Source organism: Capra hircus, chromosome 14 (genome assembly GCF_001704415.2).
Source record: "Capra hircus breed San Clemente chromosome 14, ASM170441v1, whole genome shotgun sequence".
NCBI classification, from domain to species: domain Eukaryota; kingdom Metazoa; phylum Chordata; class Mammalia; order Artiodactyla; family Bovidae; genus Capra; species Capra hircus.
In genome coordinates this window covers 26,848,472-26,920,560 of record NC_030821.1, presented here as the reverse complement: position 1 = coordinate 26,920,560, position 72,089 = coordinate 26,848,472, and the positions used below count along the sequence as shown (strand labels likewise).

At 40.6% G+C, this 72,089-nt stretch overlaps 1 protein-coding gene across 1 annotated transcript; it reads right to left on the bottom strand.

Moving 5' to 3' along the window:
• On the bottom strand, positions 20,924-67,041 carry TRHR (thyrotropin releasing hormone receptor). The gene is made up of 2 exons (XM_005689155.2): positions 66,167-67,041; positions 20,924-21,461 (listed from the first exon to the last, which is right to left on the bottom strand). Exons 1-2 carry the CDS (start codon positions 66,953-66,955, stop codon positions 21,054-21,056), a joined length of 1,197 nt encoding a protein of 398 aa, XP_005689212.2. The 5' UTR covers positions 66,956-67,041; the 3' UTR covers positions 20,924-21,053.

The following is a 72,089-nucleotide window of genomic DNA, read 5'->3' as shown; positions in this document are numbered from 1 at the left end:
GGCTCTAGGTGAGTGATCACACCATCGTGATTTTCTGGGTCATGAAGATCTTTTTTTTAATAGTTCTTCTGTGTATTCTTGCCACCTCTTCTTAATATCTTGTGCTTCTGTTAGGTCCATACCATTTCTTCCTTTATTGTGCCCATCTTTGCATGAAATCTTCCCTTGGTATCTCTGATTTTCTTGAAGAGATCTCTAGTCTTTCCCATTCTATTGTTTCCTCTATTTCTTTGCAGTGATCACTGAGGATGGCTTTCTTATCTCTCCTTGCTATTCTTTGGAACTATGCATTCAAGTTGGTATATCTTTCCTTTTCCCCTCTGCCTTTCACTTCTCTTCTTTTCACAGCTATTTGTAAGGCCTCCTCAGACAACCATTTGGCCTTTTTGCATTTCTTTTCCACGGGGATGGTCTTGATCCCTGCCTCCTGTGCAATGTCACGAAACTGTCCATAGTTCTTCAGGCACTCTGTCTATCAGATCTAATCCTTTGAATCTATTTGTCACTTCCACTGTATAATCATAAGGAATTTGATTTAGGTCATACCTGAATGGTCTAGTGGTTTTCCCTACTTTCTTCAATTTAACACACAATATATATATAAATTCCTAACTTGGAGGGCAGGAATTAATATCTCCATTTTATGGCTGAAACTGAAATTTAGAGGACTTTAGTGCATTAATGAACTGAGTTGCTTATCCCACCAAGGAACATATTAGTTCATGCTTTCTTATTGGTGCCAAAAAGCAGGAATCAAGGGAAGGAGTGCAATGTATCGAAAAAGAGTGCTTTTGCTGGTCTGAAAAACATTCAGTTCAAATTAATGGAATAGCAATTCACATAGTAAGAATCAGTTTGTATCAAGAAGTCAGTCAATTTTTCATGGAAGGCATGGTTAACTTTGGTAGTGCTGGGGTGGGCAGCTATCAACATGCTATGATGGGTGGGAAACCAAAGCTCTTCCTGCCCAAAGAGGCTTCTTCTCCCATCCTTTCTGAAAAATTCTCCTGGAGTCATTTGTATTGTCATTGTCTCCAAGTGGATCTGGCAAATGAAATAATGGTTCATTGGATTGTGTGATACCTTAACCTCCTTTGCAAAGTAACAGTTTATTTTGATTTGAGGTCTGTCTGGTGGATCTACAGTAAGGGTTTCCCTGCTACAGCATGATCAGGGATCATCTGGTGAAACAGTTAAGGTAGATTAATAATCTTAATCTACAGATGATTAAAGGTTAAGTGGCAAAATAAGGGTTCAAACCTGTGTCTTACAATCTCAGTCCTGTCCTTTATGGACTACTACATTACTTATCTGTTCTCAGCTGAAATCATCTTGGTAATTTTTTGGTCCATTAATATTCTTTGACATTTTCATGTTTGTTTATATTTTTTGCTTTGCTCATAAAATTCCCTTTTACTAAAAAAAATAAAAATAAAAATGAATTTTTCCAGTTTATTCTCTATCTCAAGATTTTACCTATTTTAAGGACTTTTCTTAAATGCTTCCTCCTTGGTAATAGCCGTCCTGATATCTTTAGAAAGAATTTCCTATTCACTAACAATGAGAAAACAGAAAGAGAAATTAAGGAAACAATTCCATTCGCCATTGCAATGAAAATAATAAAATACTGAGGAATGTATCTACCTAAAAACACAAAAGACCTATATATAGAAAACTATAAGATGCTGGTGAAAGAAATTAAAGAGGACACAAATAGATGGAGAAATATACCATGGTCATGGATCAGAAGAATCAATATAGTGAAAATGAGTATACTACCCAAAGCAATTTATAGATTCAAGCTACCAACAGTAATTTTCAGAGAACTAGAACAAATAATTTCACAATTTGTATGGAAATGCAAAAAAACCTCGAATAGCCAAAGCAATCTTGAGAAAGAAGAATGGACCTGGAGGAATAAACCTGCCTGACTTCAGGCTCTACTACAAAGCCACAGTCATCAAGACAGTAAGGTACTCACACAAAGACAGAAATATGGATCAATGGAACAACATAGAAAGCCCAGAGATAAATCCACACACCTATCGACACCCTATCTTCGACAAAGGAGGCAAGAATATACAATGGAGAAAAGACAATCTTAACAAATGGTGCTGGGAAAACTGGTCAACCACTTGTAAAAGAATGAAACTAGAACACTTTCTAACACCATAAAAAAAAAAGAAACCTCAAAGTGGATTAAACATCTAAACATAAGACTAGAAACTATACAACTCCTAGAGGAGAACATAGGCAAAACACTCTCTGACATAAATCACAGCAGGATCCTCTATGACCCACCTCCCAGAATATTGGAAATAAAAGCAAAAATAAACAAATGGGACCTAATAGAACTTAAAAGCTTTTGCCCAACAAAGGAAACTATAAGCAAGGTGAAAAGACAGCCTTCAGAATGGGAGAAAATAATAGCAAACAAAGCAACTGACAAAGAATTAATCTCAAAAATATATACAAGCAACTCCTACAGCTCAATTCCAGAAAAATAAATGACCTAATCAAAACATGGGCCAAAAAACTAAACAGACAATTCTCCAAAGAAGACATACAGATGGCTAACAAACACATGAAAAGATGCTCAACATCACTCATTATCAGTTCAGTTCAGTTGCTCAGTTGTGTCTGACTCTTTGCAACCCCATGAACTGCAGCATGCCAGGCCTCCCTGTCCATCACCAACTCCCGGAGTTCACTCAGACTCACGTCCATCGAGTCACTCATGATCAGAGATATGCAAATAAAACCACAATGAGGTACCATTTCATGCTAGTCAGAATGGCTGCGATCCAAAAGTCTATAAGCAATAAATGCTGGAGAAGGTGTGGAGAAAAGGGAACCCTCTTACACTGTTGGTGGGAATGCAAACTAGTACAGCCACTATGGAGAACAGTGTGGAGAGTCCTTTAAAAACTGCAAATAGAACTGCCATATGACCCAGCAATCCCACTGCTGGGCATACACACAGAGGAAACCAGAACTGAAAGAGACACATGTACCCCAATGTTCATCACAGCACTGTTCATAATAGCCAGGACATGGAAGCAACCTAGATGTCCATCAGCAGATGAATGGATAAGAAAGCTGTGGTATATATACACAATGGAATATTACTCACCCATTAAAAAGAATATATTTGAATCAGTTCTAATGAGGTGGATGAAACTGGAGCCTATTAAACAGAGTGCAGTAAGCCAGAAAGAAAAACACCAATACAGTATACTAATGCAGATATATGGAATTTAGAAAGATGGCAATGATGACCCTGTATGCAAGACAGTAAAAGAGACACAGATTTATAGAACGGTCTTTTGGACTCTGTGGGAGAGGGTGAGGGTGTGATGATTTGGGAGTATGGCATTGAAACATGTATATTATCATATGTGAAATGGATTGCCAGTCCAGGTTCGATACAGGATGCTGGGGGCTGGTACACTGGGATGACCCAGAGGGATGGTACGGGGAGGGAGGTGGGAGGAGGGGTTCAGGATGGGGAACACATGTACACCCATGGTGGATTCATGTCAATGTATGGCAAAACCAATACAACATTGTAAAGTAATTCACCACCAATTAAAATACATAAATTCATATTTTAAAAAAGGGAAAGAATTTACCACTTATTTCGCGTGATTCTAGAATAGTTTTCAGATCTCTAGGTTAAAAAGTTTCCCACTGTAGCTGTACATACGTCAAATCACAGTTGGGAATGGGGGTTGCCTTGACCTTTCACAGGGTACACTGTCAGGGCTCAGTAGCAAATTATTACTTAATAAATGAGCTTTCATTATGTATATAATTCACCGACTGCAATTGGCATGGGTCGAAAACTTGGAGAATGTGCCATCTCTCAGGAGATAATGTTTGCACACAGACAGATGACACCTGAAGGATTTATAAACACCAATCGTTGCCTTAGATCACAAAGTTTGATTTTAAAAAACTGGCGTTTGGAGTTCAACAGGCTCTGCTTTAATGAGATCACATTCATTCTCTCATTTGGTGAAATGGATTTTAGCCTCAACAATCATTTATTCAATCATCCACAGAGGACAGCTTAGACTTAGATGCAAGCAGGCTATTTGGTCATTCAGCTTTCAAACTGTTTTTGAAGCTGGAGGCTGCTCACACAGTGAAGTCCCAGCTGGAAAGCTACACAGTGCACCTGCAAGGTTTTGGGACCAGGTAAGTCCAGCTGCATCTGACTAGCTGACAGGGAAGAGTCACTGGCAATTGATCTTTCTGGAGGTGATCTAGAAGAGCCTCACTGTGAGGAGCTCACCCACAAAGAAGGAAAGATTAAGGAATGAAATCTGGATGTGAGAACAATGGGCATTTTGAATTGGGGAGGAGTGTGACTTCTGGCCCAACCCTCCTGATATCCATTAAGTTATCTGTGAACTCAGACCACAGCCATTTTCCTTTTTGGGCTACTTGCATCTGATGACAGAAATTACCATATACTTTTAGAGAGATGCTTTTCCAAGTTGCTCAAAATATAGACATTTCCCTATAATTTCCTACGTGTGTAAGCTACTCCCGAGCAGTTCTTGCTCCCTAGCTCCTCTCTTTCTTACAACCACTTCCTCAGAAAAACAATCTCCCCACATGCCTCCTAAGCCCAGGGCTGCTGTCTTGCCTGCCATTCATCGCCTTTACCTCCTTCCAGCTAAAATTCTGATCTTGCTCGGGTATATATCCCCTGGACCACACAGTGTACACAATTAACAGGAGACTGACACAATCCCTGGTACCAAGGGTGGGTAATAGTTAGTCTCAAAGAACCATCGCATGGAACTCTCCTGGCAACAGTTACTAATGCAGGAGGGGACTTCTGACTTCAGTTGGCTCCACCAGCCTAAAGTGAAAGACTTAGATTCCTTCCTTGGGCAATGATTTCTCTCTCTCCCTCCTTCTAGAAGCGAACAAGAGACTACATGGCTACAGTTGCTGCTGCCAGTCATCTTAGGACCAAAACAGGAAGAACCCTTAGGGTAAAGCAAACACTCTAGAGAGGAGCAGAAAGATAGAACAATCTGGTCTCTGGCATTGTAGCTTGAGCCCATGAATCAAATCACCCCGCAGTCAACTGCTGTACTCTGTGCTGTGTGAAATAATACAGTTCCTTATTATTTAAGTCCAGATGAGTCATGGCTTCTCTCACAGTAGTTGAATCCGTCCCAACAGATATATTACACAAACAGCTAACTACGAAATTGTGAGTTCAGAATTTCGTGGTGTACTCAAACCAAACAAAGTTAACCTGACTCATTTAGTGATTTATATAATTGCCACACTACATAAATGTAAATTATAAACACTGTGCACAAATGGCTACTTTTCCAGGGAGATGGCCGGAGAATGGGACATGGAGCAATAGAAAACTTACCTTGTTCAGAACTGTGGGTGGAAATCTTCTATCCCGCTCACTTCTAAGATAAGGAGCTGCATATACCTTTGAGATCAATAATCAGCTCCCATTTGGAAAGGGGCTGTTGCTTATTGAGTACTTACTGGAGGCCAAGCAGTGTCTCAGGTGCTTTGTATACAGTTGGAGTCCTGCAGTTATTGAGCTCAGTAGACGTGGAGTCACTAACTGGTCCCCTCAGTGCTCTTGCTGAATGCAGCCTATAATGAAATGAAAGAGCAGATTGAGTACACGTCTTCCCTACTCTGCTGCTGCTAAGTCGCTTCAGTCATGTCCAACTCTATGCGACCCCAGGGACGGCAGCCACCAGGCTCCCCCGTCCCTGAGATTCTCCAGCCAAGAACACTGGAGTGGGTTGCCATTTCCTTCTCCAATGCATGAAAGTGAAAAGTGAAAATGAAGTCGCTCAGTCGTGTCCGACTCTTCGTGACCCCATGGACTAGCCTACAGGGCTTCTCCATCCATGGAATTTTCCAGGCAAGAGTACTGGACTGGGGTGCCATAGCCTTCTCTGCTTCCCTACTCTGCTTCACCCAGATTCCACACTTGGATTCCCCAAGATTACTGTCCTCTTAGTGAAATCAGTTTTTCCCAATGCACAGCCACTATACCCAAAGGAGCCCCTTCCAGAGGAACTTCTGAACTATGGTATCAACATCAGCCCCTCCACAGAAGCTCTTAGGTTCTGGTGTTAAGTCTTGGTCAAAAGGTGAAATAGCTACCCTTTTTGGCAGGGCAATTTTATTTCAAGTGTTCCTTTTTCAGGGCAAACACTACCCGTGGAATGGACCCTAGTCCCTCTTCCTTGACTGTTTCTTTGGCTCCTGATGTTGAGCCTCATTTGCCTCCCACATTGACTTCTTCAGTTTTAATGTCTCCTCTTTGCTTTCCCCCAGGAGGCCCTTAACCAAGACCTCCTGTTTCTGCCAGCTAGGCACTGGGTGCTCCAGGGAGCCCAGTTGCATGCCTCTCTGCTTTATTCCTCACCTTTTTAGAACTGACTTCTTGTACCAGCTCTGCTCTCTGTGAGGCACAAGGAGGTGACCATGGGAGGGTTTTAAATTGTTACAAGTAGGGCAGGAGCTAGGGGAAGGATGAAGAGCAGTGCCGAGGCCACGGAGTGGAAAACCCAGGGGAAACCCACCACTGGGCTGTGCCCTGCAGGCCTGCAAGGCCTGTGCTTGCCCCACTTTAAACAAGAGCCCAGAGTCAGTTAGAGACATCAGGGGCTTAATGGAGTGGGGTGGGAGGCACTTACTTGTCTGAAGCAAGGTCCTGGAGCAACACCCCAGTGTGTGCGGCAGAAGTTGAGCAGGACATGGCAGCCTTCTTCTCTCTCCTTCAATCTCTATGGAGATTGCAGGTTGTGAGAGAAATTGACAACATGTGGGCTCATTAGCTACCAGGGAAATCAGCAGAGGGGCTCACCCATTCCCGCCCCTTTGATGAGAATGATCGCCAGCTGGGGCCTGGGGCAAGTACTTGGAAGGTCAGTTGGGGAGAGGGGGTAGGGTATAGGTGAGGCAGGCACTGGTCAGTCAGGGGCTGGACAGAGAGCAAGAGAGCAGCCATTTTGAGTGGCCTGACTACAAGCCTGCTTTCAGAACACAGTGTCCCCCTTTCCCTAGGGGCATTTTAGTAACCCTGATACTGGATTTTCTACTTTATGTCCTTTCTGAGCCAGGCTAATGTTTCAGCGACTGCACCTGAACTGCAAGTTGCTTGTATTTTTATCTTCTGTTTGCAAGCATCTGGGCTCCTCTATTTTGAGACGCGTTGACTTCTGATTCTTGTAGTCCTTCAAGCCCCCTTGGAGCTCCTGGAGACACAGGTGCTTCCCCTGCCTTTTGCTCTTGCAGTTATTAAGAGGCCCATGCTGCTCAGTTATTTAGTCATTCATTCATATTCATAGAAAAACATAAAGGCAATTTGCTTAATTACAGTGCTTGATGCTGCGATGTGTCTCCCAATTTTCTGTGTGTGGTTTCATCTGTGTAACAGGCACTCTGCATGAATTCAAGACCTTTAATCACTGGGGAACTTTCTCCTGGAGAAATAATATGCAAAGAGGGAAATTGACTTCCAGGATTCCATCTAAAGAGTGCTTTTTTGACTCTGGTCTTACTGGGTTCAGGGGGCCTGGATGAGCTGTTGCTGTGTGATTTGAATGTGCAAAACAAAATTAAGCTCCTGGTTTGCGTTCTTCATCTGCTAATGAAAGTTCTATTTTGTATTTAACCTGCAGGTGAAGATTTAGACTTCGCCCTCTCTGGAGATCACTGCAAAAGAAGGGGATGAATAATTGGATGGTCTCGAAAACATGGGAAGAGAAAGGCTACAGGCTTTCACCATAAAACTGAATTTTGTGAATCTATCAGTCAATGTTTACAGATTGTGGGGAAATAGAGTGTATCCTGTGGCCTCCCTCCGAACACACTGAACAAATCCAGTTCTGGTCTAGATTTGTTGAGTAGAATGCTTTTTGATCTCCGTGCAAAGTCTATAGGTTTTCAAAACAACAGCTGGGTAGTAGAATAAACATCATCTAATACACTTGCTTTTAGCATCTTAAGAACTAGATCCTCCTGTTTGACTTCAAAAAATTCCACTTGTATTGGATGTTAGTCAAATTAAGCAGATTTTTTTCTTTCCACTCATGTACGGTCTAATGACAGACAAACACATTTCATTCCGGCTCTGCCTGCCCCGCCCCCCCAACTCATGACCCCTGAATGCTTGAGGCTACTGTTGAGATATGATCATGAAGCCAAGACTGATCATGTCTGAAGCTGCTGTTAGTGTTCCTTGTTTGGGTAGGATTGAACTAAGATCTGAAGTAAGCTAAGGATCCCTTGAGTTTTTCTTCTTCAGCATTTGTTAGTAGAAATTCCAGAAAGAAGAAATAAAGTAGCATATCTACTTTGTTCCTCAAATCCGGTCAGTTTTCAATATGGCTGTAATTATTATGGACCCACCCAGCAGGGCTTTGGCTTCCCTGGGGACTCAGTGGTAAAGAATTTGGCTGCAATGCAGGAGACATGAGTTCGAACCCTGGGTTGGAAAGATCTCTTGGAGAAAGGATTGGCAACCTACTCCAGTATTCTGGCCTGGAGAGTCCCATGGACAGAGGAGCCTGGTGGGCTACAATCCATGGGATTGCAAAAGAGTCGGACTTGAATGAGCAACTAAACAATAACAAAAAACTGAGATATAGTCTCCGCTCTTGTGGGTCAATGCCTTCCGTTATTTACATTTATGAGTGGATTCATATTAAAGGACAAAAAACCATCAGAGGTGGAAAGCTTTGTGATGAGTGTCTGAGAGGAGAGGTGGGGAGAGGCAAAGGATTATGGTGATTTCTTTTTTGGCCTTGTTTCCAGGCTGAATCTGATCTTCCTGTGAGAGAATGCTCACAGGTGGATATTGAGAGCTTAGTTTTACAGGAATCATTGCTACCCACAGAATGTAAGCAGGAGTATACAGAACCAGGATTATTTCAAAACATGGTATAAATTAGGAGAAAGATGGGGAATTTTTATAGATCAGGAAAGAAGTGGAGGTTTTTTGTTTTGGTTTTTTGGCAACATTCTAAATCTTTATGTGTTTTGAAGTCAGAAGAGACGTTTCCTTGGGCACATCTACATAGTCATGATGTGAACTGGCAGCCACATCAGCTGGGAGATGCTATCTCGTTGTTTTGCGTCATTAAAGAGACTGAAGTGGAAGGCAAATAAGAGATCCTGAGCAAAGTGACACACTCCCAGGTCTGCAAGAAATAACTGAAGGGGAGACTGAGGCATTGGTGTTAGGACAGTTGATCAGCCAGGGAAATTATGTACTAATGTTGCTGTGACTGCATTTGTATCCTTTGACTGGTGAAGCCCAGGAAAATCTTGAATATGTTTGTTTCTATTTTAGACACAAACGTCTATTTGGGACACAAGATTCAATTTGTTTGGAAACTGAGATGCTGTACTCTCGCTTTAGGGCTCTTTGAGTTAATATCACATTACTGGCAGACAAGATCATTCTTTTTTGCTTCATTTCCACTGTTTCAGCATATTTGCACTCAATGTCTTTTTCTAAAATCTGATGAGAAGGACTTTTCTACTTGTTTTGTGTTGTGTCAAAATAGGAGTTTGTAGAAAGTGGTATCCTCTTAAGGGTGATAGACTGAAGAGGTCTAAGACTTAGAGTCAACTTGCAATCTATACTCTTAGAGGTTATTCTCTGTGGTATGAAATGCTTTCTGTCCATTAAATTTAAATATTCAATAAACATATTTATTCACATCCATTAGCAGGTACTTTTGGAAGGTCCATTTTGTATCAGTTAATGTGCTAGTCACTACACTTTACTCGACCATGGTGAGCAAAAATATGTCTTCATTGATTTTCACAGCATTTTTAGGAGATTTGGGAAAGAGGGCTATGCTATTTGGTAAAATCCCACTAAACTTTTTACCTGGGGGGATTGAGGAAAATTTACATTGCTGAAGGTGCTGCACCTCATAATATAAGAACAAACGTTTTGGAAAGTAGATGGGGTAGTGGTGGCAAGGTTGTTTACTCTTGAATAAAGATGATTCAAAGAACCTTCTCTTGTTCACTCAATGTGCAGTGCTTCAAGTGGTATTTTTTATTTTTCTCATATTCTCCAAGTGTGAAAGATTGAGGCCATTAAAGCAAAGCTTGAGATTTACTTAAGCAAGCATTTTCCTGTGCATGGCAAGATAAACTTTATCAAATGGAGTCTGTTTGCTAGAGCAGTGGCCCCAGGAATGATCCAAATCCACTTCTACAAGAGTTGAACTTTACAGTCTGTACTTTTGCCCTGCCTCTTCCAAATAAAGTTGGCCATCACTTGGACCAACAAAGGTAATGGAGCAATTTGCTTTGCAATTATGTACACAAGTATCTGAGTTTATTTTGCTATTGTTCAAAAGGGGACAGACACCTGAATCGATCAGTTCAGTGTTGTCCACACCTTAGCCACTTGTTTAAACTGCCAGTTTTTTGTCTTATCTAGTATCAACCCTGGGTTGGAAAGATCCCCTGGAGGAGGGCATGGCAACCCACTCCATGCTCCAGTATTCTTGCCTGGAGAATCCCCATGGGCACAGGAGCCTGGTGGGCTACAGTCCATGGGGTCACAAATGGTAGGACACAACTGAGTGATTAAGCACAGTATCGACATCAAGTTAATACATTGACGTCATTGATGTAAATTTGATGAGCTAGTCACATTTTCTCCAATACACATTAAACTTACTATTGAAATGGAAAGCATCTATCTCTGTGTTACAATCATCTCATAAAACCACACTGGTACAAGTTGAGTGCCACTAATGTTTTTCTGAGCAGGTGGTTAAGAGTCAAATTGCACCAAAATGAAATATTTGGAAGACAAAGAAAACTGAAGAGCCAGTTCTTTCAGTTTGATGCTTTATTGCTCACAATACACAGATTGGAACAGACACACAGTTTCTCACAGCAGAGCACATAATGCTGTACTTTCTTAAAGAAGAGTCTTTGTCCCACAAGGACACAGAAATTAATTCCCGGGTGATGAAATGAGTCAGCATACAACATTCTAAAACTAATAGAAGGAGGCCAACGCATTCAGGAGACCATCAAAAGCAGCATGCAAGTCCACGACGTCACAAGTAATCTGAAGCTAGTCGCTACATGCTTGTCAATACAGATTTAATCTTGAAGCTTAAGTTCATGAAGGGTCTAGGTCCCTGAGCTAGCTCTGATGTCTATGGTTGGCATAATTGGATAAGTCCAGAGTTGTTAAGGACCCTTGAATAATGTACACAAGTATAAATATTTAAAAATGGATGGTGATGACATGATATAGATTAGAAACAAAGATATATATGTATATACATATATATACATATTTTTCATTTCAAAAATTAAGACTTATAAGAATACTTTTAGAATTACAATGCTTACAAGGCAAATAGTGTAATATAGCTTCTATACATAATAAACAAAGCTGACCTATATGTGTTTTAACTCTATATTCTAGTGTATAGGTGAACATTTCCTCGAATATAAGCACATGTAAGTCCTTGACTTCCTTTACTTTTCCTTTCCTTGGAGTTTTATTGGTGGTGGCAAATATTAAAAGACATGCTGCTGCTTTAATCGCCCATGAAATGGGCTTTGGATGCATATCCTTCACATCCAGAGCATTGCTCTAAAAGTTATTTGTGTCTTCCTGGGCTCATTTATCTTATTTCTTTCCCATGAACTGTCTTTCCTGTAACTGCCTAAATCAAACATATTCTTGAAAGAACTCCTGTGTTCTCTGCACAGTCCTCCTTAATGACCCCAGGTGCTAAAGATGCCACTTTTCCTCTGAAGAGTTCAATTGTTTGTAATCTGAAATCACACAATTTGGCTTCCAAATATTTATTCTATATTTCTTACATTTCCATGTTAATATGTTATCACCAGACTGTAATCTTCTTGAGGGCCGAGGCAATGTGTCAGTCTTGAATTATTAAATTAGGATGTGGAAGTGCCACTGAAATTGCCAAGCACTATGCATATGTGAGAAATTGTTCGACTCTCATCTAGCACACTTAATGTAGTACCTTTCACTGAGCTGGGCGACGGATAGATGGCCTGGGTGCTCAGTCATGTCCCGCTCTTTGTGACCCCATGGACTATAGCACATTAGGTTTCTCTGTCCATAGGATTTTCCAGGCCAGAATACTGGAGTGGTTTGCCATTTCCTACTCCAGGGAATTTTCCTGACCCAGGGATTAAACTTATCTCTCCCATATCTCCTGCATTGCAGGCAGATTCTTTACCACTGGCACCACCTGGGAAGCCCCAAGAGCTGTTTAAAAAATAAAAACCAGATAGAACTAGTTCTCTTATTGTGTAAACAAATCTAGAGGCAAATTGGACATCAGCAGAAAATTTTAAAATGTATTGCATAGCTTGGAATTCAGTGGTTCATTCCTATATTTAACACCTAGAGACATTATCCAAGTTTAGATGATTCGTGGAATACAACAATGATAGACGTATTCTCAAAGAGTTTTTCATATAGTTTTTTTTTTAAGAATTATGATAAATAAGAGCCTCGAAGATCTCCACTGGGGACATGACTCAATGGCTTTCTTTTTTTTAAGTGTATTTTATTATTTTTAATGTTTTCAGGTGTGGTCAGAGGACCACAGGCTTCAAAATTACCTAATAAATAAGAATTTGGGGGCAAAGTCAAATAAAGCACATTTTAAGATAAGCTTTCAGATAATTCTTATCTATATTAAAGTGGGAGTGGTTTCTTATTCTTGGCTAAGGAATAAACATTTAGCCTCCTTATTAGGGCATTCCGTGGCATCTCAGGAATATAGATGTTCTTACTAGCTTCTGAATTAAGAGCTGTGGTTAAATAGAACCTTACTCTACTGCCACGCTGTATTTGTTCTTTGTTTTTTTTTCTGGAGAGTCTCCATCTTTATCAGTCCGTAACATTCTTGAGAAAGTTCATATGCTCTTTTTTGCAAGTCAGAGAATAGCCACATGGACAAACACCAAGGCCATTGTTCTGTGAGGAATGAAATAATCACACGTGGGTGTGGCTTCAGGGCTCAAGTAAGTTGCAGGAGCTTTAGCCAACTGAATTGCTTAACCCATTTATTTAACTTGTATAATTTTCTAAGTGCTTCTATTTCCATTGTATCAGTTGAGAACGTGTAGTATGGACTTGACACAGATGCTCCTCCACGAGGATATATAGGTGATTTTGCTGTGGATTTGCTGTTTATTGGCCATAAAACTGTTTTTTGTTTTCTTGCAGGATCCAGATTTGACAGCTCTCACAATGTGTTGTCCCAGGTGAGCCATTTCATCCAGATTTTTAATTTTTCCAGATGTAATTTCTAAAATATAAATCAGTCACCTCATATTGGATTTGCCATAAATGTGCTCGGTATAGAAGAATGTAAACAGTTCTGAAAACATTATCTACAAACATTCTTGGCAACTCTTTTCAGAGATTGCTTGAATATTAAAATCAGAACCATATGATTCAGTTTATATTAGAATAGTCCATTTGGTTCTAATCATCTCCATAACAAAACTATTCCCCAATGGGCATTCTTGTAAATGAACTTTTCTGCTGAATAATTTGAGATTGTAGACCAAACATAAAAACAAAAATATTACAGGGCCATATCTAACCTTTTCCCCCTTGTGATCAATGAAGTTAAGAACTACATTAATCAATAATTCCAGTTATAGTTCATAAAACAGAATCACAACATAAATGACCCTAATTGCTTCTTTAAAACACTTCTGATGTCTCTAATTCATATTCTAAATATTGCCAAACTGTTTTATCTTGAGATAATATCATACTGCTTTGTCATGGAAGTCAATATAGTTTCCTCATTGGGCTGTGAAATTCTTAGAAATGGGAAAAGCCTTTTATTTTCTTAAATTTCTGTGGCAGTTCATCACATGTGGAGTTTTCTTTTGTTTCTCAATGAAGCCCTGAAATGCCTGACCTATGCTTTAATCTGTGAGGGAAAAATCTATATCAAACAGCTCAACTCTGTACATGACTCCCCACCATGAAAATGAGGACATAACTTAAATAGAAACTTTAGAAGCATCTGTATTTCCACAGTTTGAACATGACTTTATGAAACATAGAAGTATTCAGAGCAATAAGATATATATTTATATACACATACATATATTTGAAAGATTTGAATATATATCTTTGATACACTTTTACTTAAGACAGTTCATGTCCAAGTTTAGGCTTCAATGAAGTCAGATAGAACTGACTGCTCTGAGGAAAACCATTATTTTTGGAAAGAGAAGAGTTTGATATGGGATGTGGAGAAGGAGAGAAGAATATATTTATTACTACAGAGTACAGTAAGACTTCTTCAAGTGTATTACACTAAAAACATACTCACTTGGCCAAACCTTGGTTCTGACGGTCATTTACTATGGACAACTATAGATAAACAGAAAACAAATTGCTAAAGATGTTCATCCTCTGCTTCTTCCAAGGAGAACAAGTAATTCAAACACTAGAAATAAATGTTCTTAGAACCTGGGTGGACTGATTGTCTGTGATGATACCATAACTTACACCCAGTCATCTTAATCCATGAAAAAACATTCCAACTCTGTTGTGAGTTGCAGTTGAGAGATGTAAATAATGTTGAATATATTATTTACAGAATTCATAGAGCCACGGGCAAACTATTTAAAATTTCTTTTTTTCTCCAAAAATTACTCTTTCCCCTCTTCTTCCATGTCTATATATTTAACACAGTTTAGAGTGATGTATCTCTTCATGGACCACAGCCTTGTTGTGGCGAAGGGCCATGTGTAGCTCAATGAAACTATGAGCCATGCCATGCAGGGCCACCCAAGATGGTGAGTCAGAGTGAAGAGCTCTGACAAAACATGATCCATTGGAGGAGGAAATGGCAACGCACTCCAGTATTCTTGCCACGAGAACCACATGACACTATGAAAAAACAAAAAGATATGATACTTGAAGATGAGCCCCCACCTCTTGCCACAAGATCAGAAGGTGTCCAATATGCTACTGGGAATGAGGCCAATTATTAATACAAATAGCTCCAGAAAGAATGAAATGGCTGGGCCAAAGTGAAAACGATGCTCAGTTGTGGATGGGTCTGGTGGTAAAAGTAAAGTTCAATGCTGTAAAGAACAATATTGCATAGGAACCTGGAATGTTAGGTCCATGAATCAAGGTCAGTTGGGTGTGGTCAGGCAGGAAATGGTAACATTGAACCCTGACAACTTAGGAGTCAGTGAACTGAAATAGATAGGAATGGACAAATTTACTTCAGATGACCATTATAGCTACAACTGTGGGCAAGAATCCCTTAGAAGAAGGAGAGTAGCCCTCATAGTCAACAAGAGAGCCTGAAATGCAGTGCTTAAGTGCAATCTCAAAATTGGCAGTTATTTCAGTTCATTTACAAGGCAAAACATTAAACATCACAGTTATCCTAGTCTATGCCCCAACCACTGATACAAAGAAGCTGAAGTTGAATGGTTCCATGAAGACCTACAACCCCTTCTAGGATGAACAACAAAAAAATATGTCCTTTTCATCTTAGGGGATTGGAATACAAAAGCAGGAAGTCAAGATATAATCCTAATAACAGGAAAATTTGGATTTGGAGTGCAAAATGAAACAGAACAAAGGTGAACAGAGTTATGTCAAGAGAACACACTGGTCATAGCAAACACCCTCTTCCAACAACCCAAGGGATGACTACATATGGACATCACCAGATGGTCAATACTGAAATCAGACTGATTATGTTCTTTGTAGCCACCGATGGAGAAGGTCTATACAGTCAGCAAAAACAAGACTAGGAGCTGACTATGGCTCAAATCATGAGGTCCATACTGCAAAATTCAGGCTTAAGTTGAAGAAAGTAAGAAAACTACTAGGCCATTCAGGTATGAGCTAAATCAAAGCTCTTACAATTATACAGTGGAGGTGATGCATAGATTCAAAGGATTAGATCTGGTAGACAGAGTGTCTGAAGAACTATGGACAAGAGCTTAGTAACACTGTGCAGGAGGCAGTAACCAAAACTATTCCAGAGAAAAAGAAATTCAAGAAGGAAATGTGGTTGTCTGAAGAGACTTTATAAATGGCTGATGAAAGAAGAAAAGTGAAAGGCAATGAAGAAAGGGAAAGATATACCCAAATGAGTGTAGAGTTCCAGAGAATAGCAAGGAGGGATAAGAAGGCCTTCTTAAATAAACAATGCAAAGAAATAGAGGAAAAATTAGAATGGGAAAGACTAGAGATCTTTTCAAGAATATTGGAGATATTATGGGAACATTTCATTTAAGGATGGACACAATAAAGGACAGAAGTGCTAAGGACCTAACAGAAGCAGAAGACATTAAGAAGAAGTGGCAAGAATACACAGAAGAAGTGTACAAAAAAGGTCTTAATGACCTGAATAACCATGATGGTGTGGTCACTCACCTAGAGCCAGACATTCTGGAGGGTGAGGGCTTTAGGAAGCATTACTATGAGCAAAACTAGTGGAGCTGACAGAGTTCCAGCAGATCTATTTAAAATCCTAAAAGTTGATGCTGTTAGAGTGCTGCACTCAATATGTCAGCAAATTTGGAAAACTCAACAGTGGCCACAGGACTGGAAAAGGTCAGCTTTCATTCAAATCCCAAAGAAGGGTAATGCCAACGAATGTTTAAAATACCCCATAATTGTGCTCATTCTACCTGCTAGCAAGGCTATCTTCAAAATCCTTCATGCTAGGTTTCAGCAGTGTGTGAACTGCGAAATTCCAGATATACAAGCTGGGTTTTGAAAAGGCATAGGAACCAGAGATCAAACTCTCAACCTTTGTTGGATCATGGAGAAAGCAAGGGAGTTCCAGAGAAACAACTACTTCTGCTTCACTGACTATGCTAAAACCTTTGACTATGTGGATCACAACAAACTGTGGAAAATTCTTCAAGAGATGGGAATATCAGAGCACCTTATCTGCCTCTTGAGAAACCTGTATGCACGTCAGTTAGAACCGGACAATGGACTGGTTCAAAACTGTGAAAGGAGTACATCAAGGCTGTATATTGTCACCCTTCTATTTAACTTCTATGCAGAGTACATCATTTGAAATGCCAGGCTGGATGAATCCCAGGCTGGAATCAAGATTGCTGGGAGAAATATCAACAATCTCATATATGCAGATGATACCACTCTAATGGCAGAAAGTGAAGAGAAACTAAAGAGCCTCTTGATAAGAGTGAAAGAGGAGAGTGAAAAAGTTGGCTTGAAACTCAAAATCAAAAAACCTAAGATCATGGCATCTGGTCCCATCACCTCATGGCAAATAGAAGGAGAAAAAGTGGAAGCAGTGGCAGATTTAGTTTTCTTGGTCTCCAAAATTACCATGAATAGTGACTGCAGCCATGAAATTAAAAGACACTTGCTCCTTGGAAAGAAAGCTATGACAGACCCAGACAGTATATCAAAAAAGCAGAGACATCACTTTGCTGATGAAGGTCCATGTAGTCAAAGCTATGGTTTTTCCAGTAGTCATGTACGGATGTGAGAGTTGGACCATAAAGAAGGCTGAGTGCGGAAGAACTGATGCTTTTGAACTGTGGTGTTAGAGAAGACTCTTGAGAGTCCCTTGGACTGCAAGGAGATCCAACCAGTCAATCCTAAAGGAAATCAACCCTGAATATTCATTGGAAGGACAGATGCTAAAGCTGAAGCTCCAATACTTTGGCCACCTGATGCAAAGAAATGACTGATTGGAAAAGACCCTGAAGCTGGGAAAGATTGAAGGCAGGAGAAGGGGGCAGTAGAGGATGAGACAATTAGATAGCATTACTGACTCAATGGACATGCATTTGAGCAAACTCCAGGAGACAGTGGACAGAGGAGCCTGGTGTGCTACAGTCCATGGGGTCACAAAGAGCCAGACATGACAGACACTGAACAACAATAACAACAGTGATGTAACTCTGATTCTTTGAGTAGTTCAAAAACCATGTGGATTCAGCATTACTAAGATATGTATTTTATTGTTATTTCATTATAAAAATGAAACAATTCAAGTATCCACTTAAGTTTTATGACTGTAGCTTCCTTTGATTTAACTAATTGTTTAGCTCGAAGCAGCCTTTTGTTTTGGTTTATTTTCAAGTTACATTGTTTTATGCATTTGGGTTGTTTAAGAATAATTGTAGAGTTTACACTTTTCTCATTTCTCTTCATCATTTAGGATATTTATGTTGGAGAGAAGTTCTAGAAATATACTCATGATACTGATGGAGAATTCTGAAGTGGAAATTTATGTCTGCTTGTTTTATTAAATATCTGTGCCCTTTACCTAATTACCTTAGGTGCAAGATCTAACCAAAGACACTCAGCAATTAATGAAATTGGAAGCAATAAAATAACTCAAGGAATTTTATTAGGTGAGGCCTTAATAACATTACTTCACTCTGTCAGCAATTTTTAATGTAGCTTTTTATTTTTCATTTGATCATTTGTTAACTTTTGGTTATTTAAGGCAATATTTTTGATTTAGTACAGTGTAATAAAGAACACCTTAAAAAGTTAGATTGGTGCTGTGTAAACCCAAATATTTATTGGATATTGCATGGGAATATTTAACTTCATAACGGCATTTGCTATAGAGTGGAAACACTATGAACTATGTTCTTTTGAATTTCCCATGTGGTCTAAAACTAACAGATTATTAGCAAATAACTTTTTAAGCATTAAAACAAAAACTGAGCCCATATATTAAGCTCCAAAGATAGGAAGAGTATATTGTATTCTGTGACTAACATATAAAACTAATCATAATATTTTTCAATATCTAATTATTATCATTCTGCAAAGTATATATATATATATTTATTACTTATGCCATCAGGGCACAAGAATGTTAATCAGCATGCTAGCTTGAAAAAAAAGGAAAAGAAAAAAGAAAGACATTTCTTCATTTTCTCTCCCTAACATCTACACAGTTTAGGGAATTGATCCCTGATCCCTGGCCTTATCATAAGAAAATCACAGCTGTAGTGAGGCTGTGATGAAGGCAATGTTGATTAAATATCTGCTAGCATGCCTGAGACATAGTAGATGTTCAAAGACAGCAGTTCTTTCCTGTTATCAAAAAAATCTAGCATATTCCAATCCCCCTTGTTAAGTAGTTATGGAACTACAAGCATGCGTTTGTATGAATCTGGACACATGCATGTGTGATTTGGGGTGGGGTCACTCTAGTGCTCTAGTGCTAGGATTCCAAATTCAACCTTTAATCCAGGATGAAAAGTCAGTTAAAATAGATTTCTTTGTGTCATGCATACAGATTTTTAGGGCATTTCCTATAAATGTTTGCTTGCATATTTTTACTGCCACAGTGATAGGATAAGAATGTTTTCATGGAGTAGATGAGGCCAATTTTCACCAAAGCATCTTCGGGATTGAGGTTTTAGATGGCAGAGTCTCCATGAAGTGGCATTTAAAAGCTGAAGTTTCCAAAACTGAGTAACACATTCCTCATAAACAAGGTATTTGTGTCGTAATGATCATTAGCAATAGGTTTCAGAAAAAAGTCACAAGGTAGGGATATACCCTGGAGAGGGAAAATGCTAGTCTTTGCAGGCACTTAAAAGTACCCAGTACTCTTCAACCCAATCATTAAAATTCAGCTATTCCTGAATCAACACCGAGGGCCATTTTGACATGGAGATATTGATTAGCCAGATCTTAGTAGACGAGTCAACCAAAAGGGATTAAAGCAGGACCTGAGGGATTCACATTTACATCTCTCTAATAATCACAGGCCTAAGTCATAACTGTGAAGATATATTAACAGTGAGATGAAATCAATTTTAGCTCTATTGAACATAATGCTGACAAAATTTTTCATTGCTTTGATTTAGAATCTGTAAACAAAATATCACAAGCACAAGCATTTGGGGAAAAAAGAAAAGAAGAACCTACAAAAGACAAGCAGGAAGGCAGGCAAGACACTTGCAGACAAGTTAAAATCCAGTGACTACAATGCTCAGTAGGGTCTTCATCTGGAAGTGTAATAGTCAGCCTTTGGTCACTTAGAATAGCAACTAAGCTTTTGAGAATGTTTCAGATTTTAAGCTAGATTCAGCTAGAAGGATTTGCTTGACATGGCTCAGTAGTTTATACATGGGAATGCTCAAGAATAGGATTTTCTTCCTTAAAAGTTTCAGAGGAAAAAGTAAAACCTTGCTCTTGTCTTGGTTATACTTTTCAATATTAATTATGTGTCTGTATCTTCACAGTTATTTAATTTAGTTATTTTTCTGGTCTTACCCATCATTTTGAAGGCTTTAAGAGTATAGAACTGGACTTATTTAAATATCAAATCTACATGTCTTCTCAATTTGTAATTTTGGTTATGTTGAGGTTTTGGTTATTTACACTAAAGCTTAATGATGACCATCTACTTTGTAAAATATAAAAAAACCAACTCAGAATTTTATGGGCATTATGACATTTTTTAAGCTGTGAATATATTTGTCTGAAATCTCATTTTTACTCAGCAAATAAAGTGTTTTTTCTATATTTCACTATAGTTTCAGATATTCATGAAGACAGTACTGTACATTATTAAAATGAAATGCTAAATGAAAACATTACAATTTTTTATGTTGCCAAATTCTCAAATGTATAAATAATCTGGAGGGGGTGAGAAAAAACATTTGATAAAGTTATACTGAATAGGTAGATCGATGCCTTGATTTTATCTAAAATTCACAGCCCCAGAATATACAGTGAAACATCTCTAAATGGAAAGTTTCCACCATCTGGATCTTTCACAGATCTGCTCAATTTTTTTTATGATGAATATTTTTCGATATGAGGATGAAACAGAATCATTCTCATGGGATAGAGTACCCTGGGCCAGGATTTATTAGAGCATCAGCAAAGAATTTGTCTGCTCTGTCGTCACATACAAGTAATTGGCTGTTTCCTCTCTTGGGTTGATAACTGCACAGATTCTCATTTTCTTTATCATCCATTTTCTCTACTCCATCAATCAACTTTGGCTGAAGGTTACTTCAGAAGCCAAGCAGGTGTCATCAAAAGACACCTTTGTGGCAGACAAGTAAGTGTCAGTGACAGTAATGTCATCCAGCTCTGTGCTGAAATGGTCAGACTCCTTGATGACACTGTAATTTAGGGCCACGCTGTAGTTAGCCGGTTTCTCCACTGGCTTCTGCTTACAGTTGCAGAGCTTTCTGAAGGCCGCACGAAATTTCTGAGACATGAGATTGTAAATCACTGGGTTGATGGCACTGTTGAGATAAATGCAAATTCTGCAAAAGAGCAAGAACCAATTTTCTTGGAAAGGGCTGGAGAGAAATGAGTTGACAACCACAAGGGTTCTGTAGGGCATCCATAAAAGGGCAAACAGGATGACGACCACTGCCAGCATCTTGGTGACCTATGGAGAAACAGAAAAGCAGTGCAAACACAAATTAAAACAAAACTGGACCAATGTATGAAAATAAGACGGCTGGCTCCCTCTCTGCCCTCTTCCAAACTTTAGTCCCAAGGCACGGACTTGGGTGAGGGCAGTTTATTTGGGAGAGGAACCCAGGGAGCAGGATTAAAGGCACAGAGGACAGAGTGGACAGAGGAGAAAAAGCCAAAACAAGATGTATTTTTGACAGCTCCCACTGTGGAAAATTTTGGGTCAAGTGATATATTTGGATCACTTGTCCAGCTTGGGAGGCATTTATTCACCAACTGCCCTTTGTTGAGAGGTTCCTTATTTAAATTGCCCTGTACCTCCAGGATTCTCCTGTCTGGAAACTTCTGGGGGCTTTAGAGAGAATCTTGAGGTGGAGAAGAGGAGAGACAGCCAGAAGACCGTGGATAAAGTGCAATGTTCTCTGAGAGCAGGGACCACCCACGATAGCCATGAAGTCACAGCTGAAATTGCAATCTGAGAATATGACCCGAGGCATGAGAAGTAAGCATTAGGAGACCTTGGATCCAATCCCATCTTTACTCACCTTTTCTTCGGGAGCAACACTTTACATATTTTAAAATCAGTGTTCAGTTATCTTTAGTCCCTTGCAGTGTTTGAAAAAGTTCAGCTTCCTCAGCCCAGACTTTCTAGATGTTCTGAACTTGAAAATACTTGAAATAGGAGGGACTGATGCTTCCTCCTTTAACCTCCCAGCTGCTTTTCTGAAGCCCCCGCTGCCAGCCTCTAGCTTGTTCTGGCATCAAGAGAGATCCCACTGTGTAGAAATAAGGATTCCACAGCTAGATATCTACTCCGTTATTAGTATCCACTATAAATTCAGCTCCTTGTACTTAATACTGATGACAGAATCCATCTTACTCTTCTCTGTTAGACTACCTTCCTTTTCCCCACTAGTACTCCTTCTGATTCTGGGACTCTGTCTTACCCTTTAACCATATCTTGTCCACCCCAGGCACTCCTACAAATCCTGCATTGTGGGGGTAATGCTGTCCTCTTGCTATTATTCTATAGCAGTTGTCTCCTTTCTGAGCTTTCCAAATACCATTTGCTGTAAAACTTCTAATTTTTATTTGACTCTGTGTGACCCCATCGACTGTAGCCTGTCAGGCTCCTCTGTCCATGGAATTCTCCAGGCCAGTGTACTAGAGTGAGTAGCTGTTCCCTTCTCCAAGGGATCTTCCCAACCCAGGGATTGAACCCAGGTTTCCCACATTGCAGGCAGATTCTTTACCATCTGAACCACCAGGGAAGCCCACTTATGGACACGCATAGCCTTTATAGCTTTTTGAACCACTAATATCTTGTTTTTTTTTTTTTTTAATAGCTCCTACAACTTCTCCGCAGTGGAACCTGAGCACTATCTATCCACCCAGTCTCAAGTTACTGTGTTTCTATGGCTTCCAGGGCCATTTGATCACTTTCCTGAAGCTCTCTCTGCCCTTGAAGAATGTCCCCCAAGCCCTCCTGCTCTACCTCATGCCGTGGGTGATCACTGTTCACTGTTTTACTGACTTGGTGCAGGTAGGATAATTGTATTTTATATTTGGCTTACTGGGGCACAGAAGTTGCTCAGTAGAAAGTGATATTCCCATTGACTAATATAATACCAAGTAAAACATTCCAGAGATCCTGCCTTCTTTCAGAGATAAGGAGGATCTATTCAGACAAGAGGTTAATGGAAGCCTGCTTTTTCTTAAGCTGACATTGAAGATTAGGAGTAAATACTTTAATTGATCCTAGGAAATTAAAAGCTTAATTCAGTGGTAAGTATTCTGAGCTTTGGAAGGAACCATAGTAATTATCATCTTTGTCATTATCATCATCACTCACATCTCTGCTTTGTCCACTGCCTGGTACTTCAGGTTCTCTGACATCAGGCCACTGCTCCACACTTGCCAACATCCTTCCACGCCTTGCCAATGACTGAGCATCCTATATTTGAGCCCCTGGCTTAATTTACAGCTGGAATGCCAGCATTACATTTGAGTCTTTATAATGGTCTGTCATAAAGATATGTAAACATGATCTTATTTAATGCTTATTAATGTGTAAGCTAGTATTTTGCATACAAAGAAATTGAGGTTTAGAGAGTCTATGTGATTGTCTAAAGACACATAGCTAGTAAAGGACAGCCATGATTCAAGCTAAGTCTGCTTAAGCCAAAGCCCAGCTCTTTTCTTTATAGGTTGCTCTCACTGTGAGACTCATTTTCATTAATGAGATTTCTACTATGTTATCCCCATATGTTGCCAAAAACATTCAACTTCTTCTAAGTATAATTCCAACTTACTTATTGCTGCTCAATTTCTGAACTTTAAGATTAAATTGTATCTGTTTAGTTTTTCCCTACAAAATTTTCAGGTAAAACATTAAATCCACATTTAATATCTACCTACATGTTTTTACTTAATGCAAGTGTGGGAGCAACTTCCATTGTCTTAGAGGAAAGCAGTCAGTTTTTAGGTTAGCACCTCTGCCATGTGCCCCCATGTATACTTTGGCATCACTCCCCACACTTCCTATTTCAATGAGTTATATTTGTCCACCTGTCCAATAGATGGTGAACTTTCTTCAGGACATGAGTAAAGTCTGTTCATTTCTCTTTCCTTGGGGATTTAATTTAGTATGTGACATAAGAGAGGGCTACTTAGGTGGCTCAGTAGGTAAAGAATCTGCCTACAACGCAGGAGATGCCAGCAGATGTGGGTTCAATCCCCGGGTCAGGAAGATTCACTGGAGAAGGAAATGACAACTCCAGAACACTCCAAGAGTACTCCAATATTCTTGCCTCGGAAATCCCAAGGACAGAAGAGCCTGGTGGGCTACAGTCCATGGGATCGCAAATAGTCGGGCACGAACTGAGCGCGTGCCCACCCACACACACACACACACACCACACACACACACACACCCACACCCACACACACACATGACATAAGACAGCCCTCAGTAAATGCTGAGTAAATTCAGATATAGAAATAATTATTTCAAAATACGTAAACATGATCCTTTTCTGTGTTTTAACACTTCAAAGTATTGGTAGAGAATTTTTGTAAACATTTAATTTTTTTAACATTAAAAATGCCTTTTAAATAGAGATTAGTTAATTAGTAAAATGAATCCTTAATACATTTCAGCTTTTTGTTTGAAATATATTTTAAAAAATTTTAAGGCACGTTGAATGAAACAAATACAACGATGTTTCTATGACTGACCCAGAGGAAAAAATGTCCCCAGTGGGCTGATAGAGAATACATTGTCCCCAGTGGGCTGATAGAGAATACATTGTCCCCAGTGGGCTGATAAAGAATACATTTAATTTCACTCAGAACTATTTTAGTCAATTCCAAATATCTCTAGTTGCATTTAATCACTTTCTAAAATGTTCACAAGTGTTTAGTGTAGCCATAGCTTGGATTTTAACAGTTTCTTAATATAGGAGCAAACACCTAGAAAGGAAATGTCCTGGAGACTGTCTTTCATACCCAATTAATTTCGCTGTTGGTTGTTGAAGTTTTACTTCTGCTGTGATTCTAAATAAGTGACAAAAATGCAAATTTGAAAATATCTTTGGGCCATTGTTTTTTTCTTGTGTGTGTGATTTTATTTTTTATTTTTTTTGATGAAACAAATGCATTTATTTTCATGAAACATTGATTCTACTGTTCACATTCCACAATGTTCTCTCATGTGGATAGCAACAAAAATATTATATGAAGAGCAAAAAAAAAAAAATAATAACAATCCTGTGATTTTGAGCTATTATTTATAGTGGTTTCCTCAAAAATGCAAATGTTGAGTAGGATATATATATATATTCTTTATACCTAGTTTAATTACATTTGAAAGTTTATTAATTGACCATATAACAATAATTTAAATATGTTATTGATATAAAGAATACATGGAGTTGTCACATCATGGATCATTAAGAATTGTCTTCATATTAAAATGGGTTTAACTGGGCTCTTTGATATTTGAGAAAATATCAATATTTCCAGCTTATTTCACTGTACTACTTTTAAGTTATATTGAGTTAACAGAAGCAAATCATTTAGACATCTCCAGAGGAAACAAAAATATCTGAACTATTTCAGTCCCACTATTTAAAACATACCTACAATGCATAAGTTTATTGGCTTAGTTACTTGTCTATGCATTATCTTATTTAAGTTTTTTTTTTCTTTTATTAAATTTTTATATCACAGCAGGGTCCTCTATGATCCACCTCCCAGAATTCTGGAAATAAAAGCAAAAATAAACAAATGGGATCTAATTAAAATTAAAAGCTTCTGCACAACAAAGGAAAATATAAGCAAGGTGAAAAGACAGCCTTCTGAATGGGAGAAAATAATAGCAAATGAAGCAACCGACAAACAACTAATCTCAAAAATATACAAGCAACTCATGCAGCTCAATTCCAGAAAAATAAACGACCCAATCAAAAAATGGGCCAAAGAACTAAATAGACATTTCTCCAAAGAAGACATACGGATGGCTAACAAACACATGAAAAGATGCTCAACATCACTCATTATTAGAGAAATGCAAATCAAAACCACAATGAGGTACCACTTCACACCAGTCAGAATGGCTGCGATCCAAAAATCTGCAAGCAATAAATGCTGGAGAAGGTGTGGAGAAAAGGGAACCCTCCTACACTGTTGGTGGGAATGCAAACTAGTACAGCCACTATGGAGAACAGTGTGGAGATTCCTTAAAGAATTGTGCAAAGAGAACTACCTTATGACCCAGCAATCCCACTGCTGGGCATACACACTGAGGAAACCAGAACTGAAAGAGACACATGTACCCCAATGTTCATCGCAGCACTGTTTATAATAGCCAGGACATGGAAACAACCTAGATGTCCATCAGCAGATGAATGGATAAGAAAGCTGTGGTACATATACACAATGGAGTATTACTCAGCCATTAAAAAGAATACATTTGAATCAGTTCTGATGAGATGGATGAAACTGGAGCCGATTATACAGAGTGAAGGAAGCCAGAAAGAAAAACACCAATACAGTATACTAACACATATATATGGAATTTAGAAAGATGGCAATGATGACCCTGTATGCAAGACAGCAAAAAAGACACAGATGTGTATAGCGGACTTTTGGACTCAGAGGGAGAGGGAGAGGGTGGGATGATTTGGGAGAATGGCATTGAAACATGTGTACTATCATGTAAGAATCGAATCGCCAGTCTATGTCTGATGCAGGATATAGCATGCTTGGAGCTGGTGCACGGGGATGACCCAGAGAAATGTTATGGGGAGGGAGGTGGGAGGGGGGTTCATGTTTGGGAATGCATGTATACCCGTGGTGGATTCATGTCAATGTATGGCAAAACCAATACAGTATTGTAAACTAAAATAAAGTAAAAATAAAAATTTAATAAATAATTTTATTTTTTAATTAATTAATTTATTTTAATTGGAAGCTGATTACTTTACAATATTGTAGTGGGCCATTGTTTTTAAGCACTGATATTTTGCTGGGGAAGTGCATTGGATATGCAATGAGTTGAAAGATTATTTCTTTACAGAAGCCTCTTCCCCAGGACCAACTGGTCTTTGAGAAACAGCATGAAACAGTTTTCAGGGGGAAATGATCTTATCATATATTTTTGATTGGGAAGGAATTTATTTATCCATTTATTTCAGGAGATTCATTTGCATTCCTACTGGGTACCAGTTAATCTTCTGGCTCTTAAGGATTTGACAATAACCCAGAGACACATTTCCAGTGGCTTCATGTATTTTACAATCTGATACAATGCGATCGATGCTAAGAGAGAGGAAAGTTTTGGTTCTATGAGAGCCTCTGATCTGGATTTGGGATTGAAGATTGGTGAGTGAGGGTTTGGTGTCAGTGATAGTTAAGCCAAAGTCTGAAGGTAAAGAGAGACTGGACAAGTGTTACTGCAGAGATTGGGTGTGTGTGACAAGCTGGAGGCATGAGATAGTGAGGCATGGCATGAGACCAGAAGTAATTTAGTGTGCAAGTTTCAACTGCAGACCATGGAAAGCAGTGGAGTGACCTCTTTCTCTAGGAAGCTTGTAGAAACCATTACAAAACCCATCATTTTCTGTGGGGTACTTGGTGTTCCCTCTGTTAGGGCAGCTGCCAAAAGAGATGCAGTGTTGAGTCCTAAAAACATCAGCTTCATGGAGCTAAGTCAATGAAGAAATAGGCAGCCATTTTTGCAGAGTATATTGAGGACCAGGAAAAGAGGTCATAAGAATCAGTTAAGTATGTTTAGCTTGAGAAGCTTCCTACAGAGATGGTTGAGGAGAGGGAGGTGGTAACAGGAGGGTCTAAACTGGGCAGGCCTCTGCCCTTGGCCACCATGGTGAAGGGCTGTCTTTTTCATGTGGACCAGCTTGAAACTTTAAAATCAAGCCCTGGCTATAGATATTTTGGGCTTCCCTGGTGGCTCAGATGGCAAAGAATCCGTCTGACAATGCAGGAGACAGGGGTTTGATCCCTGGGTCAGAAAGATTCCCTGGAGAAGGGAAAGACTACCCATTCTAGTATTCTTGCCTGGAGAATCCTATGGATAGAGGAACCTGGCGGGCTGCAGTCCATGGGGTCACAACAAGTGACATGACTGAGCAACTAAGCACATAGGCACGAAACCTCCCCCATTAACCAAATAGATGTTTTACTCTTTCAATATTTAATTATATGGAATAAGTGGTATAGAGTTCTCACAAGGAAGTTTTAACTCAATTCTCAAAACCTCATTTTGTTATCTTTATAAAATCTCTAAATAAAAACTTTCTTTTTTTCCTTTAAAAAATAAAATAAATACTTTAAATAAATAAATACTTTAAAAAGTATTTCTTTTCTTCCTTTAAAATTTTTTTAAACAAAGATGTGAACTGGATAGGTGTCTATCTTATTGTTAAGGCTGAGAGTACAGCTCCTTGAATGGGTTCAAGCTTAACTTTGCATGTGTGTGCTGCCTGTGAAAAGCCAGAGGCTAACTAGGTTCTCTATTCTAGGCTGCTGAGGAAACTTGTTTTCCTAACTATCATCTCTATGACTCTTACTACAAGTTCTAAAGCTATTAGCTAACATTCGTTTCTTGCCTTTAAGAAAACACTGTTAGATTTATAGAATTGCCACAGAGCGTCCAAACACTCGACATCAAAGTTCCACTATTACTAAGACCTTACACTAGTATGGTGCATTTACTTTGTCACAATTAATGACAGTCCTTACACAGAATTAGCCAACTCCATACTTGATACAGATTTCATGCCCTTTTTTCTGTTCCAGGATCCCATGCAGTATATGTAGTCATTGCGTCTCCTCAGGTTCCTCTGGGCTGTGACCATTTCTCTAACTTTCCTTCGTTTGGCATTCTTGATAGCTTTGAGGAGCATTACTGGTGAGGCATTTTATAGAATATCCTCCAGCTCGAGTTTGGATGATGTTTTCCTCATGGTTAAAGTGAAGTTATGGAGTTTTTAGAGGAAGGCCACAGAGGTTAACTGCCATTCTCGACACAAATTACCAGAGGAACAGGCTACCAACTGGACTTGTGACTGATGACAGTAAATTGTACATTACTTTATAGAGATATAATTTACATATAATTAAGTTCACTCACTTAAAGTGTACAATTCAAGGGTTTTGCAACCATTATCACAATCTAATTTTTGGACATTTTTATCATCCCAAAAAGAAACTCTATACCTATTAACAGTCACTCTCTACCTTCCCCCATCCTTCCCAGGGACTAATATACTTTATATTTTCATAGATTTGCCTATTTGAACATCTCATATAATTGGGATCATGTAGTCTTTTGTGTCTGACTGGTGTCTTCCATTTAGCATAATGTTTTTTAAGGTTCATCCATGTTGTGGCATGTATCAGTACTTCTTTTATTGCTGAATAATATTCCATCCTATGTATATACCACATTTTATTTATCCACTTCTGATAGTTATTACTATAATGCCTAGTAAAAAGTACTAACTGATTTTGCAGATCAGGGCTCAAGAAAGTGAAAGAGCAAAGACAAAATATACACAGTTAAAACAACTGTCTTAGACTATTTTTGTAAACTTGGAGACCAACTGCAAGACAGAAAAGCATGAGTAAGAGGAAATAAGCATTTTGGAGAAAAGTATTATTTATTTATGCAAATAAAAACTTTCATTTATTAGGCAAGCCTGTTTGGAGTAGGTTCAAGGGAAGATGGAAAAAATGGATAGAGGCTATAAGCATACCTTTTGAGAGTTTTTCTGGGAAAAGGAATAGAAAAGCAGAAGGGCTATCAGAGGGAGATGAATCAATTTTTTTTTTAAAGATGAGAGACATTACAGCATCTTTGTTTGCTTAGGGAACACTCCTCATGGAGAGGGGAAATTTTATGATCCAGATGGAGAAAGAAAACAATTGGAAGAGCTATGTTCTTGAATAGGAAACAAGAGTCCAGTGCAGAAGTGGTATGGTTGGCCTCATCTCAAGTGTAGACACAAAATTACTTTTTCAATATCTGTTTTGTTTTGTTTTTTGTTGTTGTTCTTAGCTGTACTTGATCTAAATGATCAAGATCTTCCAGGGGAAAAAATGCCACTTTCTTGTCAACACCCTAAATCCTGAGTGGAGTCCTGATAGCAGTTAATTGCTTAATTTCTTGAAATTAACAAAATACTTTCATTGCGCTTAAACCATTTTCTGTTAATGTCCCAGTGAGATCTGTCGAACAGGTGTTATTATTCCCATTTCACTGATGAATGGTAACTGAGCTCAGAGAAGCAAAGTAATAAGGTCATACAGCTCACATATAAAAGCAAAGCCCGTTATTAAACTAAGGTCTGTTGAAAGTGACTAAGTCTCACTTTCTCCCAGATAATTACAAAAATCAACATATATGGTAAGCCTTCTAATTGCTGCAAATAATGTTTATGAGGTATTTGAAAGGATAATATTGTGAAGGACAGGGAAGCCTGGCGTGCTGCAGTCCATGGGGTCACAAAGAGTTGGATACAACTCAGCTACTGGACAAAAATGTCAGCAGGAATCAGTGGTAGCCCTGGAATTACATATGATTTTTGTCCCAAATTGGAGTGTTACATTTAGGAAGTACTGATTAGGGAAAAATTGTCATAACAAGGCAGACAAGAATCCTTCATACTAATATATTTCCTAGGGAAAAAACAAACAAGAAAATGTAAAAGTAATAAAATTACATAAAAAGTAAAATGGAAACTTCCGTCTTTTGGGGTTATAGCCCAATTAATACTATATCACTTATGAGGATCTGGTTATGTAAAATCTGAGGAAATTGTGATTAATCAAAGATTAGTTTATTAGTTCATCTAAGAAGTCATGGGCAATTTATCAATATCTCAGAGTACTCTAGGAGATTTAGTTGAAACTCTTGTACTGATAAAGAAAATTTTTTCCTGATTTTTGATTCTGTGTATGGTTCAGAAAAAAATCCTGTGCTTAGTCATGGGTCTTGCTATTATCTAGACATTCCCTCCTGGGAGATAAAGGCTGTGACATGGTCCTTCTGCATGTGAGTGAGGGACAAAGTACAGTGGGCACCTGGCATCTTGGTTTCACAGTCCACCTCTGAGCTCTGAGGAGACTGGACAGGTCACGTGGCATGTTTGAACCTCACATTCTGAGCCAGTAAATAGACAATCTGGCTTTCTCTCCAAATCTCTCCAAATTGAACATTCCATGCAAATCTAACTCATATGCTACTAATGATGAGACAATATTCAGACACGTTTGTGATCATTTTCACATGATTGAGTTTTGTTATTGGGGGTTATGCGGCCAGGCAAAGGGAAACAGCCCCTGGGGCATTTGTATCCCTCCATTCAGTTCCTAACCACAGTGATTGTTGATAATCATCTTAATCGCTGCATTCAGAGAGGTGATGCAGTTTCTTGAAGTGTTGAAGAAATGACTAGAATTTATTTTAATATCCTGTAGCTAACTAAGAACACAATGCTTCCCTAGGCTCAGGACCCTGGCTTCTAGACCTACTGTTGTTTCTCTTTGAAAGTTCATTATAACTGAAATATTGTTGAAGACATGGCATTCTAGAAAGATATACAGGTGTCACTTGGAGAAGAAAGCAAATAATTGAATCCTTTTTCGGGAGTACTGTTAAGTTAAAAACTGAATCTATAGAAGTTTTAAAAAGAATGGTTAGACAAAAATTACTTAATAAAAGGCCTACTTAAACACTTAGCTGTCATTTAGTGGCAGACTATCTAAATTGCAGGGCAATTTGAAAAATCTTTCTTGGAACTGAAAAGGCAAAGTCATATAACAGGAGATGACAACCATATCAGCAAATGTATTTGAAGAATATTTACCACTTTTCTTTTATAATGAATGATTATCAAAAGCATCATAACAGGTAACTTTAACTTTTAAATAAGCTGTTTATCAGGTTGGATCTCACATTCTATAATGTTAAAGTTCTGTTTTAGGCTTCACGAACACAGTAAATCAACAACTAACTTCCGTAGGATTGTACAACAGGTTGGGAGAACACATGTCTGTGATGTAATGTGTTCATGCACAGCTGAATTATTACTGAGTAAATATTTTTTGCAAATGTTAAAATATAATTGTGGAAGTCTGTGTGGGGGTCAGTCAGTCACTTCAGTCACTCAGTCGTGTCTGACTCTTTGTGACCCCATGAACTGCAGCACGCCAGGCCTCCCTGTCCATCACCAACTCCTGGAGTTCACTCAAACTCATATCCATTGAGTCGGTGATGTCATCCAGCCATCTCATCCTCTGTCGTCCCCTTATCCTCCTGACCTCAATCCCTCCCAGGATCAGAGTCTTTTCCAATGAGTCAACTCTTCGCATCAGGTGGCCAAAGTACTGGAGTTTCAGCTTTAGCATCAGTCCTTCCAAAGGTATTGGGGGGTAGGGCTCTTTAAATTAGCAAAGTGCTCTAGTTCTTGCACTTCTGGCTGGAATACTCTTATTTTCATAAGTGTACTTCCTCTGGACACATTTGTTGGTTAATGGATATAAAAGTTAGCCTTTAATCTTCTAATGCCATTCTTTGAAGGGTAACAATACATTCTGTGTTTGGAACTTATCCACATTCTCCTGTATAGCTGCATATTAACAAAATGTTCTGTTACTGAGAATATGTTTCCTTCCAGATGACCTGTGATCAATGTGATTGATGACCCTTTGCATTTAGTGACATTAATTGGCACAATGGAAGGAAAAACTTAACTAGACAGTTATGCAAATCTGAATTTAGCCAAGTCTCAACATTGCTTGGGGGCCCCTGGAATTTTCCACTTTCAGCCTGTTCTGCTTTGTTTTGACTTACTGTCTTCACAGACAGTTTAAAAATGACAGTTATCCTCAATGTGGATGTTTCATATCTTGGAGTTATTTCATTGATGGGATTTAAAAATTGAATGATGGAGCCAGAGAAGGGGTTGGAATCAACTCTAAGTCAGGAAAAGTATAATTAAAGTGAATAAAGTCTGAGTGGTGATTCATGGTGGAGAGGTTGTGGACGGCCATAACCTGTGTTGTGGATTACTTGCAGATTTCTTGACAAGAAGCCGCACAGGGATGCTAAGGCATAGGCTTCTTGACTCCACCTGTCAAGTACTGTATCTAAATGTTCCACTCAGAATAGTCATTCTGGTAAGAATTTTGGAGAGTTTTGGGGCTCTACTCTGATTTTAAAGGTCCATGAAAGTATCAGCAGGGGTTCCCAGTAGAGACACTGTGGTTGTCTTTGGCGATGGCTAAGGGTGGAGAATAAGAAATTAAGTGAAAAAAATGGTGATACAAGACTTTTCAAGTGTAAATCTCTAAGTGTGGTATATCCAGTGAAACTGAAGAAAAGCTTTTTCTTCAGTGTTCTATGGGTGTTGAGGACTTCCTCAGCTCCTTTAAGCAGAGCTGTTTCCTGAGTGAGATGATTGTGGGGACAGAAAACCAGAGTCTGCATCCCAGGGGTGCTGCGTGTGCCGGCAGACCCTCGAGTTGGCCCTCTGTGGGGGAGATTCGAGAGCAGCGGTGACAGTTGGTGTCACACCTCTGTGTGTAACATGATGTGGCCTTTCTGCTGTGACTCCTCCAGTTCTCCAGGATAATCACTGAGCATCACCAAATGCCAAGTGTGAGTCACCTCTTGCGGAGAATACTCAACACTCTGCACCCAGCTTTGATGTGGGATGAACCCTCAAAGCTTGTACTTTCTCTCAAGAGCAAAGATAGGGAGAGGCACGGACATAGGAAGAGTGGGAAAGAAAGGTGGAAGGTTGAGCTGTTCCAGTTAGTAGAGCCAGGGCTCAGGGCAAAACTATACCAATGCCTCTCAGGGTGAGAGAGACCTGAGTGGTTGTAAGCCTCACTTTCTGAGAATCTCTGAGAGGCTGTGTGAGGAGGGGACTGTGCAGTATTTCTTCACATATTTCAATCTGGAATGCAGAAAACTGGATGAAAATGAAAGGTATTCCAATCTAGCAAAAGAAATTGGCAGATGAAAGAGAGGAAGAGAATGAAGATGTATGAAGTGCCTACTCTGTAGCAGGCAATGTGCTTGGCACTTTATTCACAACTGCCTTACTTTATCTGCATTTTACAAAGGGTAAGACTGATGCTGAGAAAAGTCATACACTAAAGAATAAAGCCACACTTTAAGGAGATGTATGTTTGACTTGAAAATCTCCTTATCCTCTTTAATATAATGCCTAGAATTTGGAGAAGAAATATTTTTTCCCTAATGTTTGCAAAAAAAAAAAAAAATCCAAATGAATGAATGAATGAAAGTTGCTGAGTCATGTCCGACTCTTTAAGACCCCATGGACTATACAGTCCATGGAATTCTCCAGGCCAGAATACTGGAGTGGGTAGGCTTTCCCTTCTCCAGGGGATCTTCCCAACCCAGGGACTGAACCCAGGTCTCTAACATTGTAGGTGGCTTCTTTAACAGCTGAGCCACAAGGGAAGCCCCAGAATACTGGAGTGGGTAGCCTATCCCTTCTCCAGCGGATCTGCCCAATCCAGGAATTGAACCAGGATCTTCTGCATTGAAGGCGGATTCTTTACCAGCTGAGCTATAAGGGAAGCCAAATTAAAAAGGCAAGCAAACAAACAAAAAACCCAAAACGTGTGCTTAAAGGTTGGAACTGATGAAGGCTCTATGTGCAGAAGAGTAGGGAGAATGAAAAACTAATTCTTAAGGGAACCCTCCTTCACTGTTGGTAGGATTGCAAACTGGTGTAGCCACTGTGGAAAACAGAATGGCAGTTCCTCAGAAAACTAAAAATAGTTGCCATATGATCCAGCAGTCCCAGCAATTTGGGGGCATATATCCAGAAAAGATGAAAACTCCATTTCCAAAAGACACATGCCCTCCACTCTTGCACCATTTACAATAGCCAAGACATGGAAGCAAACTAAGTGTCCAATAACACGTGAATGGATAAAGAAAATGTGGTATATAATACACAATGGAATATGACCCAGCCATGAAAAAGAATGAAACGCCATTTGCAGCAACATGGATGGACTTGGAGATTATCATACTAAGTAAAGTAAGCCAAATAGAGAAAGGCAAATGCCATATGATATCACTTCTATATTATGTAGAATCTAAAATATGATACAAATGAACTTATTTATGAAACAGAAATACACTCACAGACATAAAGAACAAATTTACAGTTACCAAAGTGTTGGGGAGGAATAAATTAGTAGTTTGGGATTAGCAGATATAAACTATTATATATAAAAGAGATAAACAGCAAGATCCCACTATACAGCACAGAGAACTATATTCTCTATCTGATAATGAGCCATAGTGGAATAGAATATGAAAAAGAATGTATATGTTCTTCAATATACATATTTTTATATATCAGAATCACTTTGCTATACACCAGAAACTAACACAACATTGCAAATCAGCTATACTTCAACTTTAAAAAAGAGCCCAGATAAGGTTGAAAAAAAAAAACCAAAAACCCCCAAAACTAATTCTCAGTGCTATCCAGGGTTTATCAGCACTTAACAAAGATATTCCTATTCATACTGTGATACCAAGTCCTGATGGAACATAGTTTTGGAATGTTTCTGATTTCTTAGCTCTTCTGCTAAGAGTAGAAAGCAGCTGTGTGCTAGGTAACCTTTGCAAAGCTGCAAAGCTTGCCACAGTACTAGCAACTATTGTAGGGGGAGGTTTGGGTATTGATAACTGTACATGAGGAAAAGCAGGCTTCCCTCCTGTTGCTTGGATGTTTTCTTGCTCACAGGAGGTGGGTATTTGGAAACATGCTGGGAAGGGAAAAACTCAGCTGGCACAATTGGGATTCAAATTATAATGACATCTCAATTTAGAAAATAAAATGTCAGTGAATTCTTTTATGAGCCATGCTTGAACAATGCACCAGTTCATCTGCCATGGGTTGAGTGTCCTATTTGGTCTTTTCTGAGTGTTTTCTCTTCCAGGCAAATTACTGGTGAATGGCTAAGCATGTGGAAAAGTTTATCTTAATAAGTCTTACTTTGGTTTCCTTACCTTGTGCCAAGGGTGTGTTTAAGAGACCTTAGAAATTCTGCATGAGGCATCTTGGCTGGGTCTGAGCTGGAAATCCAGTTATGGGCTATCTCACTTCTATGAAGATATCGATCCTTTCTGAAGAAGAGATTCCCAATCTTATTTCCCTCATGCTTCTCTGGCCCCATATGGGTGACACTGTAGACTGTAATACAGACAAGTGATCCCTCAGCTGCTCACCCGGCAGGGATGGGAAATCAATGAGAATGTCTTAAAATGTAAGGTGTGAGTGATGGAGGGGAAGAGAGGTAGTCTCTAAACAGCAACAAAGCTCTCAGGGCTGCCAAACTTTAAGTGGGCATTCTGTTGTCTTGTTCTAAAGGTCTTGGACAAAGTCCCTGATTACAGGGTGGACAGCATCTGAAAGGCAGCCAACTCCTTCTCTACCTGTTTTTCTCCCTGGAGAGACAGCCCGCACCAGGCTTGGGCCCTCCGGAGTTACAGAGTTACTTACCTAGCCATCCCAGCAGAGCCCACAGCGACAGCCAAAACGGGGGAGGTAGAGCTATCAATTCAGCGTTTTCATTGACTCTAACTTTCTGATATGTTAAACATGGAACTTAGAGTGAGAATCAGAAGATATGGTTTGAAATTTTAGCTTCACTCATCATTACCATTCAAAGCTTTCTGAGCCTTGGTGTCTGCATGTAATATAAGACAATGTATGTTTGAAGATTAATTGCAAGGAGGTCATGGAAACATGTTGTAACATATACTATACCTTCCTAACATAAGCGGATGTTGTATTCCTTATCCTAACTTGAAATCTGCATCCTTGGTGAGGGTTGCTAGTTTTATCACCAAGTGTTAACCTAACTTGACCTTCCCAGGTGGCCAAGTGGTAAAGAACTTGCCTGCCAAGCAGGAGACACAGATTTGATCCCTGGGTCAGGAAGATCCCCTGGAGGAGGAAATGGCAACCTGCTGGAGTATTCTTGCTTGAAGAATCTCATGGACAGAGGAGCCTGGCAGGCTATAGTCCATGGGGTCACAAAGAGTTGGACATGACTTAGCAACTTAAAAATGACAGCAGTTAACCTAGCTGAATGGAGCCACTTTACATTTACCTGCTTTTTGTCTATTTGACAAGAAACCCAAATGAATCTACAAAGCCCATGAGGCAAACCATGGCATACTGGCCCTGTGCTCTGAGGCCCATGCTTTTGCCACAGATTATTACATCTTTAGAGTCCTTTTTCAATGATATTGCCCAGGAAGTGCTGGTATAGTGGTTAAGAGAACAGGTTACGAAGCCAGATGTAGCTGGATTCTGATTGTAGTTCTGCCTCTTTCTAACTGTGGGGCCCCGAGCAAGACATCCCAGGCTTCTAAGCCTCAGTTTATTCAACTGTGAAATGGAAGTAAGTATAAAGAATGAATGAAATAATTTACATAAAGGACCAGCAGTCCTCAATAAACAACAACCAATTTTATAATTAGAGTGGTGAGATTTCCCATGTCTTAAGCATAATGCAGGGGGCTTTATTGAGTTATTTTATAGTATTTATGAGGTAGGTATTCCCTTTATAGATGAAGAGACAGAGATCCAGAGAAGTTAATATTTTTAGAGTGAGTGGTTGGTACTAACCCTTCCCTAAGTCACTTCCATCTCTCCTTGTCTATTTCCTTTGTAGTAATAACCGCATTCTGAAAGGATTCTGTTGTTTCATTTGGTTGTTTATTATAAACTAAACAAATAACAAACCTCTTTAGAATGATGATGGCTCCTTGAGCATTGCTGTTCTACCCTGCATGCAAAGAACAACACAAATGTCTCTACCTGGTAAGTGCAATAAATGTTCAGGAAAGAAACGACTGTATAAATAAAGAAAAAAAAATCCCAAAAAATCCCTAATGCTATTTCACATGGAATCCATGGAGTTCCACATGGTTGGTTGATACTTCTAGCCCTAATCGCAAATGTCATTATTATTTTGGACTTTTTTCTTTCCTGGTCCACGAAGTCTTGATGGTGGGAATAACGTGAGTGCATATTTTTATCTCTAGCTCCTCAGGCAAGGTTTGGCATTAAAAAAACAAAACAAAACAACAACAAAAAAAAAAACGCTTGAAATTAAAAACTAAAATCAGCGCATAAAGATTCAGTGTCCAAGAGATAGATGATAGGTCAGACTGGAATTATGCTGAAGAAAAATTTCTGGGGAATAGTCTGTAGAAATAAAGAAATGTTGGATATGCGGTTATGAAGTACTTAGGAAAAGTAAAGAGCTAAAGAGATGCTAACTCAGTATGATTCATGCTGAGTTCATTTCCCATTAGTGGATGTTGATTGATACTCTGCTAATGTGCACCAAAGTAAGGTGAAGGGTGCCTCCAAAAGATATAAATCTCATTTTGACAGCCATTCTTGTTCTGTCTTACCTCCTGCTGTCAAAGTTAGTCATCTGTGGTTTCTCTGTCACTTATGAAACTGTAGAAAACTGTTTCTTTAGCTGTCATTCTGCGTCTTAACTTTGCATGTTTAGAGCCTATTGAAATCAAAGATTCTCCCATGGAACAGACTCAGCAAGTTCTTTAAGGGGATACAGAGTCAAGATGAAGGAGGAAATATGCTAACTGTCAACTTAGCCTGTCTGTGATAAGCTTGAACTTTTTCAGCTTTGAGTAATTTTGTGGAATTCAAACATACTTAGGTACTAAGTATCTATCACTTGTTTTTCAACATCTGCCATTTACCAGTGCCTATACTAGGTATATAGGGGCTTTTCCAGTGGGTTAGTGGAAAAGAATCCACCTGCAATGCAGGAGATGCAGGACACACAGGTTCAATCCCTGGGTCGGGAAGATCCCCTGGAGTAGGGCATGGCAACCCCTTCCAGTATTCTTGCCTGGAGAATCCCATACACAGAAGAGCCTGGCAGGCTACAGTCCATAAGGTCACAAAGAGTCAGACAAGACTGACCTCACTTAGCATGCTTACTAAGTATATTATAGTTTTAAAGATAAACTTTTAAATAGGAATAGTTTAGGGGTCAGCAATCTTTTACTATAAAGGGCAAGAGAGTAAGCATTTTAGCCTGTTTGGGCCATATAGTCTCTGTCTCAGCTGCTTAACCTTACTATTGTAACACAAAAGCAGCCATAAACAGCACCTAAATGACCAGCACTGCTGTGTTTCATTAAAACTTTATTTAGAAAAGCAAGCAGCAGAACTAGATTTGGCACTTGACTCTAGTTTGCCTAGCAACTGGAAAGCTGAACACTTGAAATAAAACAACAAATGGCATATGGCCTATTTCAAATTATTATTGTAATTTATGACTAATTTTTTAAAGCTCTTCATCTAATTATTGATGAGCTTATGAGAAATATTAACCAAATAATGCTGGCTCTCAGCTCATGAACCAAAGATTTAATTTAATATTTGATGTCTCTTATGACAAAGGTCCATATAGTCAAAGCTATGATTTTTCCAATAGTCATGTATGGATGTGAGAGTTGGACCATGAAGAAGGTTGAGTGCCAAAGAAGTGATGTTTTTGAATTGTGGTTGGAGAAGACTCTTGAGAGTCCCTTGGACTGCAAGGAGATCCAACCAGTCCATCCTGGAGAAAATCAACCCTGAATATTCATTGGAAAGACTGATGCTGAAGCTAAAGCTCCAATACTTTAGCCACCTGATGTGAAGAGATAACTCATTGAAAAGACCCTGATGCTGGGGAACACTGAGGGCAGGAGGAGAAGGGGGTGACAGAGGATGAGATGGTTGGATGGCATCAGTGATTCAATGGACATGAGTCTGAGCTAACTTGAGATGGTGAAGGACAGGGAAGCGTGGTGTGCTACTGTTCATGGAGTCTTAAAGAGTAATACATGACTTAGCAACAGGACAACAACAGAATCATGGTTAGCACTACCTCTCTAAAAAAATATTACCTAGAAAATGTAATGTTAACACTGTATTTTGGGGACTTCCCTCTTGGTCCAGTGGCTAAGACTCCACACTCCCAACACAAGGGTTCCTGGTTTGTTCCCTGGTCAGGGAACTAGATCCCACATGCCTTAAGGAAGTTAGAAGATCCTACTTGCTGCAGCTAAGACCTGGTGCAGCCAAATAAATAAATAAAAGTAAGCATTAACTCTCCCTCCCACCCCCCAAAAAACACTGCACTTTCAATCATCCTGGGAGTTACTTTTCCAGAAGATATGCACTGTCATGGGTGACTAAGTCAGGAGTGCTGTAGAAACCATCACAGGAGCCAGCTGGAGAAGGTGCGTCCACACATTGATTAGTAGTTGGCCCTCCTGTCCCTGAGCAAGCCAGTCCTTTGGTTTTTATACAAAACTCCTAATTTACTAATGCCAAAGACTCCTCTTTTACAGCAGTTTCTCTGTGTTGGTGTTTTGGCCCCTCCGTTACCAACTGTTAGACGTTGGGCCCTATTGACACTATTTATGAGTCTCAGTTTTCTCTTCAGTGAAATGATGAAAAAAATTTTTACCTAACTCCTAGGGTTTTTGTGTGACTACATGAGACCATGTATATCAAGTGCTAATGCTAGTGACTGGGACATAGCAAATGCTAGAAAAGCAAAAGCTGTTTTTAAAACTAATAAAGAAAACATTCCTTACTATGCATCAAGTCTTGTTCTGTCAGGAAGCATTTAACAGGAGGCTTCGTGTGTGCTGTTTTGGATCTGTCGGGAATCCTCTGTTCCTTATTAATTCCTGAATATTCTGGAATTAAGAGGAGAGGCAAGCCTCTCCCGGGGCTGAGGAATCCAGGCATTTCCTTCGTTAGTTTTTCAATATGGTGATAAGTACCCTCTTCCTTCTTATGAACCACACAGTAAAAGTGATTGTTTACAACTCTCTCTCTCTTTAATATGGATCACCTATGTTTTGTAAGTCTGGAATTTTAATCTTTATCTTTACTGAGAATAACTACCTTGTAAGACAGTATATATGCCCACACCATGTTGATTAAAACACCTTTGCTCCATCAGAGCTTTGGTCTCCATGTCTTGCTTTCTTTCTTTCTCTTTCTCTCTCTCTCTCTCTCAGGCTACTTCTTTGGAATGCAGAGGCCCTCTGGGTTCACTTTCCTGCCCGGGCTTCTAAGACCCTCTGGTGAAGGCACGCCTTCACCCTCTAAAGAGGGCGCCTGAGGCCTTTGTGAACAGAGCAAGCCCCATGTCAGGGACTTTACTGGTTTTCTGCGTAAACCAAGGAATATCAGCCTCGTTCTCTCTCCTTTACTTTCTTATCGTGGACTCCAGACCACCAGGTTCTGGTCCATTAAAGGACCTCAACACTGTTCTAAGTGCTTCATTTACATATTAGCTCTTTTGATCTTGACAATAGTATTATGAGGAAGGTACTCTCATCTCCCTTGTGGCTCAGAAGATAAAGAATCTGCCTACAATGTGGGAGACCTGGGTTTGATCCCTATATCTGGAAGATTCCCTGGGGAAGGGAATGGCACCCCACTCCAGTATTCGTGCCTGGAGAATGCCATGGACAGAGGAGCCTGGTGGCTACAGACCATGGGATCACAAAGAGTTGGATATAACTGAGCGACTAACATTTTCTTTCTCTCACATACCACTTACCAATGGAACACTGGGATTTGATTCCGGCCGTTTGTCCCAATCTTCCTTTTAACCACTCTGGCTGCCACCAAAAAGATGGAAGTCTCTTATTCTGTTCCTAAAAAAGGCAACGGTTTCTTCTACCCCAATTGAGAAGGACAAGTAGAGATTGTTATACTTTCTTTTAAAAAAATGAAGAGGGCTAACACTATTTGAACACAGAAATGTTAATTACAAATCTCCCTCAATCAGTGACCTACCTAGAGGTCTTTATTTCCACCATTGATACATATTTCAATTCTGAATTAGAACATAGAATACATTTCCTTTTTGGAATAAGTGTTTTACAAGTTTATGAAATATAATTAAATAGTATCACTAATGCTATACTTCCTGTGCATAAAAGCCAAATGACTAATGTAGGCCAGCTTGTTTGAACACTTCATCGCTGGGAAAAAACCCGGTGTTTCAGGCATTGATTTACAAATGACATTGACTAATGCCTGCATATAGAATCAAAACAACACTACACTCTAAAAATGGTCTATTTATTTGATTCCTCTGATTGTCCTATTTAAAATCATACCCCTCCTATTTCAGCATTTCATATTCTCCTTATCTGCTTAATTTTTCTCTTCTGATATATCACAATCCGATGTACTATGTGCATTTATTTATTTATATACTAAGCAAGTAAGTGAAGTCGCTCAGTCATGTCCGATTCTTTGCAATCCCAAGGACTGTCACCTACCAGGCTCCTCCGTCCATGGAATTTTCCAGGCAAGAGTACTGGAATGGGTTGCCATTTCCTTCTCCAGGGGATCTTCCCAACCCGGGGATTGAACCTGGGTCTCCCGCATTGCAGGCAGACATTTTACCATCTGAGCCACCAGGGAAGCCCTATTTATATACTAAGTGTATTTATTCCCTGATTCTAACCCCACTCCCTAGATGTAAGGTCTGTGGGTCTGCTGTAAAAGAGAAGTCTTTGATCTTAGTAAATTAGTTGTCTTATTTACTCATCACATTCTAAACGTCTAAACAGTGTTTAGAACACTCAATCAGGTATTCAACAAATTTTACCTATCAATAATATTACTTATCAGAAAGGTTAATAAACCACTACCTAGGCAAGTGGGACAGACTACTTGCCTGGTTACATTGTGGGGAGGAAGATACGACAAGTGGCCTGGGGGCATGATACTAATGGAAGAAGCTAAGGTAGCATTGGAGGCGGGAGGAGAAGGGGACAACAGAGGATGAGACGGTTGGATGGCATCACCGACTCGACGGGCATGAGTTTGAGTAAACTCTGGGAGTTGGTGATGGACAGGGAGGCCTGGTGTGCTGCAGTCCATGTGGTCGCAAAGAGTCAGACATGACTAAGTGACTGAACTGAACCCGAACTGAAGGTAGCGTTATATACAGTGACTCTGGACCTTAAGTGGGGAGGCTCTGAGGAGGGTTGTAAGAATCTCTTGGAATTTTTAGAACCCTCCAGGCTCCTGGAGAGCTGGTAAAGTTGCCTTCCCGTTAGAATTTGTGTTGGGATGTGCTTCTGCTATTGAAGGGAAAATGTCCTGCTTTTTAGGGGTTTTGAAACCCAGCAGGACACTATGAGGCTCCTGGGCACAAAAGTCTTTCTGGGTCCCCATTTCTTGTTTTCAGGAAAAGGGTTTCATCTAGCCTCCATGATCTTCCTTGAGTTCATACAGGCAGGTTCAAACAGGTGCTAATCAGGGAAGGAAGGAGATGCAGAGATAGACAGGAGCACACAAGAAACAGCAGTGCAGCCTTGGGGCAGGGTCTTGGTTCCCCATCAAGGGATACACATAACAATACCTTTGAGCAGTTTTGAAGATATTAAAACTACTACCAGGTGAAAGAAGTTAACTGTATGCTGCCCACAAGCACACAGACCCCAGACCAGTTGGAACCCCCAAAAAATAAAGCTATTTTTTTTCTGTGTGTGAAGTTGCTTTAGTTGTATCCAACTCTTTGCAACCCTATAGACCAGAGCCCATGAGGCTCCTCTGTCCATGGGATTCTCCAAGCAAGAATACTGGAGTGGGTTGCCATTCCCTTCTCTAGGGGATCTTCTCAACCCAGGGAGTAAATCTGCTTCTCTTATATCCTGCATTAGCAGGCAGGTTCTTTACCATTAGCACCACCTTACCCAAAAGTCTGTCTCTGAGACTCAAATTGGTACAGGCTGAATATTGGCTACAGACTTGGAGTAGAAAAAAGGTTGATAAATTTGCAATACATTATTAAGATATCCTGGCTTTTCTGGTGGCTCAATGGTAAAAAAAAAAACAGTCTGCCTGGCATTGCAGGAGACATAGGAGACATGGGTTCGATCCCTGGGTTGGGAAGATGCCCTGGAGGAGGGCATGGCAACCCATTCCAGTATTCTTGCCTGGAAAATCCCGTGGACAGTGGAGCCTGGTGGGCTATAGTCCATTGGGTTGCAAAGAGTTGGACGGAACTGAAGTGAATGAGTGCACGCATTAAAATATAATATGTTGAAATCTTTATGATGATGATGGTAAACATGGAACATATGTGAAATACAGCCTAGTTAGTACATAGGGTAATCATTCCTTATTACAGAGGCTTATGTGCACACTACTTCCCCTGGCACTACTACATAACTGTGTAACAAGATGTGTTACTTCTAAAAGCAGAAACTTCCATTTCTCTTTAGGGAAAATGGTTTTGTGAATTTTAGCCTTGCTAATCACCATGATTCATTTTCATGATAAAATTATTGGTGTTTTTGAAAGAATCCTTTATATTTCTCCATGTTACTAAATAACTTTACTCTATCCCTAATATGTGGGGCTTCCCTGGTGTCTCAGCTGTAAAGAATTCACCTGCCAAAGCAGGAGACATAGGCTCAATACCTGGGTCAGGAAGATCCCCTGGAGAAGGAAATGGCAACCCACTCCAGTATTCTTGCCTGGGAAATCCCATGGACAGAGAAACCTGCCAGGCTACAGCCCACGGGGTTGCAAAACAGTCAGAGATGATTTAGAGACTAAATGACAACAACTATCCTTAATAATGGGATTGTATTGGGTCAGTTTAGCTGAGGCAGGAAGGTGGCCGTATTGAATAGAATCCTAATAGCTTTGCTCTGTAACTCTTTGAAAAAAGATAGTAGCAGCATCTGAAAGTGAGTCTACATTTGCAAAACTTAAAGGGCCACCAAGAGTTTCTTAATGGCCATTAACAATTATTTGAGAAGATAATTCATGCCATCTCAGCCTAGAAATGTCTCTCTTTTGAATGAGTTTAATAGGATTGTGAGGTTTTTCTCTTTGTGTATGCCTTAGTCTTCATGACTTTAAAAAAAGTCCCAGAGTGCTTTTTCTATTTGTGGTTTATGCATGGATAATTATCTATTTTAAAGCATGTTTAGAAGGGGACCATAAGTCTGATGTGATTTAACAACCTCTTTTAATTAATTTTTCTGAGGATTTGGGTGGAGTTGGGGAGGAGCCAGCAACTGAAGCTTTTATTCATTAGCTTAAAAGCCATGGTGAATAACAGCAGTTCCCACCTGTCTGAATTTGGGTCTGCATTGGATTTTGAGTGGCTGGCACAGGCTTTTTGAGATGGGAGAGCTCCTCTGAGGAATAAACAAACTTTCTGCGTGATGCTCAAGTGTGAAGTGTAGCACTGATAGAAAAAAGTGTCCTTATGAGAAGCCTCTCTGATTTTGCGTTTAGCATCTCAAGGGGCTCAGTGAGGCACAAGAACCCAGTATACTTGCATTTGAACAAGAAGGGTCAAGCACCCTTGACCACGTGGATCCCTGTTTATTAAGGGTGTCTGTAACTCATTATACCCTCTTTCTTTGAGATAAAGTCAATAGCAAAGTTAAAGTCAAGGACTATGTGCAAAATGGAGTGTGTTGGTTTTGTCCCAAGGCTAATCACGTTTAAGTATGTTTCCAAAATCCTCCAAAGATAAAGTGGACAAATGCTATGTGATATTGCTTATATATGGGATCTAAAAAAAAAAAAGGTACAAATGAACTTATTTACAAAACAGAAGTCACACTTGTTGAAAACAAACTTATGGGTACCAGAGGTAGGGGGCAGTGAGAATTTGGGAGATTGTGGTTGACATATACACACCAAAGACTCAGCCATGTTCAATTCTGCGACCCCGTGGGCTGTAGCCTGCCAGGCTCCTCTGTCCATGGGATTTCCCAGGCAAGAATACTGGAGTGGGTTGCCATTCCCTTCTCCAGGGGATCTTCCGGACCCAGGGATGGAACCTGCATTTCTTACATTTCCTGCACTGGCAGGCGGATTCTTTACCCCTAGCATCACCTGGGAAGTCCATACACATTACTATATATAAAATAGATAACTAATAAGAACTTTTGTGTGGCACAGGGAACTCTACTTTATATTCTTTAATGATTTATATGAGAAAATAATCCAAGAAAAAGGGTGGGCATGTGTATATGTATGACTGATTCACTTTTTTGTACACCTGACACTAATACAGTGCTGTAAATCAACTATACTTCAATAAAAACTCAGAAGTATATAAAGTGGAAAGAGCCAAGATGTTTGAGGGGAGAGAAAAACAGACTGAACACTAGGCACGTCAGCTGAGGATGCTGATAAAGGAGAGGTGAGGAAGGAGTTACTGCCCGTGAACTCATCCTGTCCACAGCGTTTTGGTTGAAGGGGTTTATTGAGGCACCTGGCTCCTATCAGTCTGGAGGCAGAGCTTCCCATGGCAATTTTGGTAAATGTGAAAACCCCTGCCCTGCGGCAATGCATCACATGTGGTCTGATCTGACCCTTTGTCTTAAGATCTTTGCCTCAGTGAAAGGGAATGAAGAGCTAAATGTGGAATTGAACCCGTTGTGGGTGTGTCACTTGCTGCAACTGAAGAGGAAACAAACCTTGAGGACAAAGAAATGGCTCTTCTAAACAGGGCACCAAGAATAAAGACCTCTGCTTGTCCAAACAAAGGGATGGGTTTTCCTAATTTGCTGGAGATGTTCTTTGGGAATAAGTCTTAGAAGAGGTCCACTGCAAGTATTCAGATGTCATGAAGAAATCAAACCACCTGTAATTTACTGTTGGGCTTCCCTGTGCTCAGTGGTAAAGAATCGTCCCGCCAATGCAGCAGACACAGTTCAGTCCCTGGGTCGGGTGGATCCCTTGGAGAAGGAAATGGCAACCCACTCCAGTATTGTTACCTGGGAAATCCCATGGACAGAGGAACCTGGTGGGCTACCGTCCATGGGGTCTCAAAAGAGTCGGACACAACTTAGTGACTAAATGGCAGGAACAACTTACTAGTCCTCTGGTTCACCTTTTCTAAGCAAGAATGGGACTGAATCCTGTTCCCGTTCTCCCTGCCACTGGCCTTTCCCATTTTCCACAATGAACTTCGTGGGAACTTTCCCATGTTCCCTCTTTCTGGATTGCTTCTTCATTCTCAGTTGATACTGTCCATCCCGTTACTGAGAAAATAGAGACCAGCTTGTGAGAACTCACCACTTCCTGCCCCAGTGCTTAAAACTAATGCAACATGGTCATCCTCATCTCTCTCTTTTTTTTTTTTTGGTATCTCATTCATTCCTTCTTTCACTCATTCATTTATCCATTTGTTTATTTAATGAACACCTATTGGATACTTTTATGTGCTAGACATAGTGCTAGGTGCTGTAAATGGGTCAGTGAATTAGACACCAACCCCACTGACGAGGGAAACAAGGATGCCCCCTTTCCTGTCTGAGAGCTTTGCCTACACTCTACGGTTTCCTTTCTTGCATCCTCAGAAACTGGGCTCTACCAATACTTGGTCTGGCTTGTGTAACTACAAATAAATCCTCCTATTCAACTACCTCTTTCCCATTATTATTTCTTCATCTTAAGAAATAAAATACAAGTGAAACAATTATAAAAATACCCTGTCTTGCTCCTCACCATCATTACTGTGGTCTGTCGCATTCAAGCTTAGGATAGCTGCTTATTCTCTCTTTCCAGTTTTCTTCATCACATCAATTCATTCACCAACTGCGGGAGATCTGATTTATCCTTCTTCCCTACGCTTTTGTGGAAATGCTTCTCACAAAGACTACCAATACCTATTTGGGGTGTTTATTCAGTTCTTATCTTTGCTTCTTTTATTGATCCACTGTTGGCTTCTGTGACTCTATTTCTCCACTTATTCCTTCTTCCTCTTTGGAAATGTCTTCTGTTAATTTCATAGACTGTTCATCCTAGTCTCCCTATAATTCAAGCTACTCCAGGGTTTCCTTTCAATTCCACAAAATTTCCTCCTATAATTACACTTACTCCAGAGTCTTCAAAAACCTGATTTGTTCTCAAATCTATATCTTCGGGTCAGATGTTTATTCTAGCTCTAAATCTGTGTTTCTGACTGTGCCTGTGTATTCTATCGGCACTTCAAACACAATGAAGGCAGAACTGAATTTAACACGCTCACCCTCCTTGAGATATGTTCCTCCACTAATTGTCTTCATTTAGACAAATTACACTATTCAATTAATAATAACATTTATTATTTTCATGGCCCAGGCACTCACATGGGCATGAGATCCAGAATGCAGACTCTCAACTGTCATACCACTTTTTATCTCAGTGGTTCAAGTGTTGGAGTCGTTTCTCTCCCCATTTCTACATACCTAGGTCTATCAAGTCTATGGATTCTATTTCAAATATATCTCTTTCTATTTTCACTGCTATTTCCCTCAATGTATTAGGCCTTTGCAGTATTACTCAGATTATCTCACTCATATCATTCAGCACTCTCCTAACTAATATCTCTGACTTTGGTCTAATCTTTTGCCAACTGAAAACAGTGATCATCCTCAAGCATAAATCTAACTATAATACACCTTGCCTTGCAGTCTTCCAGTGACTTTTCATAGCCTTTAGAATACTGTCCAAATTCTCAGTATCCTGTAAAAGTGTTAGCCACTCAATCTTGTGTCTGGCTCTTTGTGACCCCATGGACTGCGGCCTGCCAGGCTCCTCTATTCATGGAATTTTCCAGGCAAGAATACTGGAGTGGGTTGCCATTCCCTTCTCCAGAGGATCTTCCTGACCCAGAGATAGAACCTGCGTCTCCTCCATGCAGGCAGATTCTTTACAATCTGAGCCACCAGGGAAGCCTTCTCAGTATCCTAGGCTAAGACTTCATTCCTGGTTGTCTCTACTTTTGTTGCTCTGCCTTAACGAGCTACTTTGGTTCTTTGGACCAATCCCGTTCTTTCTGGACTCCTGGCCTTCACCTCTATGGTTACCTTTGCATAAGTCACCTTCTTTCCCTTCTTCACCTAGACAGCTTCCATTAATTTCCATCATCCATTCAGTTTAGGAATTTTCTTTTCCAGAAAGCCTTTTTGATGCTCACCTTTCCCCAGAACTATCTGGATCAGGTAACACTAATCTGTGCTTTCCTTCATGGTAACACTTGTTCCTTTATGGCGTTAGTGATCGGTTTACTTTCATGGTTTTCCTATTAGACTATGATATTTTTGTGAGTGGGAACTCCTGTTCATTTTAATATCCCAGTGCCTAACTCAGTGCCTGGCATACAGTAGGTTTTCAACTGAATCATAAACGAGCAGATGCAAATCTGTCCTTGTTAGTCACTTAGTCATGTCTGACTCCTTGTGACCCCATGGACTGTAGTCCACAAGGCTCCTCTGTCCATGGGATTTTCTGGGCAAGAATACTGGAGTGGATTGCCATTTCCTTCTCCAAGGGATCTTCCTGACCCAGGGACTGAAACTTAATCCCACTATTTTCCCATTCCATATTATAATGAACTTGAAGGGATTGTAAAAATTGAGCAAAGCCATCCTTAATTCCAGGATAATACCTCCACTGTGTACTGCACAGTTGGTTTATACAAAAGCATTGACTCGATTGCTCTTAATTTCTTCAGAGACATGCCTAATGGATTTGTAAAGAAACTCCTGGTGGTCCATTCCAGCGCTTTATAATATCTAGTTAAATATTTGTTCTGTAAAGAGTCCCTTTCTATCTTTTCCCCATAGAACAAAACTGTCTCTGTGCACTCTTCTCTTACTGTTCCCTCAGATTTTTCTACAAGCATAGTAGTGCAAATGTTTGTCAGGCAGAATCAGTCACCGAGTGAACTCTCACCAGAGGAACCATGGCAGGATGTCAGTCCTGCACATGGGGGCTTTAGTCACTTGACTCTACAAATGATCTTTAAAGATCCATGGGGTGCTCTCCATTTCCTCTGCCTCTTTCCTTTCTCACTCTCCCAATGGTGCCACCACTCTCCTTGTTTTCCCAGCTAAGAGCTGCTGCCTGCAGAAAGGATGCTGAATTCTCCCATAGTCATAAACCCCCATAAAACTCAAACAACAAAGGCACAGAATGGAAAGGCATAGGATGCTTTACTTACTTGCAGCTAATTTATAATTATGCTCAGGCAATCTATCCAAGGGATATAGATTTTGGCTAAAAGTCACCTGTGATGTTTATAAAAGATTGCACTATTTTCTTTTCCAAAATAACATTATCTATTTTTATTGCAACTAAATATGGATGCCAGGTGCTTTACATTATTCATCCTATTCCATGAGCACATGCATTTAGCTTTGTTTAATCTTCAGAGCTAATTCAATTTTTAGTTTATTCAAGTTCTTTTTAGGTGCCTCCCATGCAGCTCTGGAGAGCTGTGTCTGACTCTAGCATCAAGGCCATGACTACCCAGATTTAGGTAAATCCACTGATTTATTTAACTGAAACTTCTCACTCTCCCTGGCTCATTTGTCTTTCTTTACTTTCCCTTGTAACTGGAATCACCTGCTACAAATATGTCTTTGGCCCTCTAGCTGTTCCAAGAGGGGGGAATTGTGTTTTTTTAAAATCTCTAGCAAAGAACCCACCCCTCTTCTAGCCTCTTAAATGCAGTCATTGTTCCAGAACTTGGATTTTGTCCATCTGTCCTTCCCTTTAAAAAAATTCACCTCTAGTCAGAGTCAGAATCAAGGTGGTGGAGCATGAAGATTCTGAGCTCACCCCCTCCCAGGGATGCTCCACAACTACACACACAGCAACCGTCTCTGAAGACAACCTGAAGACGAGAAGAAAAGCATCCCTACAACTCAGGACATAAGGAAAGGGCCACGCTGAGATGGGTAGGAGGGGCCAAGATGCGGTCTAGTCAGAACCCCCACCCTCAGGGCAGTGATCCACAAGTGGGAGGCATATCACGTTCATGGAGAACCCCTTCCCCAGCCCTGAGGAGAGAGGGGTCTGAGCTTTTCCTTGGGCTCCCCAGCCCCAGGGGTCCTGCACTGGGAAGATGATCCTCTCATAACATCTAGCTTTGAAACCCAGAGGGGCTTATGTCCAGGAGAGCTGGAGGGCTGTGGGAAAACGGAGATTTCACTCTTACAGGGCTTGCACATAAATCTACTCCCTCTGAGTCCCAGCACACGGGTAGCAGCTTGAAAAGAACCTGGGCCACACACAGAAGAGATCACTGACATAAAGACAGGTGCCAGAGGCACAGGGTTCTGCTGGCACTTTCTCTGCAGACGAAAGCACTGGTGGGTCCCAAATTTCTTTTACTCTCTTTCACCTAGCTGGCTCAGGGCTGGCACGCGCCATGTCTGTCCCACTTCATCAACCGAGCTAAAGTCGTGTACCCTATCCTGGTGTTCCCTGGGACCCATCTCACTCAACCCACCTGTCCCATCTGGCCCCTCCAAAGGGGCTCTTGTCCCCACTACCTATTACTCAGCCTTAAGAAAGAATGATACCATGCCATTTGTAATATGTGGATGGACCAGAGGGTAAATACATGCTAAGTGAAGTAAGTGGGACAGAGAGACAAATACTGTATGATTTCACTTACACAGGCACACCTCAGAGTAATTGTGAGCTTGGTTCCAGACCATGGCAATAAAGGGAATATCACAATAAAGTGAGTTACATGTATTTTTTGGTTTCTCAGGGCATATAAAAGTTATGTTTACACTATACTGTGGTCTATTAAGTGCATAAAAGCATTTTGTCTAAAAGAAACCAGTATATATACCTTAATTAATTCTTTATTGCTAAAAAATGCTATCATCCAACAATACAGTGTTGCCACAAAATTTCAATTTGCAAAAATTGCAATACCTATGAATTGCAATAAAATGAACTGTGTTTGTATGTGAAATCTAAAAAAAACAGACAATAAAATAAAATAAAAACAAACTCATAGATAACAGAGAACAAACTGGTGGTTAGCAAGGGATAGGGTGATGGGGTGTTGGGTGAAATAAGTAAAGAGAATTAAGAAGTATATATTTCTAGTTATAAAAATAAATGTCATGGAGATAATTACAATAATAACTTTGTATGGTGACAGAAGTTACTAGACTTGTAGTGGTGATCAATTCATAATGTATATAAATGTTGAATCACTTATGTTGTACACTTTAAGTGAATATAATTTTAATTGTAGTTCAATAAAAAGAATAGAAAGGAAGAAAGTGAAGTTGCTCAGTCATGTCTGACTCTGCGACCACATGGAGTGTAGCCTACCAGGCTCCTCTGTCCATGGGATTCTCCAGGCAAGAATACTGGAGTAGGTTGCCACTTCCTTCTGCAGGAGATCTTCCCGACCCAGGGATTGAGCCTGGGTCGCCTGCATTGTAGGCAGACGCTTTACTGTCTGAGCCACCAGGCAAATATACAAATAAATTCAATCCTAGTCATACTTTCTTTCTATTATTCTACTGGTTTGTAAATGCACATATTTCTGTTCCTGACTACTCACTTAGAGTATAACTTTTTCCAAATCCTAAATACTTAGAATCTAAAATTTCCGTATCTTTATTGTAAGCTAAAGATTCCTGACAATGCTTTTTAACATCTGTCCTTTAAGATTTCTTTCAACAAAGCACACAATCTGGTGGGAGAGACATGTGAACAATGACTCCAGCAAATTGGTGCATGCAGGTCCTCATCAGAACTGTTACTTCCAATTCACCCTCTCACAGATCAGCTTTCAGAGCAGGCTTTCCTTCCCTCCAGGGGCAGGGATTGGTGCTTGTCCCTTTGTCTGTAGCCCTCTATTCTTGCACCTGTTTGGAATGCTTGCAGCAGGGAGAGTATGTACACCGGCTTGAGGGCAGGAGAGAGTGTGGCCAGATAAAGGACACTGCTTGTGAAAGGGTATGCTGGGGACAGAAAGGGGAGGAGCTTGAGGAAGTAAGCAGGGGGCAGAATTTAGCTGTCCCGGTGTGCTGTGATAACACCTTGGATGTAAACCTATAGGGAATGAGGGTATAGTGATGATATCTAGTGTGTGTTTTGGCTCATTCTAGTAGCACCCTGGGGGCTGAATTGCAAAAGGGCAACCAAGAGGCAGGGGAGTGGTTAGGAAGGAGGCTTATGCAATGGTTTGGCCAGGCAGAGAGACTGGCCTCCTGGTCTCCATTGCAGAGAGGACATGATGAGGCTGGAATTAGGGAAACAGCATTAGAGAGAAGAAAGTGGGTGCTGGGGGGATTTCAGAGGAAAAAAATTCCAGGTGTGATGACTTGAGGAGAACAGACTTGTGGAAATTTATGCAAGAGGAGGGCATTTACAGCCCAGAAGAAGGGAACTGGTGATGGCCCTGTACATGGATGGAAGTGAAAGTTGCTGTGTCGTGCCCAACTCTGTGACCCCATGGACTATGCTGTTCATGGAATTCTCCAGGCCAGAATACTGGAGTGGGTAAACTTTCCCGTCTCCAGGGGATCTTCCCAACCCAGGGATCGAGCCCTGGTCTCCCGCATTGCAGGCGGAGTCTTTACCAGCTGAACCGAATACCGGAGTGGGTAGCCTATCCCTTCTCCAGGGGATCTTCCGGATCCAGGAATTGAACTGGGTCTCCTGCATTGCAGGCAGATTCCTTACCAACTGAGCTGTCAGGGACATGGTAGGCAGCAGTTAATGAGGGAAGGGAAACCCCAAGGCTGCACCCTGTGGAATGTGACTTCCTTGGTGCTGTTCACCAGCCTGATGGGGAACTTGGGAAGGCAGGTGGCAGTGGGGGCCCTGTGTTTGGCTTTCTGGCCTCACTGATCCAGTCCCAGCCTGCAGGTCCTCCACATTTATTTCCCATAAACTTTTGGCACACATCTAGCTAATTGCATTACTACTCCTCAGACAGAGCATGCTTTATAATACAATTCTGGGCTTATTCGCCTATTGATAATACCATCAGATCCTTCTCATCTCCCTTCTTTATCTGGAATGACCTCTTTCTGCTCAGTCTCTTTAATGTGGCCCAAACCTCCAGCTCCAGGAAACCCTTACTGATCTCTCCTTTGATTTGTCTCTTACTCTATGGTTGAAATGGAGCAGGTGAGCTGGGTTAAAATCTTGGCTTTGACACAACTGGCACATCACTTTGTATTCCTATGCCTCCAAACCCTCTTTTACAGTTAGTTCCTACTCAGGATTCTGGTGACGATATATTGAATTAGTACATATAAATTTAATGTGCTTCCTGTATTTCTCTCTGGGCATAGAGCAGAAGACTGAGAAATACTTACTAATTTGATCTTATGAATATCCTGTTAGGTGAGCCTGGAAGATCCATCTACTATAACCTCTAAACTTTGCTTCTTCAGGAATGAATTACTAGTCTAAAATTTTTGCTATTTCATGAATAAGGTAGGGATAAACAATATTCTAATTATGACATATAATTTAAGTATAGTAAATAAGAATTATGGAATGCTTAGTATGTACTAGGTATTTCCTCACAGCAACCCTATGAGTGGGTATCGTTAGTATCCCATGTTACCCTTGGACAAACAAGTATTATGAAGTAAAATAACTTATCCAAAGTTACAGAGACAGGAAGTAGAATTGAACTTACATTTTTCTGACTCCAGAGGTCATGCTGGACTCTGCCTTTGGGTAGATGTTCAACCTATGGGATTCTTTGCTCGAACTGCAGCCTGAACTGGGACCTTGAGCTTTTCAGAGAGGTGGGAGGTATTGAGAGCGGGGACGGTTTTACAGGTGGGAAAAATTACACCAGCAAGGTTGCAAAGTTAAATGAGCTTGGTATACATGGGAGAATGTAGTGGACACACCTGCAGCTCTGAGGAAGGAATAAATATAGGCAAAGGCCATTCTTCCTCTTGTATTCTGTGCCATGCTTCCTAACACCACTGCCTGTCCTCTCATTCCAGCTGAAAATCTGGGACTCGATTTAGGAACTTCTTCCTTTGTTATCTGATAAATTAGTAGTTAAATCCCACTGACTTTGCTCTTATACATCCATCTTAGCCTTCTCTACGATTTACAGCTTAGTGCAAGTCTTTGCTTTCTTGCTTGGATTACAAAAGTGTCATTTTCGTTTCCCAGGTTATGGGCTGGATTCATTGTAAAATTTCATGAGTGAAGTTTCCAAAAGTCAAATCCGGTTTGCCACTGTCCTTGTTAGAGTCCTTCAGTGGTTCCCTGGTGCCTTAGAACCAAATTTAGATATTTCCAGTGACACACAGGGTCTTCCAAAGTCTTACCCTGGGCTCTGTTTGACTACTTAAATGACTAATCCTGCTGGGTTCATGTCAGCCTGGTGACTGCCTACTTGTTTTTCAAAAGTGCAGTGACTCTTCTCTGTTGGGGGTGCTGTTCTCCAGCATCATGTGTGGTGTTCACCACTCCTTGTGTCTCTTCTGCACATTGTACAGCCTAACTTTGTATTTTCCTACTGTTTCGTTCAACTTTTTAAAAAGTTATAGTTGATGTATAATATAATATAAGCTACAGGAGTACCATATAGTGATTCACAATTTTAAAGGTAGCAGAGACATCACTTTGCCAACAAAGGTCTACAAATCAAAGCTATGGTTTTTCCGGTAGTCATGTACAGATGTGAAAGTTGGACCATAAAGAAGGCTGAGGACTGAAGAATTGATGCTTTTGAACTGTGGTGCTGGAGAAGACTCTTGAGAGTCCCTTGGACAGCTCGGAGATCAAACCAATCAATCCTAAAGGAAATCAATCCTGAATATTCACTGGGAGGACTGATGCTGAAGCTGAAGCTGAAGCTCTAGTACTTAGGCCATCTGATGTGAAGAGCTGACTCATTGGAAAATACCCTGACACTGGGAAAGACTGAAGGCAAGAAGAGGGGGCTACAGAGGATGAGATGGTTGGTTGGAATCATCGACTCAGCGGACATGAGTGTGAGCAAACTCTGAGAGATGGTGAAGGACAGGGAAGCCTGGTGTGCTGCAGTCCATGGAATCACATAGAGTTGGGCACAACTAAGCGACTGAACAACAACAGTTATTATAAAGTATCATCTATATTCCTGTGCTTTACAATAGCTTTGTAGATTGTTTTATACACAGTAGTCTGTGCCTCTTAATCCCCTAATCCTAACTGGCCCCCCTTCCTTTCCTCCCACCACTGGTAACTGCTAGTTTGTTCTCTGTGTCTGTTTCTTTTTTTGTTATATTCACTAGTTTGTTTTATTTTTTAGATTCCACATATAAGTGGTATCATACAGTATCTGTCTTTCTCTGACATATTTACTTAGCATAATACTCTCCAAGTCTATCCATGTTGATGCAAACTGCAAAATTTCATTCTTTTTCATGGCCAAGCAGTAGTCCCTTGTATAGATGTACCATATCCTCTTTATCTATTCAGCTGCTGATAGATGCTTAGGTTGCTTCCATATATTAGCAATTGTAAATAATGCTTCTATGAACATTAGGCTACATACATATTTTCAAATTAGTGTTTTTATTTTTTCACACCTATCAGAATGGCTATCATCAAAAAGACTACAAATAACAAATGTTGGCAAGCATGGAAAGAAAAGGAAACCCTTGTGCACTGTTGGTGGGAATGCATGTTGGCACAGCCACAGTGGAAAACATTACGGAGGTTTCTCAATAAACTAAAAGTAGAGGTATTATATGATCCACTCCTGGTTACATATCTGAAAAATCAAAAATACCACTCAAACTGCTTTTGAATTGTGATACAGAAAGTTCCACAAGACAGCAACTATTATTTGTTCTCCAGAGTAATGCCTGGCATGAGATTGGTGCTCAGTAATTGTTCATTGAATTAAAGAAATAATGGCTGAACAAAGCAAGGAAAAAGATGAAAAGGTCAGATTTTAAAGGGCTTTGAAAGCCAGTCAGGGGAAATTGGGGGCATTTCTCTTTGAAATAAGATGATGTGTGCAAATTGTTTTTGGAAAATTAGTCACAGAGGAGCACTCAGATAGATTTATTCTCATCTTAGTACTTCTGCTCACATTGTTTCCTTCCCTACGTTGCCATCCCTCTGCATCTCTGCATATTCCGTCCAGTGTAGTTCTCTTATTGGGAAGGATATCTGAAAGGCTCGTTGGAAAGCCAACAGGATTTTGTACAAAAAGTAAATTATGATTTGAATATGCCATGTTTCTAAGTCAGCCTGTTCTGTCTGAAAGTGGGGAAATCATCCTCAAATTCTTATCTAGCAACAAACTCACTATTATACTATCTGGTTGCTAGTTTTGCTATTTTATAATGCAAAAGACAGTCAATAAAAGAAAATAAATTTTAATTAAAACCAGAGAAGGATATGGAAAAAGCAATACTTTTTCAGGGAGCAAAATAGAGTGCTGGACTTGACTTAGTCTCAACTATGCATGTATGTACTCTTTTCAGTTCAGTTCAGTTCAGTTCATTTCATTCGCTCAGTAGTGTCCGAAAACAACTGAATGGGAAAGACTAGAGATCTCTTCAAGAAAATTAGAGATACCAGGGGAACATTTCATGCAAAGATGGGCTTGATAAAGGGCAGAAATGGTATGGACCTAACAGAAGCACAAGATATTAAGAAGAGGTGGCAAGAATACACAGAAGAACTAGACAAAAAAGATCTTCACGACCCAGATAATCATGATGGTGTGATCACTCATCTAGAGCCAGATATCCTGGAATGTGAAGTCAAGTAGGCCTTAGAAAGCATCACTATGAACAAAGCTAGTGGAGGGGATGGAATTCCAGTTGAGCTATTTCAAATCCTGAAAGATGATGCTGTGAAAGTGCTGCACTCAATATGTCAGCAAATTTGGAAAACTCAGCAGTGGCCACAGGACTAGAAAAGGTCAGTTTTCATTCCAATCCCAAAGAAAGGCAATGCCAAAGAATGCTCAAACTACCGCACAATTGCACTCATCTCATATGCTAGTAAAATAATGCTCAAAATTCCCCAAGCCAGGCTTCAGCAATACGTGAACCATGAACTTCCAGATGTTCAAGCTGGTTTTAGAAAAGGCAGAGGAACCAGAGATCAAATTCCCAACATCTGCTGGATCATCAAAAAAGCAAGAGAGTTCCAGAAAAATATCTATTTCTGCTTTATTGACTATGCCAAAGCCTTTGATTGTGTGGATCACAAGAAACTGGAAAATTCTGAAAGAGATGGGAATCCCAGACCACCTGACCTGCCTTTTGAGAAACCTATATGCAGGTCAGGAAGCAACAGTTAGAACTGGACATGGAATGACAGACTGGTTCCAAATAGGAAAAGGAGTACGTCAAGGCTGTATATTGTCACCCTGCTTATTTAACTTCTATGCAGAGCACATCATGTACTCTTTTACAATTCATTTATTATGTATGACACGCATGCACAGACACACACACAGAAGTATATTGATCAATATTTAACAATTGGCTCTCCACAAAAAAGGGAGGGGCCCTGAAATGTCATATTTGCTGATTTCTACAATACTAGTACTCCAATCATGACCAATTTTAAGCAACCACTATGAAGTCACTGAATGTAGATTTGCGAAAAAATGCTAGCCACCCACTCTTGCAAAGCCTGTATTCCCTGGCTGCAACACATGACCTGCCTTATATTCTTTGGGGAGAGCTGCATACCAAGTTCAGTGCTGAGGGCACTGGGAATAAGGGCCCCACCCTTACAGACGTTAGTGGCAATGGGAAGACCAACAGGTAACAATTATGATACATGAGATTTACTAAACCAGAAGTAAATACAAAGTACTGTGGAAACAGGTAGAATACCTAACATAATGATTATAGCTAGGCATTCAGTTATATAGATCTGCCTGAGAAATGCAGGGAAGGCTTGATGGGGTGCATGGGGGTTTGCCATTTGATCTGAGACTTGGAAGATAGTTGGGAGCTTGCCAGATGAAATGTTTTCCAGCTGAGAGAAAGTAGCAAGTTCAGAGAACTACAAATAATTCAGTACTGCTGGGATATAAAGTATACATTAGGCGAGCCATAAGTGATGAAGTTAAAAACGTGTAAAGGAGTCAGGATCACATTTGTTATGCGAAGAGGTTTAAACTCTAGGCTTCAGGGAACTACAAAAAGCATTTTGATAACATATTTGTGTGTTAGAGAAACCTCCTGGTGAGCAGTGTGCAGGATGACCTAGGAGATGGTGGAATGGGAGAGGCTTGGTGTCCTGAAATGGAGCAGATGAGAAATGGTAAACTAGGGCAATGGTCGGGTGATGGAGTAGGTCAAACATGAGAGTTTAGGAGCTAGAATCACTAGCATCTGGTTATCACTTGGGGTGGGTAGATAGGACAGAAAAGTACTATAAGGCCTCCTAGATTTGTGGTCTGGGAATCTAAAATAGGAAAGAAGAAAAGTGATATGGATTTATGTAGGAAATAAATGGATTTAGATTTAGTCATATTGGATTTGATGTACTTGCATGATGTCCAAAAACCAGTTAGGTTTTATGGGTCAGATGTCTTTGCAAGAGCTGTGTCCTGGGCTCTCATAGGTGGGAGTTGTAACCTTGGGTATAGATGTAAATAGATGGAGTGACAAAGGTCAGGGCTGGGAAAGAGCAACCACAGTCCAGTTCAGGCTTCCCTCCACAGACAATGCACTTCCATTGTCCCGCTTCAATGATACTAGACTATTCTCTCCCTGAACATGCCCAGCCTTCCCCTATTAACTCCTCTCTCAGTTGAACTTTCTTCCTTTCCTCTCTGTTCTCCTTATTGCTGCTTTGAGACATTCCACCCATCTTCACAGGCCCAGATCAATGCCATGTACTCCACGGAGCCTTCCTCCACTCTTTCCCAGCTTTTCTCATCATGGATGCTGTGTCCTCTATTGTAAAGCATTAATAGTCTACTCAGGATTATTTGTGCACACGGCCAATAGTGAGCTCCTCCAAGGGGAAGAGTTTGCTTTTAAATGTCCTGGTGGCCTCTATATCTAGGAGTGTTGGGTGCTTTTGGGGTTATGAACGAATATTTCATTAAACTGCGGAGGATCTTCCCCAATATTGGACTTCCCTGGTGGCTCAGATGATAAAGAATCTGCCTGATATGCAGGAGACCCAGGTCCAATCCCTGGGTGGGGAAGATCCCCTGGAGAAGAGAACGGCAACTCACTCCAGTATTCTTGCCTGGAGAATTCCATGGACAGAGGAGCCTGGTGGGCTACAGTGCATAGGGTTTCAGAGTCGGACATGATTGAGTGACTAACACTTTCACTGTTTCTCTTTTCTTTGAATATAAAGTGATCTATCGTAAAATTCAGCTTAATGTTTTAACTTTTCACCTAGCTTTAACTTTTCACCTTTCACCTTCCCCTAACTCATAACCAAAGTAAAGGAGACTAAGAACATGGTTACAGCCCAGCCTTCATCTGTCTGGAACTTGGACTGTCTAAGTTCCAGACAACTTAAGAATTCACAAGAGAATGCATAAAGAAATATAATTTTTTATTTTCAAGGTTAGCTGATTTTAAGGGGCTTTTTAGTATATGGTCAAATTGAGAATTCTGTAGGAGTGCAGGTTTTTCTTTTTTGTAGGCATATAGAAAAATTTATTTTTCTCTACCAGTGAAATTATAACTCAAAGCTGCAAGTCTAAAATTGGGAATAAACAATGTGTGTTCGTCTAACCAAAGGGCACAAAACATGCAACTGCAGGGCACTTTCACTGAGGCAATTTATGGCAGATGGAGTTTTCCCTTATACAGGATGTGAATTAGAAAATGGAACACTTTTCTTTAATAATAAAAAAATAAGATGGCACACTAGATATCTGTGTGCTAAGTGGCAAAAATTGCACCCCCCCATCTTAGAAATCTTTATATTATTAAGAATGCAGTTGGGCCCAGACAAATAGAGCAAATAAGACAATCAAAAATGAAAGATGGAGCTGTGAGAATAGTATGAAAACAGGCCCAGTAAACTTGAGAAACCTCTGATTTAGGCCTAATGCTGAAGAGTTTGGTATGATTAATTTGCCTTTTGAGCTTCATCATTGATTAGGCTACCCACACAACTTCAGTGATTTCATGTCTGCAAATGTCAGCCCTATTGCCACTATTACGCCTCTTTTCCTTTGTGTTCTGTTTTTCTTGTTCAGGGTTTCTTCTTTAAAAAGGTAAGAGTTGGAGGGAGGCAGGGGAGAAGAGACACATTTAAGCCCCTTTTCTATCCACGTTCATCATTTTCCATGAGCACATCCTACTCAGATTGCTCAGTCAGAGTCGGAGTCAGGAGGCTGCCGGGGGCTTGGAGGTCACTGAGAAGGACAGGGCTGCGGGAAGGACAGCTGGTGCTACAGGTGAGGAGAGACAAAACCATGGGTTTTGTCTGATGCCTCTCATTTGATTCAAGTCACTCCATGAGGCATTGTTAGTTTCGTTTTATTAATGAGAAAACTGAGGCTGAGAAAAACTGACTCACAATCTTATCCTTTTTTTTTTTTTACTCTGTGCTATCCTTGGGAATATTAATTTCAACATTTTGTGTAAAAGCAGCATGTAAGGTTATGTATCTATGAAGTGAAGCGAAGTGAAGTTGCTCAGTCGTGTCCAACTTTTCACGACCCCATGGACTGTAGCCTGCCAGGCTCCTCTATCCATGGGATTTTCCAGGCAAGAATACTGGCATGGGTTACCATTTTCTTCTCCAGGGGCTCTTCCCAATCCAGGGATTGAACCCGGGTCTTCAGTCTGCCTGCAATACAGGAGACCTGGGTTCGATCCCTGGGTCGGGAAGATCTCCTGGAGAAGGAAATGGCAACCCACTCCAGTATTCTTGCCTGGAGAATCCCACGGACAGAGGAGCTTGGTGGGCTATAGCCCATGGGATTGCAAGAGTCGGACACGGCATTGCAGGAGAGTTCTTTACCAGCTGAACCACAAGGGAAGCCCAAGAATACTGGAGTGGGTAGCCTATCCCTTCTCCAGGGGGTCTTCCCTGCCCAGAAATTGAACCCAGGTCTCCTGCATTGCAGGCAGATTCTTTACCAACTGAGCTATCAGGGAATCAGCAGTATATCAGCTATATATATATCTGTATATTGACTATAATGATATAAAAGAAAATCAAGCAAAAACATGAGAAAAATATTACTAAATGCTAATATACTCTGGTTTTGAGAGGTAGGATACAGGATGCTTTTTTTCTTATGCCTTGTGTTCTATGTTTTCCATAATACATGATTGCTTTTCAATCATCAGCAGCAATAATAGCAACAACAGCAACAAATAAAGGGCGTGTATTTCTTTAAAAGAAAGACTGCTTTTGTCTCTTGGGTTACCAACACTCCTCTTGGGAAGGTAGAAGGCTGTTAAGAAATTTACAGAAACAAAGACCATTTGGCCTTTTAAAAACTTGTCCAGTCAAACAAAACCCATAATGAAAAATTTGTCACAAACTCTTGGAGTTTCTATTCAGACTATGTTACACAGTTCCCCACTAGCTATACTGTTTTAAAAAAAAGTACATTAGAGTGACTCAACTGAAGATGAAACTGGTAGCCTGATCTATAAAACAGTCTACATATCGCTGTGTCCTATGGAAAGCAAATATTTGAATTGAATGTGTTTATTCACAGTGTTGTCCTTTAGCAAGATACTGCTGTGTCTCCACAATGCCAAAAGATCCAATCAGTTCTTCAGCCAATGATAAAGACATTTTATCTATACAGTGTTGAACACTTGAATTGACCGAACAGAGAGAGATCTTTTGGTATTGTGTAGATGGAGCTGAAATGTGACAAATGGGATCCTTTAAACTGTGGCTCCAGCATCAAAACAACCAATTGTAAAACAAAAGATTTAGTCAATCAGGTAATTCTTTTGCCTACACAATTCCAAGCTATTATTTAGAGTAATTTGTTTTATTGACTTGACCAAATATTTAGGTGAATCTGAATAACAGAAAGAAAGAAGATTCTGGCCTGAGTTTTCTGCATCCGAAATATAAGTTAAGAGTAAACAAATCAGCAAACACAAACCTCACACACTTGTCCCTCACATATAAATATTCTTTATATTTCCTCTAAAATGTAGTTCTCCTAAGCTCTACACACTTTAATTGCGTGGTTAGAAAGACCTGGTCCAGATAGAATATTTATTAAAATGTAAATTAAACTTGCCCAAAAGAAAAAACATGCAGAGAAAATAGTAGAATCAAATCCTGGGGCTAGAGGAGGTGGAGGTTAGAATCTTTTCAAGATTTAAGAAAAGACCCATTTCAGAAGAGGAAAAAGCCAGACCAAAGGGTCATTGATTTTGGACAAAACTGACTGCCCTTCATGGTTCTCATTCCATTCATCAGGAGATACCTCTGTTCTTCCAGACTCAGAATCGCCGAATTGTCCCCTCTTAATCCTTTGTAGGTGACATGTTCACATCTGACCTCCTCTTTCTTTGAAACTCCTCTCTGGTTCACACTTTACTTTAAATTCTCCTGATAGAGATCTTGCTACAATACTTCATGCCTAAATCACTACTAACAGCTTCAAGAGTGGTCCTTCTTCAAAAGTAGAGGCAGAGTCTCAGCCTCCAACCCTGCCTCGTCCACAGCTGTCAGATTTATTGTCCCCAAAACCACTTTCCTCACCACTGCTTCCTGCTCCCCACTCACACTCTTGGTTGCTCCTGCACTGAGTTCAAACTTCTTCCTTTGCCTGATATTTGGGATCCTCCACAGCCCTTTCTCTCATTTTTCTCTCTCTCTTTCTCTCTCACAGATACACATATACACTAGCAATCCAATCTTACTTTCTGCTGTTCCTTCAAAGACTTCATTTTAATCAACCAAATCACTGCTGAGTGTGCTTAGTTGCTCAGTCATGTCTGACTCTTTGCAGCCCTATGGACTGTAAACTGCCAGGCTCCTCTGTCCATGGGGATTCTCCAGGCAAGAACTGGTATGGGTTGCTGTGCCCTCCTCCAGGGGATCTTCCCAATCCAGGGACTGAACTCAGGACTCTCGCATTATAGGCAGATTCTTTACCATTTTAGCCACTAGGGAACCAAATCACTACATACTACAAAAATTCCCCCATAGTACCCTGTCCGGTCCCCTCTCCAAATCCATACCATTCTCTTTCCAGCCATATCCTCATGACAACCCTAAATGCTCTGAACACAATTCCAAATGCCCTAATTATTAAAAGTTTGAGAAGTTGCCAAATCCTGTACACACCTGTTCAACCAATGTTCTTTGTTTAAATGGTGCATGTATAGTTTAAAGAATAAATCTTTCCCTTACAGTTGCCAACATATTAACAGATCCAGAATGAGGCTAATTAAACACTCAGATGAACCAACTTTAGGTGTCCTTCATCAGGTATTTCACTGAACCCTCACACCAATCCTGGTTGCTATTTATCCTCGTGCTTAAAGATGAGGACACTGAGGCTCAGAGAGTTCTGCTTACCCAGGGTCATACATCCAAGATGATTAGAACTCTAGAATTTTAAAGCCCAGGGTTTTTTTGGAGCCTTTGGCTTTTTGTTTTACCACTCGGCCTCTATGAGGACAGCCTATCTGTTAACAGCTTTGAAATATGAGTGTGAACATGTAACACAATTAGCAATTTAAAGCACATTATTAATGCTGATAGGTACTAATGACTGTAATTGAAAGGGAAGACATTAGACCAGACAAACAATTTTTTAGAATTTATAACAAGAATATAAATGAGTCTAATGAATGAATTTACTTCCTGACCTTCTTTGCTACAGACATTAACCCATGTTTAGTCTCTAATTGAGATGTACATATTCTTTACTCTCTTATTGTATTTGTTAATGTTTGCCTTGGCAGATGGCCAACAGACCTCTCTAAGTTTCCCTTAATCAAGTTTTGGGTAATAGATGGCCAAATATACCTTGTATTAGGTAGCACTGCTAGATCCAAAGCAACAGAAATCTAAGAGCTGGCAATAGTATCTCAAGTCTTCCCTTTTATCATCTAGGCACCTTTAATAATAAATGTTATATAAATCAAATGTCATGATATCATTTAAAATGTTGTATATATTTCTTTTTAGAGATGGTTCATTATTCATTTCATGCATGCCTAAAACACCACTATTTATTAGTAACTTACTTCACTATGTGCCCAACATTCAATACAATTCTTCATATTTCAGCAAATCCAGAGATTAGGAAGTGATAGTATGAATGATTCATCTGCATACTTTAAAAAGTACACTCAGTTTTCCATTTATGTACATAGGAAGAACTATATTCCTACAGGATCAAAAACAAATAAAAAGGAAAGAAAATTCAACCTATTTGAATGAGCAAGTCTTGCTGATCACCTGTTCTTTTTCTTGTTTAACAAAGAAAGAAAAGGATCTGAAAGCCAAGTTCCTAGATGACTTAGGTGTGTAACTATAGGTAAGTGTGCACATGACATAAAGTATTCCTGCAACTGTCTTACAAACTACACCTACTGAAACACAGTTACACTTCACTCATATAAAACCACTGTTCAATCCTAACCACCTGACCATTCAGGTGATGTGAAACACAGCTGTGCTAAATAGAAAAAAGACGTGTGAAAAATGCAATCATTCTTTGTCACAAATAAGCCTGGTGTTAGCATTTTTATCAGAATACTTCCTGAGCAGAGTCCACTGGGAGCCTGTACTCGCCAGGACATTCTGTAGGGAGCTGAAGGAGAAAGTGATAGAATCTTTCCCCACTAAGACTGAAGAAGAAGAAGAAGAAAAAAAAAAGAGTCCAGGAACCCCTCTCAGTTTCAGTATTGTTTTGACTCATCTTTTCTCAAACTACCTTGTCAAATATTTTTCAGACAATAGAGTTCTTCAAAATATGCAGCTGCTACCTATAGAAGCCAGAAATGGCCTAAATATATTGATAGCATTTCTCAGAGAGGCACACCATTTTTAAGGTAGAATTCTAGGGTTTCGGTTTACATTCCCTTATATTTTAATAGCACACAAACTGGTACCTGCTGGTGTGCTGTCAACACTTCCCATCTATTTTTAGGTCCTCAGTTGTTTTGGAGATGGATTTAATATGTAAAGCAGAGGCTTACACCAGTGAAACGTTTGTATGATTGTGTTTTAGTTTTGCCGTCAGCTAAGTAGGGCAAAGTTGATCCTATCTCACAAGGATCTCTCTCCCACATTTCCTCTGTGAACTCGGAGGCTCAGATTTGCTTACCTGCTTCCTTGAAGATACTGTGCTGTTGAAATATCTATTAGAGGTCTTTGAATTCAAATTCTTATTCTGATGGGTCGAGTCATTTTTCCATGTGTTAGAGTTTTCTTTAGGATCTGAAGGAATGGGACTTAAGAAGAGGATCCTAGCTATGAATCCATAGAGGACAGTGGCTAGGATCATTGGCACAACATAAAAGACACCAAAGTCCATCAGGTAAATAGGTGAGTAGTAATTCCTGGAGATCTTGTAGCCACAGGACACTACAATAGCATCTTTATAGGTGCTAATATTGAGATCCAGCAGGAAGAACCAGAGCATACAGTAAATGGATGTGAAAGCCCAGACAAAGATGATTATCTTTTTGGCTCTGGAAAATGTGCAGAGAAACTGGGCTTTGATGGGGTGACAGATTGCTATGTACCGCTCAATGGTAAAGGCTGTGATTGAGCAAGAGGACGCATTAATGCCCAAGTACTGGAGGTAAGTAATGCAGAGGCATCCAACGTAGCCATAGACCCAGGAACCGTAGATGCTGTCCGTTATGTTGGGGAGGCCTGCGGCCACCAGGACCATGAGATCAGCTACTGCTAGACTCACCAGGTAGCAGTTTGTGGGGGTCCTCATGTGCTTGGTCCTCATGACCACCAAGACTACCATGATGTTGCCCACGATGCCCAGACCACAGATGATGAGCACAAGTAAGATGGTGACCACTTGGTATTCGAGGGCCACCACAGCTCGCGGCTGAAGCTGCGTTTGGTTCAGTTCACTTCCTGTCTCGTTCTCCATCTTTAGTGGCTTGAGGCTTCTCTGGAACACTTCTCAACACATCTTCCTTCCGCTGCCCTGCCTTTACCACACTGGTTCTCTCCCCCTGTGAAGAGTTATAGTCCATATTCATTCACAGTATCACAATCACTTACAGGTAATTCTCATGTTCTCTCACTTCACCTCCCATTTTTATGCAGTAATAGGGCTCATCTGTACTCCTGAAAACTCCTTTTATTGCAATCTAGTATAGGATCGTGGAGAAGGCAATGGCACCCCACTCCAGTACTCTTACCTGGAAAATCCCATGGACGGAGGAGCCTGGTGGGCTGCCATCTATGGGGTCGCACAGAGTTGGACATGACTGGAGTGGCTTAGCAGCAGCAGTACAGGGCAGAGTAACAGTTTTGACCACTTTACAATAAGAGGGACTGTTTTTTTTTTTTTTCTTAATGGACAAAAATGCTCAAGAAAAGAGACACAGAAAATGCTCCCTGTTTTGAAAGAATCCTCAAAAGGGGGGAAAAAAAGAAACAATATCAGCTACCTGAAAAATAAATACAAAGAAATCTCTCAGATGCTTGGGGAAAGTAAAATAAAGAAGAAAAAGATGCTGGGTGGGAGGCTGGGGCTTGGTAGGGGGGAGCCAAAAAGCTTGACAGAAAATTAGCATCTGCCTCCTTGGCTCTCAAAGGGTGAAGTCCCTCTGCTACAAAATAGCAAGCCTCCCCAGGCCCCCTGCCCTGCAGACCCAACAGAGAACAATTTTTCCTCTTACCTTTTCCTCCGTAGCGCTGCCCCTTCTTCCAGGTAGATGGAGCGGTAATAAGCGCGAGTTTCCAACCTTGCGGAAAGCCTCGTCCACTTTGTTTGGCAGGGAGACCTCTTAGCAGGGCTCCGTCTTCGGAACTGCGGTTCCTCTAAACCCTCACAGCCTTTCCAACTGATGACAGACCATACAGCCGCAGCAGAAGCAGCAGCAGGAGCAGCAGCAGAGAGCCTGGCAAATCATAGATCGTCCCCTAATGAGAACACGCTCGGCTCCCTGTCTCCCCCCTCCCCGTCTCCCCGCTCCCCTCTAGCACACACACCCCACACTCACACTCACAAATGCCAGTCAGTCCTCACTGATTCATGATCTCCCCTCTGAGGATTTTCTTGTAAATGTGCTAACGATATAGTTGTAGTCTGGAAGGCTGACGGCACCAGCCAGGGGTTTTGAAGCAGCTGGTCTTACAGTTGTTTATAGTCTAAGTTCTAGAGAAACTCGGGCACCTGGGTAAAGTCCCACTCCCCTGTGGGATAGGACTTAGGGAGAGCGAACCCATCTCAGTCCAGACACAGCCCCGGAAGACTGAAATATATGTCTGGACTGAGAGCACACTTTTTTCTCTATGATGGAAACCTGAGGACTATTTCTCCGGTGAACCAGTGAAGTTGGCTCCCTTCTCTCATGGTATATGAATGGAAAATGAGTTAAAACTGATTTTAAACCATTTCAGCTGCAATCTTCTGAGGCTTATACAGATTATTTTTTTTAACCCATTTGAGATAAGAACATTGATTTAAACCTGCATATGAGCTGTGAACTTTGTTTTTCAACTCTGTTTTTGCATCGCTTACTAGAATCTTTCTAACTGCTCTGGATACCTCTCCCCTCTTCACCCACCCTCTGGACTACCAGCCACATGTACCACGCAGCAAGGTTCTGTGTCAATTTATTTCTAGGTAGAAAACATACCCAGTGGAAATCTGAACTGGGGCCACTCTAACAACACACCTCTGAAACAGAACTATATAAGCCATCTTTTTTAGAAAAGTGTACTTCAGCTTGATTTTTAATTCTCTAAAGTAGCCCGGGAAACAGTGGAAACAGTGACAGACTATTTTTTTGGGCTCCAAAATCACTGCAGATGGTGACTGCAGCCATGAAATTAAAAGACGCTTGCTCCTTGGAGGAAAAGTTATGACCAACCTAGACAGCTTATTGAAAAGTAGAGACATTACTTTTCCAACAAAAGTGCATCTAGTCAAAGCTATGGTTTTTCCAGTAGTCATGCATGGATGTGAGAATTGGACCATAAAGAAAGCTGAACACCAAAGAATTGATGCTTTTGAAGTGTAGTGTTGGAGAAGACTCTTGAGAGTCCTTTGGACAGCAAAGAGATCCAACCAGTCTATCCTAAAGGAAATCAGTCCTGAATATTCATTGGAAGGACTGATGTTGAAGCTGAAATTCCAATACTTTGGCCACCTGATGCGAAGAACTGATTCATTTGAAAAGACCCTGATGCTGGGAAAGATTGAGGGCAGGAGGAGAAGAGGACGACAGAGCATGAGATGGGTGGATGGCATCACCGACTCAGTGGGCATGAGTTTGAGCAAACTCCTGGAGTTGGGGATGGACAGGGAGGCCTGTTGTGCTGCAGTCCATGGAGTCACAAAGACTTGGGATGACTAAGCAGCTGAACTGAACTGAAAGTAGCCCACGGGCAAATCTTTATACTTTTAATGGAATCTCAGAAAATATTTCTTTCTTCTCTCAGAACCAACTGAATACACCAAATGTTAACGTCTGTCCACTTTTATTTCATATTGACAACGAAAAACAGCCCTTAACTTAATTCCCCATATGGTGAACAGGTTGATTCTCTATTTTGAGAAGTGTAGATATTCTTTTTTCTAGAAGATGTCAATGGAAGGACAGACTTGAAGTAGGCAAGACCATGGAGGTATCAGAGCCATGTTCAGGGCTAGGCAACAATGGGATGAAGGTGCAACTTGGATGATGCTGCATGAATTCCACCCTGGGAACCATTGAGGGCTCCTTGAGTATCTAACTTCTCCTTCCAAATCATCCAGAGTTACAAATTAGTGATGCATGACCCAGATTTAGGTTTCAGAAAGGCATGGTTTGGCCTGTACAATGTAGGCTCAAAGGTAAACTATTTAGACAATTTCTCAGCATTGAAATGGAGATCAGTTCAGTTCAGTTGCTCAGTCATGTCTGACTCTTTGCGACCCCATGAACCGCAGCACGCCAGGCCTCCCTGTCTGTCACCAACTCCTGGAGTCCACCCAAACCCATGTCCATTGAGTCAGTGATGCCATCCAACCATCTCATCCTCTGTCGTCCGCTTCTCCTCCTGCCCCCAATCCCTCCCAGCATCAGAGTCTTTTCAAATGAGTCAGCTGTTCACATCAGGTGGCTAAAGTAACGGAGTTTCACCTTCAGCATCAGTCCTTCCAATGAATATTCAGGACTGATCTCTTTTATTATGGACTGGTTGGATCTCCTTATAGTCCAAGGGACTCTCAAGAGTCTTCTCCAACACCACAGTTCAAAACCATCAATTCTTCTGTATGGATGTGAGAGTTGGACTATAAAGAAATGGAGATATTGCATACTAAGTCTAGATTTCTACCTCTCATAAGCATGGAAAGATCTGGCAACCAAGAGTCCATATTCCTGCTAGAAATAACAACCACGAGCAGTGGTTATGGGTAGCAGTTTGTAAGGTATAGGATGTTTCCTTTCCTGATGTCCTCCCTCTTTTCCGTCACATGCCAGCTTCACTCAGTATCACACACACCTGGCCTCTGTAGTCTTCCTTTACCCGGGATAGGATTTCTGTCCACATTCCAGTTTGTTCAACCAGCTGATTTAGCAGACTGGAAAAAGCGCACCCTCTTTAACTCTCTCCCTGCCCTCGGGGACAGAGATGACTCTGACCACCTTGCTCCTGGTGGAGTCCTGTCCATTTCGGAATAAAAAAATGCCTTCTAAGGTGAAAGCACTGCCTCCCTACCCCATCCCAACCCCACCACCTCCAATCTGAAAGCCCTCTTGAAAAGTCACACTTTATGAAACACTTCTTCCCCTCTCCCTGTCCCCAGGATTTTAGTCAGCTTTCAGGCCTCCTTAAAAGTGTGAAACTTCACTTCAAGCCTTACATGTCGGTAATAAAACCAAAGGGAGACAATGCCCATCTACAAGCTGTCCGCTTTGGCAACGCCATCTCCCGGTAAATCTGATCACATTCTTCAGCATTTCTATGCAAGGACGCTGTTCTGAGTCTCCATTTCGTCTCTATTCATTTTTTAGAGCTTAATTGTTAAGCACTTACTACCACCAGGAGAAGGGGACAACAGAGGATGAGACGGTTGGATGGCATCACTGACTCACTGCACATGAGTTTGAGTAAACCCCGGGAAGTGGTGATGGACAGGGAGGCCTGGCGTGCTGCAGTCCATAGGGTCGCAGAGTCGGACACAACTGAGCGACTGAACTGACTGACTGACTGATGCTCCAGGCACCTAGTAGATAACATTTTGTTTTACCTTCAGATATGTTGTGGTCTCCTGGGAGAAGCTGACTCACGATCAGTTACAGATATGCGCAGATCTGTCGAGAGGGTTTAGGTTGTGAAGGGAAAGCATTCATAGATGGTGGGGGCAATGGACTGAGGGGCCAGAGTGGGCTTCTGAGGCCAAGTAACATCTGAGCACAGTCTGAAAGAGAAGTACAGCTTCTTTTCGAAAGGTGGGCTAAGTGAAGATATTCTGACTAGAGGAGATAGAATATATAAGGCCCAGCTGTGTAAGATGGCAAGGATTGTGTGTGTGGCAGGGGGGCGGGGGGGGGGTGGTATGAGAAAGTAACTATATAATTCTGCTTTGGCCGTGAGGTGTATGAGCTAGTATGAGACAGCCACTGATGACCAACAGGCAGCTTTTGCACTAAGGGGGCTCCCACCTCCTCCGACTTGGACCATACTCAGCTCATCCTTCCCTCCCTCATAACTAGCTCTTTCTCCTCTGCAGAGGCCAGACTTCTGCCTTTCCCATCCCAGACTTGCCATCCATTACAGTCCTGTCTGTTTTCAGTCTAATTCATGCCCTTTGCAAAATTGTGTTTTCAAAGTATCCGTGATTTTATAATGGAGGTTTTTTATTTGTAAACCTCAGTTCAGTTCAGTTGCTCAGTCGTGTCCGACTCTTTGCGACCCCATGAATCGCAGCACGCCAGGCCTCCCTTGTCCATCACCATCTCCTGGAGTTCACTCAGACTCATGTCCATCAAGTCCGTGATGCCATCCAGCCATCTCATCCTTGGTCGTCCCCCTCTCCTCCTGCCCCCAATCCCTCCCAGCAT

What these genes read in the sequence shown, in the direction of transcription:
- TRHR (XM_005689155.2), bottom strand. Translation starts at nt 66,955, where the DNA reads ATGGAGAACGAGACAGGAAGTGAACTGAACCAAACGCAGCTTCAGCCG. An exon ending in CAGTATCTTCAAGGAAGCAG is followed by an intron (nt 21,462 to 66,166) that starts GTAAGCAAATCT and finishes GTTTCTCCATAG; the next exon opens with GTCACCAAGATGCTGGCAGT.